The sequence below is a fragment of the Coffea arabica genome, chromosome 4e (assembly GCF_036785885.1).
Source record: "Coffea arabica cultivar ET-39 chromosome 4e, Coffea Arabica ET-39 HiFi, whole genome shotgun sequence".
In the NCBI taxonomy this organism is placed as follows: domain Eukaryota; kingdom Viridiplantae; phylum Streptophyta; class Magnoliopsida; order Gentianales; family Rubiaceae; genus Coffea; species Coffea arabica.
This window is the reverse complement of record NC_092317.1, coordinates 41646705-41718793: the sequence shown is the minus strand read 5'-3', so window position 1 is coordinate 41718793 and position 72089 is coordinate 41646705. Positions and strand designations below refer to the sequence as shown.

The 72089-nt window shown below is 35.4% G+C and overlaps 2 protein-coding genes and 1 pseudogene across 2 annotated transcripts in view; 1 reads left to right on the top strand and 2 right to left on the bottom strand.

Moving 5' to 3' along the window:
• Positions 1–516, bottom strand: part of LOC113741190 (plant intracellular Ras-group-related LRR protein 7-like) — a 14225-nt gene extending 13709 nt beyond the window's left edge. Inside the window, exon 1 of the mRNA XM_027268677.2 lies at positions 109–516. Within this exon, the coding sequence (XP_027124478.1) occupies positions 109–207 (99 nt within the window). The 5' untranslated portion in view covers positions 208–516. The remainder of the gene's footprint in view (positions 1–108) is intronic.
• Positions 517–12602: 12086 nt separating this feature from the next.
• LOC113740993 (ribose-phosphate pyrophosphokinase 4-like) lies at positions 12603–65375 on the bottom strand (annotated as a pseudogene).
• On the top strand, positions 18954–19281 carry LOC113741400 (large ribosomal subunit protein eL39x-like). The gene has a single exon (XM_027268924.2). The coding sequence runs from the start codon at positions 19007–19009 to the stop codon at positions 19160–19162; it is 156 nt and encodes a 51-aa protein (XP_027124725.1). The 5' UTR covers positions 18954–19006; the 3' UTR covers positions 19163–19281.
• Positions 65376–72089: the final 6714 nt, after the last annotated feature.

Below are 72089 nucleotides of genomic sequence, written 5' to 3'. Positions count from 1 at the left end.
ACCCCATTTTCCCCTATACCCAGGTAAAACCTTTCCTATCATCACCCACCACTATACAATGTTTAAAAAAAATATATCAATCAAGCAACCCAATCAAGCAAAAAAGACCTTCAATTTGGAGTCACGTAAGGCAACAATGCCAGTAGAACGCCAGCGGCTAACACGGCTTGCTTTCGAATTGGCCCTTTTGCTGCTGCAACATCCCATCTCAAAATTCTTCTCTGTTGTTAAACCCAGAACATATATTGTTGGTGAGGAAATTGTGATTATTAAACTGAAGTGAGAAATCAAAAGGGTTGTTGAATTTGATTGCGTATTGGGATCATGGGATGATGATGGAAGATGGGTTTTAGAGGATTTATATTCTTAGCAAACAGAAATACATATGCGTTGAAATGTAGAAATGTAGGACAGAAGACTTTGAAGTTTAAGCCCAAAGCGCGTCTTCCGGGGGAGTGGGGGCCGCTTCCGTTTGGAATAACTTTGGATTAAGTCGTGTTTTTTCAAAAAGAAATGGAAATGGAGGAATTTTGAGAGAAATATTTGCATTTTAGAATTTTTACGAGATAAGAAAGTGATATGTGAACTTTTTTAAACCTTGCGAAAGGTATACTTTAAATATGATTGCTTTCTAGATATGTTCGTTTTTTTAATTTGAATAATTGAGTTGATTTTTTACTTTTTTTTTATATTTACGGATGAATCAATAAATTCCTCTTTATAGTTGATCTTGTGCATTTTTCTAATTATTGATACTTTAAAGTTTGTTTACCTCCCTAATAGTTGGATTTTGAGATTCATTTTATCATTGGCTAACTAATTGCAAGAAAAAAGAATGAGTTTGGAAAAGCATAAAATTAGTTGTTTTTGGATATTTTTTGAAAACTTTACCGCATGTTTGTAAATGTATTTTATAAAACTTTGGGTCTGTATGAGCTAGATAGTTTTTGAGACATGACTCCATTTAGAATGAAGAATCTTTTGAAAAATTATTTTTATCTTTCAAATCTATAGTAATAAACTTTGAAAACTACTCAAAAACAACTAAAAAAACACAATACATATCAAATGTTATGAAATAATTATAAGATGTGGAGATCCATTTATATTCTCAAGAAGGAAGATACATGTATTCTCGCTAGGTTCATTGGTACATTGGATATAAACCCATTTATTGATGTACTTGAGGTACTAAATTCATGTATTAGTATTTAATAGGGTTCATGTACCTTTGATCTTTGATCAACTATAAATAGGGGTGGATCCTACTTCATTTGTAACCTTGAAGAACTTTGATCAGTGAATATAATAATACTATAGTTTTTTATTCTCTCTCCCCGCTTCTCACTCTACTATTCCAATCTCTATTTTAGTAGTTTATTTTATTAATTTTACAACACGTTATCAGCACGAGTCTCTACTTTGAGCGAAGGAAAAGCGCGAATCTCTAATTTTTGAGCAAAAGTGAAGCACGAGACACTGTCAAGGTTCTGTCCGAACAACTTTTGAATACTTATCGAGGTAAAATTCTTTCCTACGAATCTACTGCATATTCTTATGGCTAATCTCACAAAACAAGAGTTCGTACCTTTTGATATTTCTGGAAAAAATTATTTATCGTGGGTATTAAATGTTGAAATTCATCTTGAGGCAATGGGTCTTGGGAATATTATTGTTGAAAAGAATAAAACCTCAAACCAAGACCGTGCTAAGGCCATGATTTTCCTTCGTCATCATTTAGATGAAGGATTAAAAACAGAATATCTTACTGTCAAAGATCCGCTCGTTCTTTGGAAAGATTTGAAAGAAAGATTCGACCACCAGAAGTTGGTTGTTATTCCAAAGATTCGATATGATTGGCTTCACTTACGGTTACAAGATTTTAAATCTGTCAATGAATATAATTCAACCATATTCAGAATTACTTTTCAATTAACATTATGTGGTGAAAAAATTACTGATGAAGACATGTTAGAGAAAACATTCTCTACTTTTCATGCCTCTAATATGCTCCTGCAATAGTAATATAGAGAGAAAGAATTTAAAAAGTATTCTGAACGTATTGCATGTCTCCTGTGAGAACCCGTAATTTTTTTTTCCGTTTTCTAGGTTTTATTCGGGTTACTGGCATGTTTTCTGCATTTTCTTTCTTCGAAAAGTTTCTAGATAATTTTTTTTGAGTCAATATAGTTTTTAGATGATTTTTCTAGTATCGGTTAGGTTTTGAGAAATTAAGAGCGTATAACGGACGTGGGACCCGCTAGTGCGGAAAGTTCGGAAAAATTCGGCCAACTAGGTTAAATTTTGGATACTGGGTTTAAATTATCGGGTGTTATGAGATAATTAGAGGTTGCTATTTGGATTGGTGTGAGAGAAAATAAAGAGATAGAGATGCATTAATTATAGTGACAAGTATCGCCATATGGTTAGTGGTTACTTTTGACTACTATTCATACTTTTACCCTTTTACTAAAATAACTCAAAAATTGACCAAAATTCACTCCAAATTTGCAAGCTCATAGCCGGCCCTCTCCAAGAAAGAAAGAAAGAAAACTCTTCAGTTTTTGCTTCAATCTTGCTCAAATCTACCAACTCAACCACTTAATCTTGCTTTTGTTCCATAGAAAACCTTAAGTGAGTGATTGTGAGGTGTTTAGTGGAGTTGTTTGGAAGGCTAAGGTGATTAGTTGCTCCCTCTCTTGTGTTGCTAAGGTGAGTAGTGAAGGAACCCCTCTCCTCCATCTAATGATATTTAATTCATGATTTGTGGTAATTTAAGATGTAATTTTATGGATTATATCTTGATTTTGGTTGAATTGGTGAAGTTTTATAATTATTGGTGATTTTTCTGTTTTCCTATGATTATTATTATGTGGTCATGTATGATGATTGGAAATGATATTTAAGGAAGCTAGAAGGTGGGAAAAGTGGTTAATTGCAGGAAATTTCTGCTTTTGAAAGAAATTTGGAAAGTTAGGGTTTCATTATTTTACATTCTGCCCGGCACATTACCTCATAGTTAGAAGCCGAATTGGCCTTGGGTTAAAACATGAAAGGTGTAGGGAATGATATTTTAGAGATTCCTGCAAAATTTCAGGTCAATCGAAGCAACGTAGCTTGTGAAAAGACTGATTTACCCCTGCTGCCCTGTTTCTACCCGAATTTGATAATTGCGTCTGTGATTGGTTATTTTGGTTGGGAATACTTCGGAATTGGTTGTTGAGATCTTCTGATGAATTGTAGCCGTGTATCTTAGCTTTCGGATGGCTTTGGAATTACTTGATTTGGACTTAGGTAACCTGACTTATGATATTTGAACCAGAATGCGGTTTGTGAACCTGTTTTTGCAGTTCTGGTGTAGTATATTACATTTTTGACCTGGTTACACTCGAAATTGGATAGAGTATCCTTCTTCAACATTGTAGCCCTATCTCTTAGCTTCGAAACGGTGTATCTTGTACCTCCATCCGATAATCGTAGTGCCAATGGTGCCAAAATCGCAAAATGATGTCAAAAACTGTTTTTTTTGGGTTAGAGCTTAATTCCATTTCCGGATTTTCCTGGTTTACTCTAGTGCTTATACATTCTAGTGGAACCTTATTTTGGTGATATTTGGCATTGGTTATGACTTGTAATTGAGTCTTATTATGCTTATTTGAATGTTCTAGGCCGTGACGGTGGTGCAAGACGCTCTTAGGCGGAAGTGCATGAAATATCATTTGCTTGATTGGTGAGTGTACCACTCACTTGTTGTTTACAATGTGGCTTTGGTATATGTGAACTTGATGCCTTGAAGGCTTATTTGCTCCGTTGAACTTAATTAAGTGAGGGTGTACTTGATCGCCCTCACCCATTTGGTATCTCATATGACTGTCTACTGTTTTACTGTAATGATTGAATGATACATGAAATACTGAATTGGTTCATGAATTTGGTGTCACTTGGACGAGTATCCAACGACCATTACTGATACGACTGAGCTCAACTCCATTGGTAGTCGATTGGATCGAGCCGGCGAGGGCCTGGTCGTGAAAATTGACGAGCCATGGGGACTGTTATATGGAATCTTGTAGTAGTGAGACTCTTGATTCCGGTATACTCGAGTATTACCAAATTTCTACTGTTTAGAGTTCGGGCCCAGCAGGGGTATGTTGGGTGGAAGGAATGGAAGTAAAGTGGAGTCTACGGTTGGTTACTCTTAAACATTGACGGAGGGTCAATGAGGTTCGATCAAGAATGCAAACGAGGAAAAGGGCTCTTGAGAGCCGCCCGTATCCTTTTATCACCACTATTGATGTGTGCCTTTGCTTACTTTTGATGAATTGGAATGAAAAACTTTATGCTTATGTGAACTTTGCTGCTTGAGTGGTATTATCTCACTGGGCGTAAGCTCACTCTATTCCCTTTTGTTTTCCTTACAGGAAAATAAATACTTTTGGACTGGATTTGATAGTTGATTGCCGAATTAAGCTAGATGGACATATCTTTTGTATAGCTCCTTGATTCAAACCCTAAATGTACTTTTGGGTCCGTTTCTCTTTTGATTTGGCAAACCGTACATGTATCCACTTTTGAATAACTTTTGTATGCCACTTTGGATTGTATATGCTTAATTTCAACATGTAAATATCTGCTTGATGTTTGGTTGGGTTTTGACGTGTCGGTTATTATTCATGGCCGACTTCGGTTTCATTTTTTTTTATTTTGACATTTTGACTTGTTTACGCGCGGTTGTATGTTCCGGAACGTATTAGATCGCTCTAAACTGAACCGTTAGTCCTGGCGAGAGTTGGGCAGGCAGCCCGCTAACCCCTTTGGTTCGCCTTAGGGGAAGGTGGGGCTGTCACATCTCCTCTTGGCTAAACAAAACAATTAATTATTGTTAAAAATCATGAATCCCGACCAACTGGTGCTAGTCCATTCCCTGAAACCAATGCGACTCAACCTCAAAATTTTGGTTGTGGTTGCGGACGTAGCTGTAGAGGTGATCGAGAAGGCCGAGAACGTAGTCGTGGCCGTAGATGCGGACGTGGCAGATTTGTGCCTTATGACAATAATCGTGGCAAGCAACAAAATATCCCCTAAAAGTGAGATAATAACAATGATCAGAAAAATGGAGAAAAGAAAGTTTATGAAGATAAATGCTATCGGTGTGGCATGGAAAGTCATTGGTCTCGTACCTGTCGTACAGCTGACCACCTTGTTGACTTTTATCAAGCATCTTCGAAAAAGAAAGACAAAAATGTCGAGACAAATTTTATCGACAAAAAGGATGCTTATGATGATGATGATACTGACATGACACACCTAGATATTGCTGATTTCTTTGACCATCCTGAAAATGCAAAATGATCATATATTAAATATTTAATATTTGTCTAGATGTTTAATATGTTATTAGTCTTGCATATTTTTTCAATTTACTTTTTAAATATCCATTCTCGCATCTTTTATTAATGTCTATTTTTGTTTATTTTCTGTAGAAGAAATGGATGCCAAACATTTGGGACTATATAATGGTGATGCTAACATTTGTCTCATTGATAGTGCTACTACGCACACTATATTGAAAAATAAAAGATATTTTTCTTCTTTGGAGATACAAGAGACAAATGTTAATACCATCAGTGGTAGTACAAAATTAATTGAGGGTTCCGGAAGAGCCACTCTATTTCTCCCTGAAGGAACTAAAATTGTCATAAATAATGCACTACTCTCTCCCAAATCTCGAAGAAATTTATTGAGTTTTAGAGATATCCGCCAAAATAGATATCACATTGAGACAATGAATGAGACAAATAGTGAATTTTTATTAATTACAAATATCATTCTGGGAAAAAATGTGTATTAGAAAAATTACCTTCACTTTCTTCTAACTTATATTATGCACAAATAAATGCTGTTGAAATTCATCACCTAGCAGACCAGAAGTCTACTCATCCTAATGATTTTATGATTTGGCATGATCGTTTAGGATATTCTGGATCTATAATGATGAGGCGAATAATTAAGAATCCACATGGCCACTCATTGAAAAATCAAAAGGTATTAAAATCAAATGAATTCTCCTGTGTTGTTTGTTCTCAAGGAAAATTAATTGTTAGACCATCACCGGCTAAAATTGGGACTGAATCTCCCACATTTCTAGAACGAATTCATGGTGATATATGTGGACCTGTAGATCCACCATGTGGACCATTTCGATATTTTATAGTGCTAATTAATACATCAACTAGATGGTCACATGTATGTTTGTTATCTACTCGCAACCTAGCGTACAAGAGATTACTTGCTCAGATAATTAAATTACGAGTATAGTTTTCTGATTATCCAATTAAAAGAATTCATCTAGATAATGCTGGTGAATATTCATCACATGCTTTTGACGAGTATTGCATGTCTATTGGAATAATTGTTGAACATTCTACAACCTATGTTCAAACACAAAATGGTCTAGTCGAGTCATTTATTAAAAGGGTATAATTAATTGCTAGACCATTGTTGATGAAGTCTAAACTTCCTTTATCTGTTTGGGGACATGCTATATTACATGAAGCAACACTTGTGAGAATTAGGCCGATTAGTTATCATAATTATTCTCCCCTACAATTAGTATTTGGTACTGAGCCCAATATTTCTCATTTACGAATATTTAGTTGTGCTGTTTATGTTTCTATTGCACCGCCCCAACGTCATAAATTGGGCCCCCAAAAAAGATTGGGAATATATGTCAGGTATGAATCACCTTCTATAGTTAAGTATATTGAGCCATTGATAGATGATTTATTTACTGCAAGATTTACAAATTGTCATTTTGATGAATCACATTTTCTGACATTAGGGGGAGGAAAAGATCAGCCGAAAAAGGAAATCATTTGAAAAATTTCATTGGATTTCTTGGATGCTCGTACAAAAGAATATAAACTAGAAATTCAAAGGATCATACATTTGTAAAATATTGCAGATCATTTGCCGGATGCATTTAGTGACTCCAAAAGAGTCACCAAATCACATATTCCTGCTGAAAATGCTCTAATTAAAATAAATATCCCTGAAGAACAAATCACAAGTGCTAATGAATCTAAAGCACGTTTGAAGCGTGGGAGACCTCTTGGTTCCAAAGATAAAAATCTTAGAAAGAAAAGAGGGTCAAATGAATCAATAATTAGTGACAAAATTCAACCTTCTGAAGAGGTAACTCTCGAATAGCCAACTCCTGAAGAGAATGAAATTATAGAAAATTCAATAAACTTTATCACTATAAGAAAATGTTGAAACCGAAAAGAAATAATTGTTGATAGTACTTTTACATATAATGCAGCACTTGATATTATAATAGATGACGAGATCATGAGCCTAGATCGATTGATGAATGTCGGCATAAAAATTATTGGTTAAAATGAAAAGATGTAATACAATCTGAATTAGATTCACTGGCTAAAAGAAAAATTTTTGGACCTGTAGTCCAAACACCTGAAGGTGTAAATCCAGTTGAATATAAATGGGTATTTGTGAGGAAAAGGAATGAAAAGAATGAAATTGTGAGATGTAAAACAAGACTTGTAGCTCAAGATTTTTCACAAAGGCCTAAATTTGATTATGATGAAACGTATTCACCTGTAGTGGATACGATCACATTTAGGTATCTTGTACATTTTGCAGTGCATAAAAAACTAGATATGCGTCTGATGGACGTTGTCACTGCTTATTTGTATGAAAATTTTGAAAATGATATTTACATGAGAATTCCTGAAAGATTCAACATGCCTGAAGCATGTAAATCAAATTCTAGATATGTGTATTCTATTAAATTACAAAGGTCTTAGTATGGGTTCAAGTAATTTGGACGTATGTAGTATAACCGCCTCAATGAATGCTTAACTAAAGAAAGTTATACCAATGACCCAATATGTCCATGTGTTTTTATCAAGAAAAATGGATCAAATTTTGTGATAATTGCTATATATGTTGATGATTTTAATTTGATTGGAACTCCTGAAGAGATCCAAAAGGCTGTCGAATATTTGAAGAAAGAATTTGAGATTAAAGATTTTGGAAAGATAAAATTCTGCCTTGATTTACAAATTGATCATTTAGAAGGTGAAATTTTTATCCACCAAACTGCTTATACCCAAAAGGTATTAAAGCGGTTATGTATGGATAAAGTACATACATTAAATACCCTAATGGTCGTCAAATCACTAGATCCTAATAAGGATCCTTTTAGGCCATGAGAGGAACATGAAGAGATACTTGGTCCTGAAGCACCATATCTCAGTGCAATTGGTGCGCTAATGTATCTTGCTAATTGTACAACACCAGATATATCATTTGTTGTGAATTTATTAGCAAGATTTAATTCCTCGCTTACAAGACGACATTGGAATGGTATTAAACACATTTTTTGCTATCTCCAAGGAACAATTGATGTTGGTTTATTTTATTCGAATAAATCTAAACCTGAGTTGCTTGGATATGCTAATGCTGGGTATTTATTTGACCCACATAAAGCACGATCTCAGACTGGCTATCTTTTAATTTGTGGCGGTACAGCCATTTTTTGGCGTTCCACAAAACAATCCTTAACTGTCACTTCATCAAATCATGCTGAAATAATAGCAATTCATGAGGCCAGTTGAGAATGCGCTTGGCTAAGATCAATGACCCACTACATCCGGAAGAGTTGTGGATTATCCTCCGAGAAGAAAAATCCTCCAACAATTTTATATGAAGATAATGCAGCTTGTATAACTCAATTAAAAGAAGGATATATTAAAGGAGATAGGACGAAACACATTTCACCGAAATTTTTTTTTTATTCATGATTTGCAGAAGAATGGTGAGATTGATGTGCTACAAATTCGATCAGATAATAATTTGGCAGATTTGTTTACCTAGGCATTGCCGACTGCTACATTTGAAAAACTGGTGAAGAATATTGGAATGCATCGGCTAAAAGATCTCAAATAATGTTTGCATCATGGGGAGATATTATTACACAAGAATAGTATACTTTTTTTTTTTACTAGGATTTTTGTCCCACTGGATTTTTCCCTAATAAGTTTTAACGAGACATATTCTTAGTGTAATGGACATCCAAGGGGGAGCGTTATGAAATAATTATAAGATGTGGATGTCTGTTTATATTTTCAAGAAGGAAGATATATGTATTCTCCCTAGATTCATTGGATAAACCCATTTATGGATGTACTTGAGGTACTAAATTCATGTATTAGTATTTAATAGGGTTCATGTACCTTTGATCTTAGATCAACTATAAATAGGGGTGGATCCTACTTCATTTGTAACATTGAAGAACTTTGATCAGTGAATATAATAATACTATAGTTCTTTATTCTCTCTCCCCGCTTCTCACTCTACTATTCCAATTTCTATTTTAGTAGTTTATTTTATTAGTTTTACAACATCAAATACACTAAAAAAAAAAACTTCTCTTTCTTCTTCACCCATCACCTACCCCCACCACCAACCACCATCACACACCACTACCCGCTGCCAGCTTCTCCTTTTCTCTCCTCCCTCTTCCTCCCTTCCCCTCCTCCCTCCTCCCTCCTCCCTACCTCTCTCCCGCCACCCCTCCCCCTTTCCCCCACAGCATTTGCCTAGGCTATGAATACTGGTGGATAGGAGACATAATGTATAGATTGGTACATTGATGGTCTCATTTGAGGTAATCATTCGACGACCTGAATATTTTTTGTAAACTTATCAGTTATCTCTACATTGGCATGTACATTCTAGTATCCTATCCAATCCCCATGAAATTGAGCCCAATTCCTTCTCTAATGACTTTGACAATAAGCAGTCGTGATGCAGTAAATATGCCATCTATGGTAAAACACCTAAAGTGTATGTGCTCTGCCCTTTTACTTATTTTTCAGATATTTATCCTAACTACACCATATGAGTAGGCAAACTTGATCTCAGGTCACCTTGTGATTTTTGACAAATAAATCAACTATTTGGTTGAATGTGAATCAAATACATGCAAATGAGCATCCCTCATCAAATTGTTGAAACATTCAACCATATTTGTAAATGTGTGGCACCAATGATATCAAACTAATCTTGTGGCTATTCCAGTCTAAATCCATAATATTGTATACTGTGTCTACCAACTCATCATAACATATTTTTTTTGTAATGAACGTAACTTTTTTCGGTATAGGTAGGTCATATAAATTGACCCTCCGGATTATATAATTTTCCCTCCCCAATAGTTAAATCACCAGGCAATTATCACTCGACATGTTACACCTAATATAGGTGGGCATTGATGATATTTTAAAACTATGTTAATATGATTATTGATTAATTAAGTTTATCAAATATATTTAATTTATAAAATATGACAAGTATACATAATTAAATAACCACCAATTGGGTTAGTTAATTACACATGTTTTAATTATTTAGTACATTGCATACGTGCATAAGTTAAATGTTGACCACATTAAGTACGTTAATTACATTATTCATATATTTGAAATATTAACCAATTAACGCCTACTTAACCGTTTAGCAACACTAATTACACTTATTATACGTATTTCAATTATTAACTATATTAATTCACTCATTTAAATTACCCCGCCTAGTTGCCTTTCTTAATGACTACATTAATTACACCTAAATTAATTTAACCATAAATCGTAAATTTAATCCATTAAATTAGTGAGTAACTAATCTAACTTATGTAATCTAATTGATCACATAGCAAATAACATAAATCATTATTATATAAATTACACCTTTTTAATTTATTATATTATTAAATATTTTAATAAATTACACTTTTTAATATCAAATTGCTACATGCATAAGTTAAGCCTAATAAACTATGCCAATTACAGGTTAAATTTACATTTATTTTTTCTTATACTAACTCTTTTTTCATCCTACATTTTACATCCTATCAATGAAATAACTACTCTAATACCATATCTTTCAAATGTTAACCACCATTAATGACACCTATTTCAATGTTTAGCTACACTAATTACACAAATTGTATTTATTGGATTTATTAATTTCACTAATTAATTCATTTATTTAAATTACCCCGGCTAATTAGCTATCTTAATCACAAGTCAAGACTACATTAATTACACCTAAATCCATTTAATCAGTATCCTAAAATTAATCCATTAACTTAGTGACTAACTAAACCACTAAACTAATCTAACTAATCATATAGCAAATAACATAAATCAATATTAAATCAATTACATAATAATATAAATTAAATTATTTAATCTACAACTACTTTTACAATAAATATATTAGACAATAATCTAATAATATAATGTAACAATATAAAAAAATTTATCACTAAGTAACATAATATAACAAATGTTATTAATTATATAACAAATAACATAAATCACTAACCTCTTCAGAGCTGTCCACACTAGAAAAATTGATGGCCCACCTAGAGTGATCAACATAGCAGGGTTATGAAAAGTCGAAATGCCGTGGGGTCGTTCATCAATGTCTGACTTGGAGCTTTGCTTGAGGTTTTCGTTTGAGTGAAAGAGTAAGATGTGGAGAGAGTGAGAGAGTGACAAGAGAGAAAAGCAAGAGAATGAAATAAGGAGAGGGACAGAAGAAACTTTGCATTTAGCCTTCTTATATAAGCAAGAATCGACCGTTGGCAAAGATCTAGCTATTGATCTCAACGGCTAGATTCCAACACCACTTTTTTTAAGAAAATAAGTACTCCTATCGGGCTAACTTAGCTCGACAGTAAACAAGTATTTGGAATACAAAAAATGTTGTAGGCATACTGTTTTCAAAAAAAGAATCACCTAACTTCCTGAAAAAAATATATGTTTTAGGTACTTTTTTTAAGACATCATCCTTATCAGGCTAACTCAGCACGGCAGGCATAATTCAAGAAAACTATGCTATCATATCAATATTTATGCGATTTTTTTCATCAATAATCTAAGGAATTAACCCAACTATTGTCGCATGATACGCTATAGTACAAGATTTGTGCCCACCCATCTATGTAAAAATTGTATGTCATTTTGCTATAGTTGATACATCGACGTTAATAATATAATTTTATAAATAGAAAGGACGAGAAAAAAATATTAGTAGTATTTAATCTTGTTAGATAGATGGTATTTTCACATATCAAAAGTTAATGTGTAAAATTTGTTTAATAGTGCAGCTAGTTAACATGTTATTTATGCAGTATGTTGTAAATATGCATAAGCATATATGATAAAGACAAAGGTTCATTAGTATATATTAGTAAAACGTAAAATTCAAAATTTAGATACTGATGAGGGTGCAATCTATAATAAAATAAAACTACTATTTATAATCTATAGTGAAATAAAGGTACATAATTAATGATTGCAATGGTAAGGTGGTACGTAGTCCATTACAGTTTTTAGATATTAAGAAAATGGAAATTTTCTTAAGTCATGAAAATAAACTTATCCAATAGGGTATTGAGATGAAATGGGATTTAAGAACACATGATATGAATTCAGACTTTGCGTTTTATGCAATACCACTCTTAAAGTCCTTAAATTTCTATCCATTGGGTTTTTAACCTCTATAAATATTCACATTAGTCTTGTACTACCATGCTTGAACCTCTTATCCAATGTTCGAATTTTGAGAGCATCAGTAATGGATCCTACTAGACTAAAAATTTCGAATAGAGTTTTGTCAGCAATAGCTTTCATAGTGAGGGGACATGAATCTGTAATCCAAAAGTAGGCAAATGCAGTCTCCAAACCTTCAAAATACAAAATAGAGGGTTAGAATGAAATCATTGAAAAAAAATGTGTATGCGATTAATTACCTTCACTCTTGTGAACAAACTGCTCCCATGAACGGTTTGGGAAAACACCATGCATGACATAGGTACGCGATTGAGGTCTCGACGAGCCTTCCTTCAGGTGGCCTTGTTTGGATTGCTTGTTTCCATCGAAAAATATTGTCGTTTTCCGTGATCACATTTTCCTATCACCTTTTTCCCTCACATATATCAAATCGCTACAGTAATTTTTTCATGAAAAATGACGGAAAATGCAATCCAAACACAAGCTTAATTTTGTTGCACCATTAGTGGTCAAAACTTGCTGTAGAACCAAAAAGGACTAGAGGAAAACAAACATGGAAGCACCAAGTTAGATGGATGTACTTGTTAGAGGTATAACAGAGCATATATCCAATTATATTCTCTTAAAGCATCCTAGTGAAATAGACCAAAGATATACCATTGCACAACAATAAAATTTGTTATAATCAAGTATCAAGATTAGTGGATGTTATGTCTCTACTAAGGATGACATCTCTAATTCATTTCAAGCACTTCAAGCCACTAAAAGTTTACTCCAGCTATATCTGTATAATACTGACTTGAATATCAATCATTATAGTCCATGAGATCGTTGCTTGGAATTATTTAGGTTCTCTCTACTTTTCTTTTTCTATTAGCTTCTTGGAATCAAATCCATAAACAATTATCCAGAAGGTAAAGTATGAATCCAACATCATTGCAAAGGCAAGAAAAAATAATAAACATGACTCGATTGATTCTACATATATATATATATATATATGTGTGTGCATTATGAATCAGCATAGAAGGCCAAACAATGAGGCCAATTCTTTCTTAAACCTTTTCCATCAAATAAAAAAGTATTACAATATCTAGAGAGGATGATATGATGTATCACATCCAATGACCACCCTCCTCTCCCTCTTCTCTAGAAAGGGGAAAGTATAAGAAAAAGAAAAGAAAAGACAGAGGAAAGTAAAAGAATTATTAACTGGCACTCAATTAGAGTACCTCCAAATTGAACCAAATCATCAACAATCACAATATAACAACATTCTGAATTACCTTTTTTCAGCCTCACAATTCTTTTATCACCTTCATATATCTTATTACAAACAACTTTCCATTTGATAATCACAAGCATCCAATATGTGATTAGGTAATGAAATAGAATGATAATTAGAATACAGGTAAATATGTCAACCATTGGGAAGTGGTCCAATTGCTTGTAGAATCTTTTTATGCTCTATCAATTAGAAAAGCAATTACAATCTCCAAAATAAATATATTGCATTAGAGATGAATTAATTAGACATTTACTAATTAGAGAGGAAAAGAATACCAAATCCATAAAAATAAGAATTGATAACTCTAAGATATAATAACAGAACCAACACCAACCCCAACCCCCTAAAAACCTTCTCAGACTTAGGAAGTTGGTGAAACCATTGTTTCAACAAAAGGAATCTCTGTTTCAAATAAAGGGAAAATTTGATCAGTGGCGAAAAATCTTTCCTACAAAAGAAATAGTCAAAGTATTGATATAGAAGATGAAAAGATAAAATGATTTTTTGTTCTACATCTATTGGCTGAGCTTTCATTCAAAAGGTTATGGCGCAATACAATTTTTGTTTGTTTTATGTTTCTTGACATAATAGCCTCACATTCATTTTAAAGTTATCTCTTACAAACCATTAAAGTTGATCTAATGTAGCAAACAAGTTTTAATTGTATTATTATTTGGGTTAACTATAATTGCACCCCTCGTAATTTAACTAAACTACCATTACATTGCCAAACTTCAAAAGACTATGTTTGGACCCCCTGTCAAAAACGATTGTTTGCCAAAACTAATGTTGGCAAGCATAAGACCAAATAACAAATTTGAAAAATACCAATTGATATTAGTCCCTTTTAGTTTTAGGAGTTTGATACCTCTTTTTGGCACCACTTGATCCTCATTTGTATACGATTCTACTCTTATCTCTATCTTCAATTTTCTTGACATATCAACCAAATCTTACAACATGATGAGAGTTTTCTCTCAATTTTTTCCTCAATAGAATTTCAAGAGAAAAAGCAATAGAGGTTAAGCTTGTTAAAAACCCAATACTCATTGGATGCTTTTGGAGGTCTAGAGGATCCTTTCTCGAAAGTGAGCATGCACATGATCTCTATATGTTTTTGAATTTTCTATTTTCAAACACTGAATTTATTTATTTTTACTGTGATCCTATTTTTTCTGGTTATCAATTAGAATCTAAGTATTGTTACAATATTGTCCAACTTAAGTTAGGCTTTTTGTCTATGCTATCTATTCTTTTTGATCTAATCATGTGGGCAATATTGTTTCTAGAAATTAGTATATTATAGGGGTTTAAAATAATTTCTTACACACTATGTTTGTGTAAATTTTGTTTTTAATATTCAAATACATAAGTTAAGCATAATTCGATTCTTTTGCTTACTAAAATTGAGTTAGTATTGATTTTTTTAATTAATAATTAGTTATATTCTCCTAATGGTTGTTGTAATTTTGGCATTTGTCTTAAATGGCTATCTGCAATATTTATGACATATGATACAATCCAAGGTTCAAGTCCAAGGTCAAAGGTTATTTCTCTTGTTCGCGTCAAGCTCAAGTTCGATTGCTCATGTGACAACACTTTCATACTCAAACTATTCAAATGGAAGGAAGTAAAGGAAAAACCATCGGATGAAGTTTGGAGACAAAGTTGGTCGTTGGAGTCATTTATTTCCTTTTTATTGGCCAGCATTATTAAAGTGTTTAAATAATTATTTTCATTGTTTCTTAGTAGCTAAAATTAACGGCCAACTTTGTTGCTCAATAAGGCCGATTGGTTTCCTAGTCAAGGTAGGATTGTTTTTACTTAAGTCATTCTATGTTAATTTAGGATTTAGGGTTTTAAGGTTATAAATAGCCTTATCTTGTAAACATTTAGGGGGAGTTGATTTTCTTTTTAATAAAAAAATTGAGAGTTTTTCTCTTAAGGCTTGTTGCAAGCTTCTTTTGAATACTTAGAATTAGGCTCTAGTGTTCGTTGGTTTTATCAATCAAGAAACGCACTTGATTGTGGTGCCTTCTACCAAAACCGAGTTCGCTAATTTGTTAGTTGTAAAATCACAACTTGGGGATTAGTGGGGTCTAAGGGTTCTCTCCGCTACTCAAGCTTTGGGAAATCATCTAAGTTTAGGGTTTGTGAAATACGGGTTTCATTTTTGATAGGGTTCGTATCATCTGGTATCAGAGTTGGTTGACGTACTAGGTTATATATGTTTTTTTTCTTCTATTTTTGGCTGTTAGTGTCAACTTCTTGTTGTTTTCTTCAAGTTTTGTTTGTCATTTGAATTAATTGTCTTTCTGTTTGTTGGCCTCCCTTATAATTCACTTGTCATTTGATAATTCTTGTTGTCCAGCCATGTTTGTTTTTGTCTTGTGTCTTGTATCATTGTTTGTTGGTTGTCTCCTTGTCGTCTTGTCTTGTTAGAATTTGCTTCATCATTTATAACAAAAAAAAATCCAGTCGTGTGTTACTTTTCTGCCCAAGCTATCTATTTCGTTTCTTGGTTGTTTGAAGTTGCCTTCTTTGTTTGCGGACTAATCTTGGGTAATTCTTGAAGTTTCTTGAAACCATTGATCAAATCTTGAAGATATTGGAAGTTCTTAAAAACCCTGATTCGTTTCTTGAAGTTCTTGAAAATCTAAAAAAACAAAAAAATCCTTTGTTTCTACATATTGCAGGGGCTGTTTATACGAAATCACTGAACAAAAATTATGAAACCAGCACAATTTGATCTTCAAAACCTTCAAACCAAGTTGTTTTGTTGAGTTTTGGAAACAAAGAGTAAGAAAAATATTGCTGGAAAATAACCAAAATAGCCGTTGCATACCATTTCCAGATTAGAATCGGATTCCTTGGAAATAGCCTCCTACTTTGCATTTTTGTTCAAATATACATTGAATTGGGGCAAAGTGGTCTCATAATCATTGTTTCTTGTGAGAAAAAGAGTTGGTGACATATTTTACTTCACAAATTGGCACAGATCAATCTTGGAATTTAAAACAGTCTGCAATTTCCGATTACCTTTCCTAGTCAGATTAGGAATTGCTCTTTCTCAACCCTGACTGTCTTCTGCCCTTAATTTTTTTATTTTTTGTGGTTTTCTAGTAAGTTTTGGGTTTTAAGTGAGTCAGGTCTCCAATAACATACAAAAATATACTAGTTTCCACCAAAAGTCGTTAGTCTAGAACTTCCAACTTCCACCTTCAAAGCCTGTTAAGAAAAACAAACTTAAAGGGATGAGCTAACGCTCAGTGAGGCCAAGAAAACTTAAGCAAGCAAGCATATAGCACCAACCAATCAAATAACATGGTTGAAAGCAACTTTAAACATGAACTTTCATTTAAGTGTACAAATAGGAAATAACACACATGGAAGGATACGAGAGCTCTCAGGAGCTATTTTCACGTTTCGACCGATTTAAATCCTTTGGGGTTGACCCTCCGTCAAATCAAGTCGTAACATGACCGTAGCGCTCCACTTACTACCTCCATCCAATATAACACCCACTCAGATCCGAAACCAAACATTCATGTAGTGGCGATACTATTCGAGTATGTCAAGCGAGATCTCAAAAGATCAAACTATATCATTTCCTAAGATTCACTAAGTTTCTCGACCAAATCCTTGCCGGCTCGAGTTACAAGGTTAGCCAATGGGTTGGGGTGTCCCCATAAGTATAATTGGTCGATGAGACAATGCTCCAATCGACTTAGAATTGTTCATGGCTCTGAGTCGATATGAGAGGCACCTCCCACCCGAATAAGGTGTGATACAATGCTGCCGCTCAGAGAATCGATCATAGCACTGAGTCGGTATGAGAGGCACCTCCTACCCGAATAGAGTGTGGTACATGCTACCGCTCAGTGCTTACGAGTAAAAACATGTTCGAGTACAAGTGCAAGTCATATACATTCATTTAACAAGTATCATTCAATCAAAAGAGAGAGAGAGAGAGGACGAGAGCGGTAAAATACACCCTCGCCTTGACAAGTTCACGTATCATATAGCACTTGTACAAATATCATTTCAATCATATGAACATTGAACATGCACTTGACACTCATCAAGAGCCAGGAGCAAAACAAGATCAAAGCGAGAGATCAGACAAGCTCCTCGGCGTCCTCGTAACAACGTGAGACATGCATAATCACAATTACCTAGGTACTTGACCAAGGTTAATAAGAAAAATATTTTTTTTGCTACCCACTTTCAAGGTTACAAGTCCGAGTCAAGTTAAAAGAGCTTTTCTCACTAAATCATTGAAATAATACTCAAAAAAAACTCAAAAGTCATTTTTGAGTCAAGTCTTGGCAAGAACTCTTAGTTCCAAAAGAAAGTACCATATTTACTTTGGGCACGAAAATCGAGAAAAGGGTAGATAGTTTTCATCTCTCAAAACTTCTAGTCTTATGCCCAAGTTTTAGAATATAAGAAGCCTTCACATTTTCTAAACTAATGGAGTTAAAATGCATCAAAACTCCACTCATTTCCATAGTATATGTCAAAGTTAAAGGTTCCAAGTTTTGAGTTTAAAACTAGTGAAATTCTCCAAGAATTACTCTAGTTAAAACGCTCCATTTTTAGAGTTCAATCTCATGAAAATCAAGAGCATAAGACTAGGGGTTGAAATCCATTTCTCAAGTATGAAATGAGGTGCAATTAATAAGGAAAGTTAGGCAACCAAGAAACGCATCAAGAGAGGTTTAATCCTTTGGAAACCAAGATTCAAAATGAAGGTCTAATGTTCAAAGAGACCTTGTATCCAACCATGAAATAAAATTTAAAACAAACTAAGGGGGTGCTTGGTTCATGCTCCGGAATTGGAATTGGATACGAAATGAATTATAAAAAATCAGTATGGGTATAAGCTCCTGGTATCATTGAAATCACCACTGCTTGGTACAATTTTTAGTGGAATAGGTATCAAAATTATTATTGCATTTTTGCCCTATCTTTTTCTTTTGTTGGGTTCATTCACACGGGTCTTTAGCAGCAACCGCCAGTCATCGGCCGCCTTGCTTTCAGCCTATCTGCAGCTATTCTGAAGCCAACCCATCCTCCCACCGGAGCTCTCCTTCAACTTCCAGCAACCGAGATGCCATCCCACAAGACCTTCATGATAAAGAAAAAGCTGGTGAAGAAGCAGAGACAGAACAGGCCCATCCCTTATTGGATCCGCATGCGCATTGACAACACCATCCGCTACAACGCCAAGCGCCGCCACTGGCGCCGCACCAAGCTCGGCTTCTAAATCTTCTGCGTCCGCCGTCACCATCATGTTACTTGTATTTGTCTCGAGCTTTTTTACTTCTGCCGCCACTTTTTTGTTGTAGGTCTCGATCGAATTTCATTTGATTTGAAGTCACAAAATTGAAACTTTAATTTGATTGAAGAAAAAAAAAGAGGGCGAGAAAGGAGTGATACTAGTGAGAGGGAAGGTGAAAGTTTTTGAGATGTTAAGTGATGGCAACAAGAAAAATTTTTAGATGCCATGGAGGAGGAGACAAGTGGTGGGAGGTGATGGGGAAGACAAGAGGGAGGATGACGGGATGAGGGTGAAGGGGTGAGTGGATAAAAAAAATGTTTTATAAAAATTATCTTGGAATCAAATATAGGAATTAACAAAACCCACCAAATCACTCAGGAATGGAGAGTTGCCAACTTTTTAGAATTCATTCCAAAATCTTCAATCCCATACCTATTATCCAAGCACTTAAAATGGACATCATTCCAAATCTTGAATCCCATACCCTCAAACCAAGCACCCCCTAACAATCTCAAAGGAAAGTTAAAAGTTCTTAAATGAGCATTTTGTTTGAAACCAGAAAATTCCAGCTTTGTGCGACACCACTTGGAAAAATCATAACTCGAGTTTTGTAAGTCAAAAAATTGGAAACTTTATACCGTTGGAAACTAGATTCAATATAATAAAACTTTCTAGAAGACACTTTTCTCAGATTCAAATCCAAAATCATTCAAATTTTAGCTCCAACTCACTGTTCCAGCAAGAATAGAGCAAAACAGTCTTGCATTTTGAGTAAATTTTGAAAATTTGGCAAAATTCATAGAAATAGAATCAGCCCTTGAAATTTATATCATTGAAAGAACTCCAAGTCTAGTTCCAAACCAACAAATGGAACTCAATTTGGACCTTCCTACTCCAAGATACAACAGATTTAGGAAAGCTGATTTTTAGAACCTGTTTCACGGAAATTCCAGTTTTGGAGCACTTGCCACAGTGTATAAATCAGGTCATAACTAAAGCTTCACAAATCAAAATTTAATGTGGTCTATGGCATTGGAAACTAGATTCAAAATGCTAAAATTCATTGGAAGGAACCATCTTAAAATTCGTTTTGCAAGATAAGTGAAAACGAGCTTCAAACTGTAGCTACACTTGTTTCTCGGATGAACACAGTGAGGAAAATCAGTCAACTTTGCCGGTTCACTACGGCTCATAGAAAACGAACTAGAAGGTTCATTTTATACCATTGGAAAGCCCTCGGAGTCTAGTTTCATATGCCATAAACGGCACTTGATTTTGGCTCCTGGACAACAAGTTATGGGCTGAAATGTACACACTAGTTTGGTAACCTGGTAAGCAATTTTCCAGATTTCTTCCTTACTTTAACCCAACTTTCACTCAACTAAATGAAATGCTTTTAAGGAGATAATTTACATACATAAACACCAACATATAACAAGCATTTTGGCATCCAAATAACCACAAAATTCGAAATTAACATGAGGGAAATAACCAACAGAAATTTCGGACAGAACGCTCCTTTCTCTCTTCAACTTTTCTTTTCAACTCTCACTACCAAAACCAAGATTTCATTCACAAAAACAGCAGCCAAACAAGCAATTCCTCAAGACCACTACCTAAGAAGCCACCTCAAGACATCTACCTAGTGTCAAGGTTCAATGAACCCATCAATAACCCAATGTTTAACTAGTTAGAACTAACTAAACTAACCATAAGTTGGAGGAAAAAAATGAGAGCTTTGGAGTGTTACCTTACTTCCAAGAGATGAAAACCAAGCCACTAGAGTTTAAGTTCTAAACCACCAAGGTTCTTTCCTCCTTCAAATCTCCCTTCAAACTTGAGTGATGAACCAAGAAAAGGTGCAAGATTGGAGTGTGTTTTTGGGAGCCAAATGGAAGAAAAGGAAGCTGAAATTTTTGGTAAGAAATGGGTGAAGGGTGGCGGGCCAAGAGGGAAGGGGAAGAAAGGGTTTGTGTGGGTTGTTGGTGAAGTGATGGAATGACAAGAAAGAAATGACATAAAGTTGCTTTGGTGCAAAAAGTCAACTAATGAATAGTGGGCCATTAGTGCTCCTAATTGAGTTTAATTCAACTCACTCACCTCTAATCCCTCAATTAACTTTTCTTAGTCTACTATTGATCATCCTTAATTCTCCAAGACCACTGCACTCTCAGACCGAATTTTGCCTCGAAAAACGTGTATTCACTAATTCTCACTAGTTGAGTCGCAGAAAATTTAACTTTTAAAACAAATGTGCTAAAATATAATTCGGAATAATGCACAATGTAATTGTAATTAAAATGGATAAAATAACTTAATTTGAGCAAACGAATAAATAAATAATTAAATAAGCCAGTAAGATAAATAAAAGTAAGTAAAATAAAAAATTCGGATGCTCACAAGCATTCTGTCCAGTCTAATTTTACTTATATTTTTGCTTTATTTAAGTGTCAAGTTGAGCCCATTTGAATCAATTTTGTGCCCATTCAACCACCTAATCATTTACCACACTTGTGTGACTTCTTTTTGGTAAGGGGAAAATCCACTTTCCATCCCTAAACTTTGAGTTAGGGACACATTTTGCCCCTAAACTTTTAGACGCTCCATATTTAGTACATGAATTAATTAATTTTTGCCACATTTAGTTCCAAAACAGTAAATTGCTTAATTTGAACAGAGAAAGTCACGTGTTTGACACGTGGCCATTAAGTAAAAATAATTTCTCAATCAAAATCAACAGTCATGTCAGCCTTCCCTATCCAAATTGAATATTTTACCATTTTTGGACTAAATGTGGCCCAAAATAATTAATTTATGTACTAAATGTGGTGCGTCTAAAAGTTTGAAGACGAAATGTGTCCCTATCTCAAAGTTTAAGGACGAAAAGTGGAATTTTCCCTTTTTGGTAAGTTGATTGCAACACTTGGAGTAAACTCTTCCTCTTCAAGGGGAGCGGTCACTAATGTTTTTAAACTCGGACCAGTCAGCGAACCGGAGAAGGGGCCGGTTCATGGTCTGACCAATCGATTTATCGGTTCATTGATTTTTTTTTTTTTACACCCATGGTGCGACTTCAATACTAACCACTCACAGGTCATCACTCGACACTTGAACTTGACGACTAATGGACAATCCAACATAGTTATTGATAACTTAAGTCCCTAAAATGCATTCACCAACATAATTTGAAACTAAATTTAAGTTGAGATAATAATAAAATTCCTAAAATTTATACATGAAATGGAATGATAAACATAACCAAAATATCATAATTCACCGCAAGTTTTCATAAATTCATTACAAACATGAATAGATATAGTCCTAATGTTCACCAATTATCACAAACAAAAATACAAAAATAAATAAAAACAAATGTTAACATTCTTTCACAATCCTAAAAAAAGTCCATAAAAGCGTCCAACTCATATTCAAGGCAAACAATTTGAATAACAAACTTCCATCATTGGTGTCACAAGGCAATAGTACCACCTTCACAACTTCATCAATTCAACATGAAAAAGTTAAAAGTTTGTTACAAAAATATAAATCTAAATGCTCAAACTCAAAAAAGAAAGGTAAGAATATTTAAAAAACAAAGATACAACCAAATACAAAAAAATTAATTGTAACTAAACATCACTAATTAACATGTTATATTACCAATTATTATCTTCATCACCATCCAAAAGGCGCCTACGCTAAAATACTTCCAAGTCAATATCATTATCTTCTCCAACTTCACTTTCATCATCTAAATAAATAAATAAAACAACAATTAAGGATTTATCCATATTTATAAGAAAATTCAAACTAAAAAGTGCACTTTTAGCATCTCGTATTACAAGTTAATTTAAAAACCAACCTTCAACTAGTTGAGAATCATCCTTAGGAAGTTCTTCAAGTTCTTCCTCCAATTCATCATAATTAATATCACCATCTTGTTCTTCTTCTATGACCCAAAATTCTATTTTATCAATAGATTCATAGTCAATGAGATCATAAGATCTCTTTCGGCGATCAAACTTACAACAAAATACATTAGTTATAAATCTAATATTACCTTGAAAAATAAAGTAAAAAAATCAATTATACCTATGTTGCAAACGCAAATTGTAGTGCACATAAATAGGATCATTAAGTTTTTGGTGCTCCAACCTATTCCTTTTTTTAGTGTGAATGCGTTAAAAAATGCTTCAATTACGTTCACACCCAGAAGAAGAAGCTGTTTGACTTAAAATTTTAATTGCAAGATTCTGCAAATTCGGAGCATCACAACCATATAACTTCCACCAATTTTCTGTCATAATCATATTAAAATATTAGACCAAAATAAAGAATAAATTCACAATTTTTAGATATCAAAAAAATATAAATAACCTGGCCAATCAGATTTGATAGTAAGAATAGCAAGTTTGCGCTCAAAACTCCCTTGCCTTTCTCGATACATTCCAACCTTTTGTGATAATTTTTCAGGGTTACACCAATCCATTTTTGTTTCAATGTAATCAAGCAAATCATTTATAACCTCTGGATGTGTACAAAATGTGGCACTCTCATATTGAAAAGTAGAATTCAAATAATAAGCAGTAGCATGTAGATTTTTTCTCAACATTCTATCCCACCTATCATTGATGATGTCAATATAAGGCTTGTACAATCTCTCTTTATTTCTAAACAACTTTTTGATGCCATTTATTGCTCTGAACATGCCTTCATAAACATAACCCAATGAAGACGTTTCATCAGTGTCACAAATACTCAATAAACAAATGATAGGACCCATTATTCTTACCATAATCAAATAGTTATTCTAAAATCTTTCACCCAAAACAATTTGCTTCACCTCTTTCCCTTTCTCTATTCTTAGAATTTTTTTGTAATCCCCACTAGTAATCAAAGATTGCAAACTATCCTTATGATCATGCAAACTTTTTATACAATAAAGGTAGTTGTAAATCAAGTTTCACCTGGATAAATAATTTCTTTCCACCCTACAGTCTTTCTTAACCAATTCAAAGTGAACTTATGATTGTAGTTAAAAATGATCATTGTTGAAGTAAGAGACACTATAGCTTTTACATCATTCATTTCATCAATGTCTTTCAAAATCAAATTGATGCAGTGTTCAACACATGATGACCAACAAATGTTAAGATATCTTTCACTTAACAAAGACCCAGCAGCTTTATAATTGCTAGCATTATCAGTAATTAAATGCACCACATTGTTTAAACCAACCATATTAACAATTTCAACAAATAAATTGCACAAATTTTCTGCACTTGTTACAATATCAAATGCATCCACAGATTTAATGAAAGAAATACCCTTAGAACAACAAACCAAAAAATTAATCAATGGTCTTTGCCTAGTGTCTTTCCATCCATCACCCATTATAGTGTAACCAGTTTCCGCCCAAGTACTTCTAAAAGAATCAACAACTAATTTTACATCTCTCTTGACATTTTGCAACAAGTTAACTCTCAAAAAATGATAGGATGGACATTTGTAACCATGACCCATTGATGTTATTTGATCAATAGCTTTTTGAAAAAATGGAGAGTTAATAGCATTTATAGGAATGCAAGTATCATAAAACCAAAGAGCAATAGTCATGCCAATATTTTCTCATTTTTCCTCACTTTGCAAACAAGCTTGGATGGTTGGTTGAGAAGTATCACGCCCACCTTTTAAAACAACACGTATACCTATTGAAGCAGTGACCTTTCTCTTTCCTTTACTAGACGCACCTATCTCATTTGCTGAAGGAGAAGGAATCTCCTGAACTTCATCACCATCAAATGCATCAGTAGTGCGGCTGAATGGATTTTCCACCCCAAAATCACCCTTCTTTTCTTTAGATTACTGCTCTTTCTTCTTCATAGATGCTAAAATAGCATGTCTAATTGTCGGGTCAATCCTTAAACATGGAACAATGCTGCCCTGTTCTCCTGCCAAATGCTGTTTCATTTGATGAATGCCACCGCCAGCAATTACTTTAAAACAATACTCACATGTCAAAGTTCTTCTTTATTACTTATTGACACCTTCCGAACAATAATTTGATGCTATATCGGACTTTTGTCTATGATTTTGACTTGCTGATTCTCCACTATTAACAGTTCCAGTAGTCGAAGATTGTGAATTACTACCAGTAGCGGTATCCATTATCCTTCACATAGTTAATTTAGACATAATTAGTTCATTTGTAAAATATAGTGTTCCAATAAGAAAATAAAATTAACAAATTTTCAGTAATATAAGAAGATCAATTAGTCACATCAATAGCTCAACTGTTAGCATTTGCCTTTTTCATTTGTAAAAAAATTAAGATATCTAATTGAACTAAGTATCTATCGAACTCATGCATCCTTTGGTAAGGTCAATTAAGCAATTAACAAAATAAAGTGACAGTCATGTATTATAGGCAACACAAGATAAGGAAGTAAAATAGAATATATTTTATTATGGCAATCTCTACCTAAAGAAGGAATTGTATGAATTGTCAAGGCTATTTTGAAAATAAACATAGTCAAGATAGTCCTCAAAATTTTCCTTGTTTTCTTTCTACTTTTCCTATAAATAATGTACTAAAGAAACTCAATGAAAATTGGACATGAAATAGAGCACAATCGGTCTATGAAATATTTGCTCCTTTATTTTTTTCTCTAAAAGAATGAAATTTGCTCCTACAAACTAGTACTCTGACGTGCTAGTACATTTACTTACATTTAATTCATGATGTCTACCATTAGTCATTAGATAGTCTACCTCTGCCAGCTATCCATCTGTACAATATATAATAAACTCCTCCTATGTCCAATACCATATTCAATTTATATTTTTTCTATTTTTATTTTGTCTTTCTTTCTATTTGCGACAACATTTCTGGGAGCATTTCTTACTATTTCTCTGTATCTTATTCATTTATTTATTTAAATTTCTCTTGAACATCAGCAAAAAAAAAATCAAGTTGGACTGTCTGCATTAGTTAAAAAAAAATCCCACCTACCTTTTACTTGTATTCCCCCAACAAAGCAAAAAAGATACAAACTAAAATTTTTTAAAAAAACTAATGGAAGAAAACAATAACAGTTATAACATGAAATTGCCCATAATAGATGTGTCTTTATTACATTTTATTTTGCTAAATTCAGATCAAGTTGCTAAATTCAAAATGAAACTGCCCTGTTAAGTATTTTAGTCTTTCACCTAACCAATAAACCTCCCAAAGCTATCTGTCCTAGACTAGAAACTCATACCTTGAAGACGTTCATTGGATTGGTCAGTGGCAATGGCAATAAAAAAACCTCAGTCAATGATGATTGTCTGGCTTCCTGTTATCTTTATCTATAAACAAAAATAGACAAAAAAAAGGATGAATCATGTTAAAAAATAAAATTAAAAAAAAAAGAGAAACCAGATTACTAGATTAGTGCTTCTTTAGATTTCCTTCAAATTTTACCTGCGCATTACACGAACTGCAACTCTGCAACTGAGCCGAAGAAATCATGCAAAAATAGTTCAAACTAGATCAATTTATAGCCGAAATGCTAAAAGAATAAGAGGGAAAAGAAAATAGAACAGAGGAGGATGAGTCGATGACGAAGTGAAGCAAAACAAAGAAATAAGAGTCTGATGTGTCTTAGTGTTAGGGTTTCTCTTTTTGAATCTGATTTTTAGTTTTTCACTTAATAAGTTAAGTAGATTTCTACACAAAAGAAGCTTGTCCTCTGGCTCTAGTTTAATGGTAAGAAATCCTTGTTGTAGTCCTGAGGATTGGGGTTCGAATCTTAGCAACTACATTCTTGTTGACAATATTTGAAAATTTTCAAAATCGCAGGTTTATGGTCTGAACGGTTTTTCATGGTTTGTCCGATTCATCTAGTTTCTAATGGTTTTTCATTAATCTCCGGTTTTAGCACTAGACTGAACCGATGACATGTCCGGTTTGCAGTCCGATTGGTTGAACCGATCGGTCCGGTCCGATTCTGAAAACATTGGTGATCACAGGCCTTGAGAGCGACTTGGTGAGTTTATTAGAGAGTTCAACTTGAGTGAAACACAAGAGTTGAGAGTATATACGTAAGGAAGTGAGTGAGGAACTTTTTCTTCAATTATTACTAACCATTTTGCATGTCTAGTAACAATGACTAATGGAGGTGGAAGGAAATCCAACAGTAGTGTTGAGAGGGCTTCCAATTCTTTTGACATCAAACTTCTCACTAAGATGTTGGAGGACAAGTTTAGCAAGATGTTGAGTCAAGCATTGGAACCAATTCATGAAGAGCTCTACAAATCATGATCCACTCCGAAATAGCCCAAATCTAGCTAGAGGAAGATACTTGTGGAGGAATCCACGGGTTAGAATGATGAGGAGTACGTGAGGCATCCACGGATGGAGCGGCACAATAAGTGGCAAGGCGATGATCTTATCAAGGGAATTAAATTCAAAATTCCACCTTTTTAAGGCAAAATTGATCCTGAAACTTACTTATAGTGGGAAGTCAAGATTGAGATGATCTTTGATTGTCACAAATACACCGAGGACCAAAAGTAAAGTTTGCCACTATGAAATTATGGATTATGCTATGATATGGTGGGGCCAATTGCGCGCCAGTCAGAGAAGGAATCGTGAGCATCCCATTGAAACTTGGGATGAATTAAGAAGTTTAATGAAAAAGAAGTTTGTATCCAATTACTATCATTGGGATCTACATCAAAGGTTGCAAGCTCTCACTCAAGGGAATAAGAGTGTCAAAGACTACAATAGGGAGATGGAGATGCTTATGATAAGGGCTGATATACATGAAGATGTTGAAACTACTATGACTTGTTTTCTCAATGGCTTGAGGCCAGAAATCTCGAAGATTGTTGAGTTACAACATTACCTCGAGATGAGTGAAATAGTGGATAAATCAATCAAGGTAGAGCAGAGGCTCAAGAGGAGAGGTAATACACGTTTTTCTTCTACTACACCCTTCTCAAATTGAAGGACAAAACCACTCTTTGAAGAGGGAGAGAAACCTTTGAATTCCACTCCTCAAGCAAAGTCATGGATTGATCAACCTAAAGCTAGTTCGAAAATTGAAGCAAATAAGGGAGGATGTACACCATCAATTGAAGTCTCTAAAACGCGGAATCGGAACACTAAATGTTTCAAATGCCAAGGGTATGGTCACATCCAATCCTAATGCCCTAACCAATGAGCTATGTTGATCCTAGGCAATGGTAAGGTGGTAACTGATGATGAAGATGAATACAAAAACATGCCACCTTTGATGGAAGAGGAAGAAGAGGTTGAAGAGATGCCTACTAATACGCCTTTAGGATTAGGGTTGGTGGTGAGACGTGCCTTAACTATCCGAATTCATAAGGATGATGCACAACCTGAAAACATCTTTTACACACCTTGTCAAGTGAAGAACAGAGTGTATAGTTTGGTGATTGATTCAGAAAGTTGTGCAAACATAGCTAGTGCACCCATGGTGGAGAAGATAGAATTTCCTATTACTAACCATCCACATCCTTACAAGTTTTAATGACTCAATAATTATGGTGAATTGAGGATCTCTATACATGTTCCATTTAAAATTGAAAAATATGAAGATGAAATTCTCTGTAACATTGTTCCACTGCACGTGAGTCACATCATTCTTGGAACACCATGGCAATATGATAGGCGTATCACCTTTGATAAAGCTACCAACAAATACTTTTTTGTACACAATAATAGGAAATTTACACTTGCACCACTGTCACCGAAACAAGTTCATGAGGATCAAAAGAGTTTATAACATGAATTTCAGTTAGATAGAAAGAAAATGCGAGTAAGGTCGGTAAAAATAAGGGGAAACAGGCATTATTGTGCACGACCTTAGAGATAAAAGTCGAGGAAAATAAGAGTGTATTACAAAAGCCAAAAGTGAAAGGAGAGATTTGTTTTCTACTAACATTCTTAACTTTTTGTCACCTAGTATGTGTGCTGAATTTTTACAAGTTCAAAGGACCACTAAAGCGCGAGAACTTGGGGCTGAATATGCAGCATTTGGAATTGAATTTTACATAACTAGGTTAGCACCTAGAATTATTACAGCTGACCGAGGTGTAATTGATTCTAATTGTGGAATAAAAGGAGCGGATCGCACATTACTTTGCTCACCTACATGTCTAGTCTACCCTAACATTTTTGTCTTATGCTTAAATTGTGTAGATTTGAGAACAAATCTTCATCAAGAGGAGAGGAATAATGCAATCCAAGGTTCAAGTCCAAATTCAAAGGTTATTTCTCTTGTTCGCATCAAGTTCAAGTTGGATTGCTCATGCGACAACATCATCATACTCAAACTATTCAAATGGAAGGAAGTAAAGGAAAAATCGCCGGATAAAATTTGAAGACAAAGTTGGTCATTGGAGTCATTTATTTCCTTGTTATTGATCAGTGCTATTAAAGAATTTAAATATTTATTTTCATTTGTTTCTTAGTAGTTAAAATTAACAGTCAGCTTTGTTGCTCAATAAGGTCGATTGGTTTTCTAGTCAAGTTAGGATTGTTTTTACTTAAATCATTCTATGTTAGTTTAGAATTTAGAGTTTTAATCTATAAATAGCCTTGTCTTGTAAATGTTTAGGAGAAGTTGATTTTCTTTTTGATAAAAAAAATTGGGAGTTTTTCTCTTAAAACTTGTTACAAGTTTCTTTTGAATATGTAGAGTTAGGCTGTAGTGTTCATTGGCTTTACCAATCAAGAAACGTACATGATGGTAGTGCCTTCTATCAAAATCAAATTCGCTAATTCATTAATTGTGAGATCATAACTCGGAAATTAAAGGGGTCTAAGGGTTCTCTCCGCTACTCAAATTTTGAAAAATCATCTAGGTCCAGAACTTGTGAAATATAGGTTTCATCTTTGACGAGGTTCGTATCAACATACAAGTGCACCATTTGGAAAAAATAAATAAGATTATCAACATTGACTGAGATAAGTATTGTTATTTCGATTTGTCATCTGACATTGGTGAAGTGGCATTAAACTCTATGTCTGAAAATTTTAATATCATCATAACACTAAATTATGAGGTTTTAGGTATAAATGTTAGAATGGAAGTTTTTGATGATATGCAAGTGTTGGAAATGTTTAAGTTTCATAATACAATTGGAATAATTAATTTGCATATTGATGTCATGAATAGTGATGGTAATATAAATGCTGATCTTCATAATCTGAATGTGAATGGTGATAGAAACATAAATGCTGGTCATGATCTGAATGAAAATAGAAATGGATTAAATGATAATGGTGTTACGAATAGAAAACAAAATGAGAGAAATAAGGTTGTGACTTCTTACTTGATTATGAATGAAGTTTTTAATGAATATCTGAATAAAAGTGCTAACTTAAACCACAATATTGGTGTTAATGGTACATGGATGAAGTTTAATGGAACTGATGATGTCGAAACAAATGATGAGGTGTATTTTTTACTGATAATGATGAAATTCTTTTATTGGATGATTGTAATTGGATAAAGTAGTTACAAATGAGGAAGACGGTGATAGTTCTAACTATGGGTATCAATCGAATAATGATTCCTACATTTAGATTCATCTGATTCAGATTTTAAGATTGATCCCTTATCTAAATGCTTAAATGGTGATGAGTTTAAGCCTACTGATGATGAAAATTTTAACTTGATGAAAGGTATGTTATTTACGAATGTGGATGACGTTAGCAAAGTATCATATGACTATGTAATCTAAGAGGGCTTCAAACTAGCAAGAATAAAAAATGAGAGGACTAGAGCGGCTGTTCACTGTGAAGCTGAGGGATGTCCTTGGAGAGTTCATATTTTCCCTTTACCTGATGGTGTAACATTTTAAATTAAGACTTGTACTCCAGATCATACATGTGTCATGAATGATAAAATCAAAGTTTCAGATCAATGGATGGCTAAAAAACTCATTCTCATCCTAAGAGTTAATCGAGAGATGAAATCTGCTCACTTTAAAGATGTGCTATTAAAAGTTGGAATAATCCTATTGACATGAAACTCTTTAGGGCAAAACAAAACGCTCATCAGATGATTGACGGGGACAATGGTGATTCATATAAGAAACTCCCTACTTATGCACATAATTTTATGAAGACAAATCTAGAAAACTTTGTTAAGATCCATTATATGAAACTATCTTTTTGTGTTACTTCTTCAATAAAGAGAATATCTGTTGGTGCAATGCATTAAAAAATGGTTTTCTAAACGATTGTGCACCCTTCATCAGGTTTGATGGTTGTCATCTTAAAGGGCCATATGGAGGAGTTTTGTTATCTGGTATTTCATTGGATGGTAATAGTGGTCTTTTCCAATTGTGTATACTATAGTTAAAAGTGAATGTAGAGAGAGTTGAGAATTTTTCTTCTATTGGCTTGATGAATTTTTTTTGAAGAATTTGGTGCTGATAAGCCATGGACTTTCATGATAGACAAACAAAAGGTATGAACGATGCCTTATAAATCTGGATATTTGATTGTTATGATTATTATATCTAACAGCAACTATTTGTTATGTACCTAAGGCCTTATTGAAGTTGTCAATAATTTGGTGCCACATGTTGTGTACAAAAAATGTTGTTAGGCATATCTACGATAACTTTAGACTTAAGTTTTTGGTCTTCAACTGAGAAACCTTTTTCCACAAGTTGCTAAAAGCTATATCAAGTTAAGTTTTATAGTTGCAATGATTAGGACAAATGAGTTCAATCCAACTACATATTAATGGTTAGACAACATTCCTTAGGCCCATTGGGCCAGACATGTATTTCAAGGTCCAGTAACAAGTGACCACATCATCAATAACATTGCTAAATCCTTTAATCAATAGGTAGAGGGACCTAAGAATGAAGCCTATCTTAACAATTCTAAATGGCCTTAGAGTTAGAGTAAAGAGTAGGTTGCATAAGAGATACGAGAAAGGTTGTCTGATGCAAGGAAATATTGTGCCTACTATTGTAGCAAAATTGAAAAAGGCTGAAGAAGCATCTAAAAAGTGTACTATGTTATTGGCACATGATTGTGAATTTCAAGTGACAGATAACTCGGTAGACTATATAGTGCATATTCAAGAGAGAACATATGAGTGTAGTATGTGGGATATTACTAGCATTCTATGCAAGCATGCAGCAATTGTACTTATAAATAAGAGGAGGAAATTAGAATATTACTGTCACCCTACTTACTTAAAGGATGCTTACCTAAAAGCATTAATAAAATTAATCATCATATTCCTGATTCTAACTTATGGCATGAGTTAGAGGTGAAAACTCAAAACATGCTACCACCACCTCTTAGAAGGAAGATTGGTAGGCCCAAAAAGGCTGAAGAAGAGGAAGCAAGATGAAAAACCTCCAAACGCACAATCAAAAAGATCTAATGCTATCAAATGTGATAATTGTAAATATTTTGGACACAATAAAAGAACTTTTGGAAAAGATCTGATACAAGGGGCAAAAGAAAGAGCAGTTCAGCTAACTAGGCAATGTAAGCTTTTGAAAGAGATTCTGTAATTATCTTTAAAAAATTACTAATATGTACTCTTTTGCATGTAGGAATAAGTGCATAACAATATTGCTACTAATTGAGGAATGCAAGGTGCAAATCTAGCAAATTCTTCAACTTTGGCAAATGTTGCACATCTAGGCGTTAATATCTCTAACAGCAATTCATTGGGGACCAGAGTTAAAAAGGTGTTATTGTGATTGCTTTATAGTTTTTACAAGAATTTAATTCTAATTTGCTGCATATTCTTCTAGTTGTTTTAAATAAAGATTTTTTATCTTCAGGGAAGAGAAAAGTTATTGATCAAGGTGTATCAACATCGAAAGAGAAAAGTTATTGGTCAAGGTGTATTAACACTGAAACAAATGTTTGGCTCTTCAAGAGTTGAAAGGTTGTTGGGTTTAACTATAGCTCATAAAATACTTGCATGTACTCCTTTATGCATTGGTGGCATAGAGATGCATCAACAAGTGGTGCATCTCCAAATGTTACAAATGGCAGCTTGATTACATCTATAAGAGCTTTAGCCTCAACTAGAGCTATAACAATTTCGCAACTTTCTCAAAATCAGAGTGATTCAAGTGGTAAAGGACAAGAAAACATAGATGGGGTTCCATGTGGCGAACATGGAATCCTTGAAAATTTACTAAAATTTCTTTATGTATTTTTTTTTGGTCAAGTTGTTGCTCTTAGGAGTGATATCGAGCCAAGTTGAACTTGAGTATCCCTATACTCGAGCTCGAGCTCAATGCCTAGATGCACTGCTTGAGTTTGAGCGAGCTAGTTATACTGTCGCGCCCCACTTTTCGAATGAATGGTGAATGTGTGTGATGTGTAATGTGTGAACGTGTGCAAAATGAAAAGTAAAAGGCCATGGGACTTAGAATGCGACGATTTGGCCAAGTGAAGTTCAAAAGGGTTTTTTGTATCAAAAATGGAGTCGCCACTTGGTATAGAGTTAGGGTGTACCAAGTCACCCAAAAATGATTTTGTTTTTGAATAAAAAGTAAATAAACCCTTTTTGAGAACTTTTGGGTCTACGTAACCAAAAGAGGGATCGGGGGTCACATTTGACGAAGGGGAAGGCAAGGATAAAAATCCAAGGCACCCCTTCGACCTAGCCAAGGCTAGTTGCATGACTTAAACCAATTTTTCCTAATTTTTCTACGCGTATTGGATATGTCTGCAAAAACCTAGACCTAGGGGGATTGGGGGAAATTTCTCTTCAAAGGTTGAGTGGTGCCAATCACATTAATTGTGAAGCCCAATAATGATCCTTTTGGAGAGGTCACACCTAAACCTAAATGACGTGAAAAATGAGTGGAATGCATGCCATGTGAAAGTGTGAGTTTGTGTGAAGTGAGAAAAATGATAAAAGTAATAAGATAAGAGTGAAGGTGTGCAAATGTAGATGAAAGTACTCGTGTGCGAGTGAAGATAAAAATGTTCGTGTGCAAGTGAAGATAAACGGGTTCGTGTGCAAGTGGAGACAAAAAAAGTGTTCGTGTGCAAGTGGAGACAAAAAAAGTGTTCGTGTGCAAGTGAAGGTGATAAAAAGGTGCATGTGTGCAAATGAGACAAAAATGAAAGTGTAATGATAGAGTGGATTGAGAATGCATGAGCCTAGGGAATTCATACATATTGGGTACGGGGAGACCTAAATCGTGACTCAATTTGCCCTTTGATAGAGGGAATACAAGCGTGCTAAGGCTTAGAAAAAGCCACACTCGTCTATATCCCATATTTAAGGGGACTCTTCAGGCAAATGTACCCTAACTAGCATGAGATGCAAAAATCCTAAAATGAGGGAAAAGGGGCTCGAGGAGCATGCCAAATGATAAAGCTAAGAAAAATGCGTGATATGTGGTGAACAAGCAAATGATGTGCTAACGAGGGGAAATACCTAATGAGCCACAACTAGCATTGGACTAGTGTGGTGACGTACATTCATCCATCACATTCATTCATGCTATAGAAAGCGAGTAGACATGCCAAACACGTATAAACACATAGCACATAACATTTAGCATGCTCGACTAGATGCGAGGCCCTATCAAAGCAATTAAACATGTAGCAACAAAAACAAGCAAACAAGGGGAAGGGGAAAATGAACCAGATGCTCTCCGAGCCCTATCTATTACAAGCCAAGAGGTGTACACATACCCCATAAAAGCATAAAGGGGAAGGGGAAATGGACAAGATGCTCTCCGAGCCCTATCTATTACAAGCCAAGAGGTGTACACATACCCCATGAAAATTTAAATAAAAGTAAAAGCAAGTAAATGCATGCAAGGAGGTAAGGAAAGCGGAGTAGACAGGCATATTCACATAACACATAAGATCACATAGGAGAGACAAAAAGGGATAAAAGAAATTGTACCTCCCCCCGTGTGTAATGCTAGTAAGGTGAACAAGACTCAACTTGGGCTATAGTTGCTAAAGAAGGAACTAATTTGGGCTAAAACCATTAAACAGAGGATTAATGCACCAATTTAATAGTAAATCAAACAACACAAATTCTTCGAAAACAAAACTTAAGGAACCACTAGTGGCTATAAAATTTAACCATTAAGTTCTTCAAATAATCAAACAAATCCATACTCATCAAATGGACTTCCAATTTGAACATTAAAGAAAATTTGAAGGACCAAATTGATTAATCTTTCCAATTTCCTAGGCCATAGTACAACAAAAGAACTTGAGGGGGTTAAAAGGCAATTTTTTGAAAAGACTTCCATGCATGCATACGAGACAATTCAGCTTCTGCAACAACAAGAAGATTTCGACAGCTAAGCTAGCTCATCCGCAGCTTCATCCATGAAACTTTGGCTAACCAAACATTAAACTAATTCTAATTAAAGCATGCTTAAACATCACCTAATCAAAGTAGCTCTTAAAAGAATTTCTTGCAAACTTATGTAACAAAGAACTCCTGCCAAAAATAAAAAAACTGCTGCACTTCTGTTTGCAAACCAACTCAAAGATTACTGCATTTTTATCTTCGACCAGATTTAGGCAGAGAACTAACGCAGCTTTTGGACACATTCTATCAAACAATACTCAAACTTGAGTCAAGCAACACAACACACAACTTGGCATTCAAACAAGTAAAAAACAAAACACTTGGAAAAAAAATGCAGGCATACGACGCTTTTCTTATTTCTGCTAGTTTCTTTGTTTATAACAGGTTTGGGCTTTCAAACATGCAGTTTCAATCCCTCCTAACACAACTAACATCTCCGCTAACCAAACGTTCAGATTAAACAGCAAGACAGACAAACTTTCTTTTTATTTCTGAACATAAAAACTAGAGAGCAAGAGCATTCAAATCTAGCCAACCGAACTTCTGAAAAGGGAAAAAACGTAAAAGCAGGATAACACAAAGAATCGCTTCAACATTCTGCAAAACTCAATACTTCCCTCCTTACCCAAAGCTGGACCCAAAATAAGTAGAAGCAAAGAGCCTAGATACACACAGAACTGGTATTGCCTATGAACACCAAGTTCTGCAAACCCATCCTTCGACTGAATAAAATTTCAAACAGATCAAAAGGACGACAGCTACAAACAACGGACATAACATACCGCAAGCATCGTGCAGACTTGCTGCAATTTCAACCGACCACATGCGAGTCTATTAGCTAACCCCCACAAGAATCTCGACCCAACAAAAGCACCACATATCACTACAAAGATCAGAGATTCAACAATCCTTCTCCTTCTCACCAGATACCCAAGGCAAAACAGATAACTTTTGTCAAGTTTTCATTTTTCGGTAGTAACTCTACCAAACATGCAATCCAGAAACCAAATAAGAAACTAATGAAAACCCAACAACATCCGAGTCCCAAAGCACAAACCACACATCGACAAACAACCCAGCAAATGACCCCAATCTCTTTGTTTGCCAAGCTTGCATCCTCGTAGGAATCGTATAAAACTAGCCAGAGGAAACGCTAGAGTTACCTGAAGATGTTAGCGTGATCGAATGAGGGCGATGTGCTTCTAACAAGTCGCAGGTACCGCTGAACGAGGCTCAGAAATTCTGCTGAAACTTCAAATCTGGGTTCCTCCTCCACGAAGCTTTCTTGGTTCTCTCTATTTTGTTCAGCCGAACGCCTCCATTTGTTCTCCTTCGTCTCTCCGTGGCCCTTTTCTTGGTTGCGGCTGCTATGCTCACTCTAGCTCTCCAGAATTTCTTTCGGCCGTTCCTTCACTCCTCTCTCTTGCTCTCGGCTTCAGTCCCTACTAAACCTTTTCCTCGTTTTCCTTTTCTCTTTCAAGCTCACACAGAAACTCCACCCTCTCCCTCGTTCTCTCTTGCTTTTTCCGTTTCTTTCTTTTCCCGTAAGCCTTTATCTCTCTCCCCCAAAACCTTCGCTCCGTTTTTCTGTTTTTCCGTCGATGGTCTCCCCCCCCCAAAAAACCTCCTTGTGCGGCTGTAGCTTTCTTTTCTCTTTTATACCAGGAACACTCTACCCTAAACCCTCAGCCATTCTCTAAAATTTGCAGCTAAGGAGCTACCCAGCCCCCTATTTGCAAGCTGCGTAAAAAACGCAGCTTGCATGCCGTGACCCTTTTTTTTTTTTTTTTTTTTTAATATTTAACAAAACCAAAATGATAATAATAATAACAATAATAATAACAAAACCCACTTAATTAATCATTGGATAAAATAAACAAACTAGAAACAACAAAAATGCAATTTTTCATTTACCATTTTCATCATTTTTCCCTCTTTCTTTAATTTTCTTTTCTCCTTTTTTTTTTGTGATTTTTCATTTTCATTTTTCTTCCAAGAAAGCTTTGAATAAAAACAAAATGACTAAAACATATTTTTGATGTTTTCCTTTTCTTTTTTTCTAAAAAAAACTCTATGCTAATTTTAAACTTAAAAGCTAAAACTAAAAATTAAAACTAAAAGTAAACAACGAATGCGAGCAATCTAAAATGAAAATCATGAAATAGATGCCACATAAAATTATTCAAAATTTGGTGTCTACAGTTTGCCCCTCTTTGTCTGAGTTTTGAAAAAACTTGAGACAAAGAAGTAGACACCAAATTCTTACCAGTGTTATTTGGTTGCAAAAATGATCTGAACGGACAGGAATTCTAAAATGGGACTAACCCAAACATTAAAAAAATGGGGATAGACCCACGGGATAGACCCGGACAGAAATGTAAAATTGAGATAGACCCACGGGATAGACCCGGATAGACCCACGGGATAGACCCGGACAGAAATTTAAAATTGGGATAGACCCACGGGATAGACCCACGGGATAGATCCGGACAGAAATTTAAAATTGGGATAGACCCACGGGATAGACCCGGACAGAAATGTAAAATTGGGATAGACCCACGGGATAGACCCGGACAGAAATGTAAAATTGGGATAGACCCACGGGATAGACCCGGACAGAAATGTAAAATTGGGATAGACCCACGGGATAGACCCGGACAGAAATTTAAAATTGGGATAGACCCGGACAGAAATGTAAAATTGGGATAGACCCACGGGATAGACCCGGACTAAAATTTAAAATTGGGATAGACCCACGGGATAGACCCGGACAGAAATGTAAAATTGGGATAGACCCGGACAGAAATTTAAAATTGGGATAGACCCACGGGATAGACCCGGACAGAAATTTAAAATTGGGATAGACCCACGGGATAGACCCGGACAGAAATGTAAAATTGGGATAGATCCACGGGATAGACCCGGACAGAAATGTAAAATTGAGATAGACCCACGGGATAGACCCGGACAGAAATTTAAAATTGGGATAGACCCGGACAGAAATGTAAAATTGGGATAGACCCACGGGATAGACCCGGACTAAAATTTAAAATTGGGATAGACCCACGGGATAGACCCGGACAGAAATGTAAAATTGTATTTGATCTGTCAAGATATAAGAAATTAAATTTTGATTTTCCAAGAAACAAAAATTTGAACTTGATTTTCGATTTTTGACTTTTGAATTTTTCTGATTTTTCGAGAGAATCTTTTTCCAAAAATAATTTGCCCCAGTGTAGGGCCCTTTTCCCTTCTTTCTTCTCTTTCTTCGGCATCGGCCTTCTACATCGCCAGATGCTTTTCGTCGACTTCAACTGTGAATACCTGCACAGGGCTTACGTGCACTCAAATGAGCGTGACTGATTTGAAAAATGCATTATTTTGATTCTTGGACGAAATCCTCAATTGGACTACAAAAATATTTGCTCCTGTGTGGGCTTATTTTGCAAAATTTTGCAAATAAAAATTTTTCCCCAGTTTGGGCCCATTTGATTGCAAAAATTGGTTTAGATGATTTCCCATTTACTTGAACAAAGAAAAACCGCACTTTCTAAAATTTAGAAAAGAGTGCACATATACAACAATGTGAAGAAACTTTAATCGTCAAGTTTGAACTCATGCAGAAATTTCATGATGAATTCCTCGAAATAACACCAAATTTAAGAAGAAGATTTCTTCCTTACTTTTAGCATTGGTGCTTAGGGTAACGGGTCACCACTTCTGGTTGACTCATCTTTTCAGGACCAATCAAGTGACTTTATTTTTGAAATGGCTAAGGAAATGGGAGATAAGAATCTGTCTCATTTTTGTGCCCCAGTTGTATGTAATCCATCCAATGTCACATCTTAGTGAAAGCAAAGAGTTTGTTACCCTTATTTTCAAGAAAACTTAGTCGACATACAAGCTTTCTAGGCTTGTAACGTATGGACAGAAGTGATAGCTAAACATGTGGAAACGGGTTATGCCCTTATGATCACAAATGATTTGATGAATTTCTTATGAGCATGATCCTCACTTTGGATTGTCATGAAAGAATAAATCAACGATGGACTTTATTAGCTTGTAATTTGGCTTGAAAACGATAGTTTAAGACTTTCAAGGATATTGCACCATAGATCGCATTTTTCCAAAATTGCCCCTATTTTGAAATCAAAAGATCTCAGACTTTGTTTGCATTTTTCTCATCACTCACCAGAGACTTCAGCGTCGAATTTTCTGCATTTTCTTGCATTTACTTTCCTTTCTTTGCTTTTTGCCTCTTTTCCCTTTCCCTCGAGCTGATGGGTTTTCACATGGTGAGTAGCGTCAACCTCATACTCAAGCAATTCAGAAATACAGCTAAAATTTTCCGGCATCAGAAATTTTCTTGACAGGGCCATTGCAAAGAACAGGAGTCAGGACTTTCGGCTTTGTAATGGGGTCAGCTGGGGTGCTTAGAAAAGTTAAGGCCTGAAAACGGATTTCAAAAGTGGTTTGAGGAATCTGAGATCGCATTGTTGCGCCAAACCCTATTTTAGGGTAAAATCAGAATTTGCCTCGGTTTTTGCTCAATTGAGGCTTTTCACTTTCATTTCCTTTTTCCTTTTGACTTTTCGGCCTTTTGCCATTCTTTTGAACTTTCACAAAATTTGCCCCAGTTTATTTTGAACTGAGGTTCTCTTTTCTTCTTTTGTTTTTGATTTTGTTGCTTTTCACTTTTTTGAAATTTTCTTTTCAACTCAAACTCGCCCCCAGTGTGGGGTTTGCGATTCTCAGGAGTTGCCAAACGAAATAATTTATTCTGATGGCTCAAAAGGGATAACTAGGGATAAAGTGTTTGATTGGAAAAGAAGATGGCCTGACTTGTATTCCATTCCTTACAACAACTCTGAAAGGAAACTTTCGTTAATGCGAAATTTTTTGCGTGTATCTGAATTAACTGACTGAGGAAGACCCTTACTCATTCATATCTATGAAGCATAAGTGATCCACCGGATAGAACTTGTCTTTTTTTTCTTTTCTCTTTTCTTTTCAAAAATTGAAACCCTGGTAGAATCAAATTTCCCCAATTCGCGGTTCCCTTTCTTTTTCCTTTTTTCTTTTTCAAAATTCTCCAATCTCCTTCCCCAATGTGGGGTGCGATCATATGTGCACTCGAAAAAACCACCAATTTTTGGCTCAAATGAGGATGCAAGGGATAAATGGTGTTTAGGTTGTAGAAATGACGGCCAAAGTATCATTCTTATACCTCATGACAACCGAAGTAGCGAAATGGTCATTGAAAATCCATTCTTCTTTTGATATTTGAAAATTTTTCAATGAAGGGTAGTGATCATTAAGACCCTTATTTGAAACGAAATTATTCTTTTAGAAGCTCAAATGGGAGAGCAAATGATAAAAATCTGTATAGGTAATGAAACGAATGCTTGAAGTATCATTCCAAATTTCCCAAACAAATAAGAATAATGCACATTTTTGCTTTCACTTAGATGTGAGTTGAATATAATTAGACACAGTGAAAATTTCTCAAGCAAAGATTGCCCCAACTTGCAATTCATCAATCAATGTGACTGATTTTTTTTTTTTTGGGGTTGAAAGATATCTCATTGGGCCTTTTGAGTGATCGCTCATCCTTTTCCTTTCTGACCACTCTTATTGTATAGTTTGCCAATCTAGTGTACGTAAGGATTTTAGAAAGCATACACTTATGAATTTTCAGGCCGGAGGTTGAGGAAATCTTCAATTTGGTCTTATTTCTCAAAATTCATCATAAAAGCTCCAATGAATAAGAATAAAGAATGAAATGTACATAAATTTACACAAAACAATAATTGTCCAAAACTTTATTGCTGAAAAAGTTTGAAACAAAATTTCTCATTCAATTATGGTACAAATGAGAAGAGAGACTTGTAAAGAGCTCCACATATACACTTTTTGTCTCTTTTCTTTTGGGAACAAAATGTATTAACAAATCAAATATACAAAATTTTCCTTTGGAAAACAATTACAACATCTCTCAGAGGCTTGGCGTAGAGCTTCCAGATAAATCATTTATGTTTCCGTTGTAGGATCTGCCCAAGAATCAAATAACACTTGCAGTTTTGACACTTTATTAGATCGAAAGTGCCATCAGATATAGAAAAATATTTTCCCTTTATTGAAGTATTTTTATGAATGCAGGGAAGGGGGGAAAACAAAAGAAAAATACCCAAAGTTAGTAATCAAAACCATAAAATTCGGATGCATGCCCTATGGTGGAACCCTTTTATGCCAAGGGTAAGCCTAGCATGAAAATGCAATCCTCTAGGGTAGGCACCATACAATACCTGATGAATCCGATCAACCGCTAGAGTGAAAAATGATTTGGAAAAATTTGGCCAATTGAAGTGAAAAGAGACATTTGTCCTAAAATGAGGGAAAAGTCCGAATGGATTGCTACTTTGATCGATGCATGGAATAATGTGTAAAAGAGATTGCAATGTCTCAATTAATTTATTCGGTGACCCTTAAACTTAAACCCTAAAAAGGGAAAAAACGGGTCAAATAGATTGGACAAAATTGATGATTTATTTAAAAATGACCAAATTGCCCTAAAAATAGGTAAACTGGTCAAATGAATTAAATGAAATTTGATTTATTCAAAAATTGATCGAATCACCCTAAAAAGGGTAGATTGGTCAAATGAATGAAGCTTGATTTATTCAAAATCGATTCGATTGCCCTAAAAAGGGGTGGACTGGCCAAATGAATGAAAGAGAGATTGATGATTTATGCAAAAATCGACCAAATCACTCTAAAAGGGTAAATTGGTCAAAGGAATTGAATGATTTTTCAAAAATCGACCGGATGACCCTAAAAAGGGTAAATTGGTCAAATGAATTGGATGAAATGAATTTATTCAAAAATGATTAGATTGAATGAATTGGAAAAAAAATGGATTGGATAAGATGGATGATTTGTTCAAAAATCGATTGAATTATTCGCCCACCGGGTGGTTTCAAGAAATCATTACAATGCCTTGGTCTATGAGCCTCTAAAATCAAAATTTGGCCTCTACATTTATCGTCTCAACAATGAGGAATCATTTGTGAATTTTCTTCGAATTAATATCCTTTTACGCAAGGGAATTTTACCAATTTTGAGAAAATGGCCAAAAAGTGATTATTAGATGCTCATATTCCAAAAATTGCTTCATGAAAATGTTCGGATCTTTACCTTACCTTGTGCACTACCCCTTTGGATGGTACCAAATGTAAACGTGCAAGTCTCTTTGAATTAAGTATCCGAGACACAAGGTGGCTTATTCCTAACGCGGGATCCCCTAAATGGCATTCCCTTTCTAGGGTTTATGCATGATGCCATTTATTAAAGCGATGTAAATATGTGACAAAGATGGCCTAAAGGATATAAATAATGCAACGGGGGAAAAGGTCTAAACATGAAATGCATTTATTAAATATAATGACTGAAATTTAAACATGTGAGTTATCTAGTGGGTGAGTCACTAAAAGAGTGCCAAAGAGGCCTCTTATTGCTATGGCTCATGAATGCAAGCCAAGAAAACAAAAGAATGGTTAGTGCAATTGATAGTACACATAACACATTGGGAGCAATTAAGAAAAGAAATACAATAAAAGCAAGTAAAAGGGGTGGAACCCCTTCCCTCGTGCCTAATGTGCTTAAAAGGGTGAGGTTGACTCTAACCTAGGCAAACTCTAACATGGATGCATGAGGCTGGGGCTCACTAATGCAACTAGACTTGATAAGTCTCGGCTCCCAAGCCTTCAGACCTAAAGGCGAAGGGTCATCACTCCCAGGGCCTTTGATCGGTGGCTCGAGTGATCCCTTAGGTAGCGCTATGGGCGCAGAGCACACCAGCCGCCTACCCAAGGCAATCGATCCTAATCCTACAGGGCGGTGTGGGATGGCGCCCACGAAAAATAAAAATAAAATGGGATAAAGCAAGTAAACGTGCACGTATGAAGTGTTCCCCTATTTTGAGGGAAGGGGTGAGAACCACGCGAGGCTCTAAAGGTGACACACCCCCCCAAATGCAATGCAAGCGCGAGATAAACAAGTAAACATACATCCAATCAACCAATCACACGTACGTGAGTGAGGGAATAGTTGGATACGCGCGCGAGGCAAAAGGCCTTAAAATAGAAAATGCAACCCTAATAACCAAATGCAATGCATAAAAAGGGTAGAAAAAGGAAACGAATGGCTAAGTCAAATGCTTGGACCCACTTAGGAAGTCCCCAGTGGAGTCGCCAACTGTCGCGCCCCACTTTTCGAATGAATGGTGAATGTGTGTGATGTGTAATGTGTGAACGTGTGCAAAATGAAAAGTAAAAGGCCATGGGACTTAGAATGCGACGATTTGGCCAAGTGAAGTTCAAAAGGGTTTTTTGTATCAAAAATGGAGTCGCCACTTGGTATAGAGTTAGGGTGTACCAAGTCACCCAAAAATGATTTTTGTTTTTGAATAAAAAGTAAATAAACCCTTTTTGAGAACTTTTGGGTCTACGTAACCAAAAGAGGGATCGGGGGTCACATTTGACGAAGGGGAAGGCAAGGATAAAAATCCAAGGCACCCCTTCGACCTAGCCAAGGCTAGTTGCATGACTTAAACCAATTTTTCCTAATTTTTCTACGCGTATTGGATATGTCTGCAAAAACCTAGACCTAGGGGGATTGGGGGAAATTTCTCTTCAAAGGTTGAGTGGTGCCAATCACATTAATTGTGAAGCCCAATAATGATCCTTTTGGAGAGGTCACACCTAAACCTAAATGACGTGAAAAATGAGTGGAATGCATGCCATGTGAAAGTGTGAGTTTGTGTGAAGTGAGAAAAATGATAAAAGTAATAAGATAAGAGTGAAGGTGTGCAAATGTAGATGAAAGTACTCGTGTGCGAGTGAAGATAAAAATGTTCGTGTGCAAGTGAAGATAAACGGGTTCGTGTGCAAGTGGAGACAAAAAAAGTGTTCGTGTGCAAGTGGAGACAAAAAAAGTGTTCGTGTGCAAGTGAAGGTGATAAAAAGGTGCATGTGTGCAAATGAGACAAAAATGAAAGTGTAATGATAGAGTGGATTGAGAATGCATGAGCCTAGGGAATTCATACATATTGGGTACGGGGAGACCTAAATCGTGACTCAATTTGCCCTTTGATAGAGGGAATACAAGCGTGCTAAGGCTTAGAAAAAGCCACACTCGTCTATATCCCATATTTAAGGGGACTCTTCAGGCAAATGTACCCTAACTAGCATGAGATGCAAAAATCCTAAAATGAGGGAAAAGGGGCTCGAGGAGCATGCCAAATGATAAAGCTAAGAAAAATGCGTGATATGTGGTGAACAAGCAAATGATGTGCTAACGAGGGGAAATACCTAATGAGCCACAACTAGCATTGGACTAGTGTGGTGACGTACATTCATCCATCACATTCATTCATGCTATAGAAAGCGAGTAGACATGCCAAACACGTATAAACACATAGCACATAACATTTAGCATGCTCGACTAGATGCGAGGCCCTATCAAAGCAATTAAACATGTAGCAACAAAAACAAGCAAACAAGGGGAAGGGGAAAATGAACCAGATGCTCTCCGAGCCCTATCTATTACAAGCCAAGAGGTGTACACATACCCCATAAAAGCATAAAGGGGAAGGGGAAATGGACAAGATGCTCTCCGAGCCCTATCTATTACAAGCCAAGAGGTGTACACATACCCCATGAAAATTTAAATAAAAGTAAAAGCAAGTAAATGCATGCAAGGAGGTAAGGAAAGCGGAGTAGACAGGCATATTCACATAACACATAAGATCACATAGGAGAGACAAAAAGGGATAAAAGAAATTGTACCTCCCCCCGTGTGTAATGCTAGTAAGGTGAACAAGACTCAACTTGGGCTATAGTTGCTAAAGAAGGAACTAATTTGGGCTAAAACCATTAAACAGAGGATTAATGCACCAATTTAATAGTAAATCAAACAACACAAATTCTTCGAAAACAAAACTTAAGGAACCACTAGTGGCTATAAAATTTAACCATTAAGTTCTTCAAATAATCAAACAAATCCATACTCATCAAATGGACTTCCAATTTGAACATTAAAGAAAATTTGAAGGACCAAATTGATTAATCTTTCCAATTTCCTAGGCCATAGTACAACAAAAGAACTTGAGGGGGTTAAAAGGCAATTTTTTGAAAAGACTTCCATGCATGCATACGAGACAATTCAGCTTCTGCAACAACAAGAAGATTTCGACAGCTAAGCTAGCTCATCCGCAGCTTCATCCATGAAACTTTGGCTAACCAAACATTAAACTAATTCTAATTAAAGCATGCTTAAACATCACCTAATCAAAGTAGCTCTTAAAAGAATTTCTTGCAAACTTATGTAACAAAGAACTCCTGCCAAAAATAAAAAAACTGCTGCACTTCTGTTTGCAAACCAACTCAAAGATTACTGCATTTTTATCTTCGACCAGATTTAGGCAGAGAACTAACGCAGCTTTTGGACACATTCTATCAAACAATACTCAAACTTGAGTCAAGCAACACAACACACAACTTGGCATTCAAACAAGTAAAAAACAAAACACTTGGAAAAAAAATGCAGGCATACGACGCTTTTCTTATTTCTGCTAGTTTCTTTGTTTATAACAGGTTTGGGCTTTCAAACATGCAGTTTCAATCCCTCCTAACACAACTAACATCTCCGCTAACCAAACGTTCAGATTAAACAGCAAGACAGACAAACTTTCTTTTTATTTCTGAACATAAAAACTAGAGAGCAAGAGCATTCAAATCTAGCCAACCGAACTTCTGAAAAGGGAAAAAACGTAAAAGCAGGATAACACAAAGAATCGCTTCAACATTCTGCAAAACTCAATACTTCCCTCCTTACCCAAAGCTGGACCCAAAATAAGTAGAAGCAAAGAGCCTAGATACACACAGAACTGGTATTGCCTATGAACACCAAGTTCTGCAAACCCATCCTTCGACTGAATAAAATTTCAAACAGATCAAAAGGACGACAGCTACAAACAACGGACATAACATACCGCAAGCATCGTGCAGACTTGCTGCAATTTCAACCGACCACATGCGAGTCTATTAGCTAACCCCCACAAGAATCTCGACCCAACAAAAGCACCACATATCACTACAAAGATCAGAGATTCAACAATCCTTCTCCTTCTCACCAGATACCCAAGGCAAAACAGATAACTTTTGTCAAGTTTTCATTTTTCGGTAGTAACTCTACCAAACATGCAATCCAGAAACCAAATAAGAAACTAATGAAAACCCAACAACATCCGAGTCCCAAAGCACAAACCACACATCGACAAACAACCCAGCAAATGACCCCAATCTCTTTGTTTGCCAAGCTTGCATCCTCGTAGGAATCGTATAAAACTAGCCAGAGGAAACGCTAGAGTTACCTGAAGATGTTAGCGTGATCGAATGAGGGCGATGTGCTTCTAACAAGTCGCAGGTACCGCTGAACGAGGCTCAGAAATTCTGCTGAAACTTCAAATCTGGGTTCCTCCTCCACGAAGCTTTCTTGGTTCTCTCTATTTTGTTCAGCCGAACGCCTCCATTTGTTCTCCTTCGTCTCTCCGTGGCCCTTTTCTTGGTTGCGGCTGCTATGCTCACTCTAGCTCTCCAGAATTTCTTTCGGCCGTTCCTTCACTCCTCTCTCTTGCTCTCGGCTTCAGTCCCTACTAAACCTTTTCCTCGTTTTCCTTTTCTCTTTCAAGCTCACACAGAAACTCCACCCTCTCCCTCGTTCTCTCTTGCTTTTTCCGTTTCTTTCTTTTCCCGTAAGCCTTTATCTCTCTCCCCCAAAACCTTCGCTCCGTTTTTCTGTTTTTCCGTCGATGGTCTCCCCCCCCCAAAAAACCTCCTTGTGCGGCTGTAGCTTTCTTTTCTCTTTTATACCAGGAACACTCTACCCTAAACCCTCAGCCATTCTCTAAAATTTGCAGCTAAGGAGCTACCCAGCCCCCTATTTGCAAGCTGCGTAAAAAACGCAGCTTGCATGCCGTGACCCTTTTTTTTTTTTTTTTTTTTTTAATATTTAACAAAACCAAAATGATAATAATAATAACAATAATAATAACAAAACCCACTTAATTAATCATTGGATAAAATAAACAAACTAGAAACAACAAAAATGCAATTTTTCATTTACCATTTTCATCATTTTTCCCTCTTTCTTTAATTTTCTTTTCTCCTTTTTTTTTTGTGATTTTTCATTTTCATTTTTCTTCCAAGAAAGCTTTGAATAAAAACAAAATGACTAAAACATATTTTTGATGTTTTCCTTTTCTTTTTTTCTAAAAAAAACTCTATGCTAATTTTAAACTTAAAAGCTAAAACTAAAAATTAAAACTAAAAGTAAACAACGAATGCGAGCAATCTAAAATGAAAATCATGAAATAGATGCCACATAAAATTATTCAAAATTTGGTGTCTACAGTTTGCCCCTCTTTGTCTGAGTTTTGAAAAAACTTGAGACAAAGAATTAGACACCAAATTCTTACCAGTGTTATTTGGTTGCAAAAATGATCTGAACGGACAGGAATTCTAAAATGGGACTAACCCAAACATTAAAAAAATGGGGATAGACCCACGGGATAGACCCGGACAGAAATGTAAAATTGGGATAGACCCGGATAGACCCACGGGATAGACCCGGACAGAAATTTAAAATTGGGATAGACCCACGGGATAGACCCGGACAGAAATTTAAAATTGGGATAGACCCACGGGATAGACCCGGACAGAAATGTAAAATTGGGATAGACCCACGGGATAGACCCGGACAAAAATGTAAAATTGGGATAGACCCACGGGATAGACCCGGACAGAAATTTAAAATTGGGATAGACCCGGACAGAAATGTAAAATTGGGATAGACCCACGGGATAGACCCGGACTAAAATTTAAAATTGGGATAGACCCACGGGATAGACCCGGACAGAAATGTAAAATTGGGATAGACCCACGGGATAGACCCGGACAGAAATGTAAAATTGGGATAGACCCACGGGATAGACCCGGACAGAAATTTAAAATTGGGATAGACCCGGACAGAAATGTAAAATTGGGATAGACCCACGGGATAGACCCGGACTAAAATTTAAAATTGGGATAGACCCACGGGATAGACCCGGACAGAAATGTAAAATTGTATTTGATCTGTCAAGATATAAGAAATTAAATTTTGATTTTCCAAGAAACAAAAATTTGAACTTGATTTTCGATTTTTGACTTTTGAATTTTTCTGATTTTTCGAGAGAATCTTTTTCCAAAAATAATTTGCCCCAGTGTAGGGCCCTTTTCCCTTCTTTCTTCTCTTTCTTCGGCATCGGCCTTCTACATCGCCAGATGCTTTTCGTCGACTTCAACTGTGAATACCTGCACAGGGCTTACGTGCACTCAAATGAGCGTGACTGATTTGAAAAATGCATTATTTTGATTCTTGGACGAAATCCTCAATTGGACTACAAAAATATTTGCCCCTGTGTGGGCTTATTTTGCAAAATTTTGCAAATAAAAATTTTTCCCCAGTTTGGGCCCATTTGATTGCAAAAATTGGTTTAGATGATTTCCCATTTACTTGAACAAAGAAAAACCGCACTTTCTAAAATTTAGAAAAGAGTGCACATATACAACAATGTGAAGAAACTTTAATCGTCAAGTTTGAACTCATGCAGAAATTTCATGATGAATTCCTCGAAATAACACCAAATTTAAGAAGAAGATTTCTTCCTTACTTTTAGCATTGGTGCTTAGGGTAACGGGTCACCACTTCTGGTTGACTCATCTTTTCAGGACCAATCAAGTGACTTTATTTTTGAAATGGCTAAGGAAATGGGAGATAAGAATCTGTCTCATTTTTGTGCCCCAGTTGTATGTAATCCATCCAATGTCACATCTTAGTGAAAGCAAAGAGTTTGTTACCCTTATTTTCAAGAAAACTTAGTCGACATACAAGCTTTCTAGGCTTGTAACGTATGGACAGAAGTGATAGCTAAACATGTGGAAACGGGTTATGCCCTTATGATCACAAATGATTTGATGAATTTCTTATGAGCATGATCCTCACTTTGGATTGTCATGAAAGAATAAATCAACGATGGACTTTATTAGCTTGTAATTTGGCTTGAAAACGATAGTTTAAGACTTTCAAGGATATTGCACCATAGATCGCATTTTTCCAAAATTGCCCCTATTTTGAAATCAAAAGATCTCAGACTTTGTTTGCATTTTTCTCATCACTCACCAGAGACTTCAGCGTCGAATTTTCTGCATTTTCTTGCATTTACTTTCCTTTCTTTGCTTTTTGCCTCTTTTCCCTTTCCCTCGAGCTGATGGGTTTTCACATGGTGAGTAGCGTCAACCTCATACTCAAGCAATTCAGAAATACAGCTAAAATTTTCCGGCATCAGAAATTTTCTTGACAGGGCCATTGCAAAGAACAGGAGTCAGGACTTTCGGCTTTGTAATGGGGTCAGGTGGGGTGCTTAGAAAAGTTAAGGCCTGAAAACGGATTTCAAAAGTGGTTTGAGGAATCTGAGATCGCATTGTTGCGCCAAACCCTATTTTAGGGTAAAATCAGAATTTGCCTCGGTTTTTGCTCAATTGAGGCTTTTCACTTTCATTTCCTTTTTCCTTTTGACTTTTCGGCCTTTTGCCATTCTTTTGAACTTTCACAAAATTTGCCCCAGTTTATTTTGAACTAAGGTTCTCTTTTCTTCTTTTGTTTTTGATTTTGTTGCTTTTCACTTTTTTGAAATTTTCTTTTCAACTCAAACTCGCCCCCAGTGTGGGGTTTGCGATTCTCAGGAGTTGCCAAACGAAATAATTTATTCTGATGGCTCAAAAGGGATAACTAGGGATAAAGTGTTTGATTGGAAAAGAAGATGGCCTGACTTGTATTCCATTCCTTACAACAACTCTGAAAGGAAACTTTCGTTAATGCGAAATTTTTTGCGTGTATCTGAATTAACTGACTGAGGAAGACCCTTACTCATTCATATCTATGAAGCATAAGTGATCCACCGGATAGAACTTGTCTTTTTTTTCTTTTCTCTTTTCTTTTCAAAAATTGAAACCCTGGTAGAATCAAATTTCCCCAATTCGCGGTTCCCTTTCTTTTTCCTTTTTTCTTTTTCAAAATTCCCCAATCTCCTTCCCCAATGTGGGGTGCGATCATATGTGCACTCGAAAAAACCACCAATTTTTGGCTCAAATGAGGATGCAAGGGATAAATGGTGTTTAGGTTGTAGAAATGACGGCCAAAGTATCATTCTTATACCTCATGACAACCGAAGTAGCGAAATGGTCATTGAAAATCCATTCTTCTTTTGATATTTGAAAATTTTTCAATGAAGGGTAGTGATCATTAAGACCCTTATTTGAAACGAAATTATTCTTTTAGAAGCTCAAATGGGAGAGCAAATGATAAAAATCTGTATAGGTAATGAAACGAATGCTTGAAGTATCATTCCAAATTTCCCAAACAAATAAGAATAATGCACATTTTTGCTTTCACTTAGATGTGAGTTGAATATAATTAGACACAGTGAAAATTTCTCAAGCAAAGATTGCCCCAACTTGCAATTCATCAATCAATGTGACTGATTTTTTTTTTTTTGGGGTTGAAAGATATCTCATTGGGCCTTTTGAGTGATCGCTCATCCTTTTCCTTTCTGACCACTCTTATTGTATAGTTTGCCAATCTAGTGTACGTAAGGATTTTAGAAAGCATACACTTATGAATTTTCAGGCCGGAGGTTGAGGAAATCTTCAATTTGGTCTTATTTCTCAAAATTCATCATAAAAGCTCCAATGAATAAGAATAAAGAATGAAATGTACATAAATTTACACAAAACAATAATTGTCCAAAACTTTATTGCTGAAAAAGTTTGAAACAAAATTTCTCATTCAATTATGGTACAAATGAGAAGAGAGACTTGTAAAGAGCTCCACATATACACTTTTTGTCTCTTTTCTTTTGGGAACAAAATGTATTAACAAATCAAATATACAAAATTTTCCTTTGGAAAACAATTACAACATCTCTCAGAGGCTTGGCGTAGAGCTTCCAGATAAATCATTTATGTTTCCGTTGTAGGATCTGCCCAAGAATCAAATAACACTTGCAGTTTTGACACTTTATTAGATCGAAAGTGCCATCAGATATAGAAAAATATTTTCCCTTTATTGAAGTATTTTTATGAATGCAGGGAAGGGGGGAAAACAAAAGAAAAATACCCAAAGTTAGTAATCAAAACCATAAAATTCGGATGCATGCCCTATGGTGGAACCCTTTTATGCCAAGGGTAAGCCTAGCATGAAAATGCAATCCTCTAGGGTAGGCACCATACAATACCTGATGAATCCGATCAACCGCTAGAGTGAAAAATGATTTGAAAAAATTTGGCCAATTGAAGTGAAAAGAGACATTTGTCCTAAAATGAGGGAAAAGTCCGAATGGATTGCTACTTTGATCGATGCATGGAATAATGTGTAAAAGAGATTGCAATGTCTCAATTAATTTATTCGGTGACCCTTAGACTTAAACCCTAAAAAGGGAAAAAACGGGTCAAATAGATTGGACAAAATTGATGATTTATTTAAAAATGACCAAATTGCCCTAAAAATAGGTAAACTGGTCAAATGAATTAAATGAAATTTGATTTATTCAAAAATTGATCGAATCACCCTAAAAAGGGTAGATTGGTCAAATGAATGAAGCTTGATTTATTCAAAATCGATTCGATTGCCCTAAAAAGGGGTGGACTGGCCAAATGAATGAAAGAGAGATTGATGATTTATGCAAAAATCGACCAAATCACTCTAAAAGGGTAAATTGGTCAAAGGAATTGAATGATTTTTCAAAAATCGACCGGATGACCCTAAAAAGGGTAAATTGGTCAAATGAATTGGATGAAATGAATTTATTCAAAAATGATTAGATTGAATGAATTGGAAAAAAAATGGATTGGATAAGATGGATGATTTGTTCAAAAATCGATTGAATTATTCGCCCACCGGGTGGTTTCAAGAAATCATTACAATGCCTTGGTCTATGAGCCTCTAAAATCAAAATTTGGCCTCTACATTTATCGTCTCAACAATGAGGAATCATTTGTGAATTTTCTTCGAATTAATATCCTTTTACGCAAGGGAATTTTACCAATTTTGAGAAAATGGCCAAAAAGTGATTATTAGATGCTCATATTCCAAAAATTGCTTCATGAAAATGTTCGGATCTTTACCTTACCTTGTGCACTACCCCTTTGGATGGTACCAAATGTAAACGTGCAAGTCTCTTTGGATTAAGTATCCGAGACACAAGGTGGCTTATTCCTAACGCGGGATCCCCTAAATGGCATTCCCTTTCTAGGGTTTATGCATGATGCCATTTATTAAAGCGATGTAAATATGTGACAAAGATGGCCTAAAGGATATAAATAATGCAACGGGGGAAAAGGTCTAAACATGAAATGCATTTATTAAATATAATGACTGAAATTTAAACATGTGAGTTATCTAGTGGGTGAGTCACTAAAAGAGTGCCAAAGAGGCCTCTTATTGCTATGGCTCATGAATGCAAGCCAAGAAAACAAAAGAATGGTTAGTGCAATTGATAGTACACATAACACATTGGGAGCAATTAAGAAAAGAAATACAATAAAAGCAAGTAAAAGGGGTGGAACCCCTTCCCTCGTGCCTAATGTGCTTAAAAGGGTGAGGTTGACTCTAACCTAGGCAAACTCTAACATGGATGCATGAGGCTGGGGCTCACTAATGCAACTAGACTCGATAAGTCTCGGCTCCCAAGCCTTCAGACCTAAAGGCGAAGGGTCATCACTCCCAGGGCCTTTGATCGGTGGCTCGAGTGATCCCTTAGGTAGCGCTATGGGCGCAGAGCACACCAGCCGCCTACCCAAGGCAATCGATCCTAATCCTACAGGGCGGTGTGGGATGGCGCCCACGAAAAATAAAAATAAAATGGGATAAAGCAAGTAAACGTGCACGTATGAAGTGTTCCCCTATTTTGAGGGAAGGGGTGAGAACCACGCGAGGCTCTAAAGGTGACACACCTCCCCAAATGCAATGCAAGCGCGAGATAAACAAGTAAACATACATCCAATCAACCAATCACACGTACGTGAGTGAGGGAATAGTTGGATACGCGCGCGAGGCAAAAGGCCTTAAAATAGAAAATGCAACCCTAATATCCAAATGCAATGCATAAAAAGGGTAGAAAAAGGAAACGAATGGCTAAGTCAAATGCTTGGACCCACTTAGGAAGTCCCCAGTGGAGTCGCCAACTGTCGCGCCCCACTTTTCGAATGAATGGTGAATGTGTGTGATGTGTAATGTGTGAACGTGTGCAAAATGAAAAGTAAAAGGCCATGGGACTTAGAATGCGATGATTTGGCCAAGTGAAGTTCAAAAGGGTTTTTTGTATCAAAAATGGAGTCGCCACTTGGTATAGAGTTAGGGTGTACCAAGTCACCCAAAAATGATTTTTGTTTTTGAATAAAAAGTAAATAAACCCTTTTTGAGAACTTTTGGGTCTACGTAACCAAAAGAGGGATCGGGGGTCACATTTGACGAAGGGGAAGGCAAGGATAAAAATCCAAGGCACCCCTTCGACCTAGCCAAGGCTAGTTGCATGACTTAAACCAATTTTTCCTAATTTTTCTACGCGTATTGGATATGTCTGCAAAAACCTAGACCTAGGGGGATTGGGGGAAATTTCTCTTCAAAGGTTGAGTGGTGCCAATCACATTAATTGTGAAGCCCAATAATGATCCTTTTGGAGAGGTCACACCTAAACCTAAATGACGTGAAAAATGAGTGGAATGCATGCCATGTGAAAGTGTGAGTTTGTGTGAAGTGAGAAAAATGATAAAAGTAATAAGATAAGAGTGAAGGTGTGCAAATGTAGATGAAAGTACTCGTGTGCGAGTGAAGATAAAAATGTTCGTGTGCAAGTGAAGATAAACGGGTTCGTGTGCAAGTGGAGACAAAAAAAGTGTTCGTGTGCAAGTGGAGACAAAAAAAGTGTTCGTGTGCAAGTGAAGGTGATAAAAAGGTGCATGTGTGCAAATGAGACAAAAATGAAAGTGTAATGATAGAGTGGATTGAGAATGCATGAGCCTAGGGAATTCATACATATTGGGTACGGGGAGACCTAAATCGTGACTCAATTTGCCCTTTGATAGAGGGAATACAAGCGTGCTAAGGCTTAGAAAAAGCCACACTCGTCTATATCCCATATTTAAGGGGACTCTTCAGGCAAATGTACCCTAACTAGCATGAGATGCAAAAATCCTAAAATGAGGGAAAAGGGGCTCGAGGAGCATGCCAAATGATAAAGCTAAGAAAAATGCGTGATATGTGGTGAACAAGCAAATGATGTGCTAACGAGGGGAAATACCTAATGAGCCACAACTAGCATTGGACTAGTGTGGTGACGTACATTCATCCATCACATTCATTCATGCTATAGAAAGCGAGTAGACATGCCAAACACGTATAAACACATAGCACATAACATTTAGCATGCTCGACTAGATGCGAGGCCCTATCAAAGCAATTAAACATGTAGCAACAAAAACAAGCAAACAAGGGGAAGGGGAAAATGAACCAGATGCTCTCCGAGCCCTATCTATTACAAGCCAAGAGGTGTACACATACCCCATAAAAGCATAAAGGGGAAGGGGAAATGGACAAGATGCTCTCCGAGCCCTATCTATTACAAGCCAAGAGGTGTACACATACCCCATGAAAATTTAAATAAAAGTAAAAGCAAGTAAATGCATGCAAGGAGGTAAGGAAAGCGGAGTAGACAGGCATATTCACATAACACATAAGATCACATAGGAGAGACAAAAAGGGATAAAAGAAATTGTACCTCCCCCCGTGTGTAATGCTAGTAAGGTGAACAAGACTCAACTTGGGCTATAGTTGCTAAAGAAGGAACTAATTTGGGCTAAAACCATTAAACAGAGGATTAATGCACCAATTTAATAGTAAATCAAACAACACAAATTCTTCGAAAACAAAACTTAAGGAACCACTAGTGGCTATAAAATTTAACCATTAAGTTCTTCAAATAATCAAACAAATCCATACTCATCAAATGGACTTCCAATTTGAACATTAAAGAAAATTTGAAGGACCAAATTGATTAATCTTTCCAATTTCCTAGGCCATAGTACAACAAAAGAACTTGAGGGGGTTAAAAGGCAATTTTTTGAAAAGACTTCCATGCATGCATACGAGACAATTCAGCTTCTGCAACAACAAGAAGATTTCGACAGCTAAGCTAGCTCATCCGCAGCTTCATCCATGAAACTTTGGCTAACCAAACATTAAACTAATTCTAATTAAAGCATGCTTAAACATCACCTAATCAAAGTAGCTCTTAAAAGAATTTCTTGCAAACTTATGTAACAAAGAACTCCTGCCAAAAATAAAAAAACTGCTGCACTTCTGTTTGCAAACCAACTCAAAGATTACTGCATTTTTATCTTCGACCAGATTTAGGCAGAGAACTAACGCAGCTTTTGGACACATTCTATCAAACAATACTCAAACTTGAGTCAAGCAACACAACACACAACTTGGCATTCAAACAAGTAAAAAACAAAACACTTGGAAAAAAAATGCAGGCATACGACGCTTTTCTTATTTCTGCTAGTTTCTTTGTTTATAACAGGTTTGGGCTTTCAAACATGCAGTTTCAATCCCTCCTAACACAACTAACATCTCCGCTAACCAAACGTTCAGATTAAACAGCAAGACAGACAAACTTTCTTTTTATTTCTGAACATAAAAACTAGAGAGCAAGAGCATTCAAATCTAGCCAACCGAACTTCTGAAAAGGGAAAAAACGTAAAAGCAGGATAACACAAAGAATCGCTTCAACATTCTGCAAAACTCAATACTTCCCTCCTTACCCAAAGCTGGACCCAAAATAAGTAGAAGCAAAGAGCCTAGATACACACAGAACTGGTATTGCCTATGAACACCAAGTTCTGCAAACCCATCCTTCGACTGAATAAAATTTCAAACAGATCAAAAGGACGACAGCTACAAACAACGGACATAACATACCGCAAGCATCGTGCAGACTTGCTGCAATTTCAACCGACCACATGCGAGTCTATTAGCTAACCCCCACAAGAATCTCGACCCAACAAAAGCACCACATATCACTACAAAGATCAGAGATTCAACAATCCTTCTCCTTCTCACCAGATACCCAAGGCAAAACAGATAACTTTTGTCAAGTTTTCATTTTTCGGTAGTAACTCTACCAAACATGCAATCCAGAAACCAAATAAGAAACTAATGAAAACCCAACAACATCCGAGTCCCAAAGCACAAACCACACATCGACAAACAACCCAGCAAATGACCCCAATCTCTTTGTTTGCCAAGCTTGCATCCTTGTAGGAATCGTATAAAACTAGCCAGAGGAAACGCTAGAGTTACCTGAAGATGTTAGCGTGATCGAATGAGGGCGATGTGCTTCTAACAAGTCGCAGGTACCGCTGAACGAGGCTCAGAAATTCTGCTGAAACTTCAAATCTGGGTTCCTCCTCCACGAAGCTTTCTTGGTTCTCTCTATTTTGTTCAGCCGAACGCCTCCATTTGTTCTCCTTCGTCTCTCCGTGGCCCTTTTCTTGGTTGCGGCTGCTATGCTCACTCTAGCTCTCCAGAATTTCTTTCGGCCGTTCCTTCACTCCTCTCTCTTGCTCTCGGCTTCAGTCCCTACTAAACCTTTTCCTCGTTTTCCTTTTCTCTTTCAAGCTCACACAGAAACTCCACCCTCTCCCTCGTTCTCTCTTGCTTTTTCCGTTTCTTTCTTTTCCCGTAAGCCTTTATCTCTCTCCCCCAAAACCTTCGCTCCGTTTTTCTGTTTTTCCGTCGATGGTCTCCCCCCCCAAAAAACCTCCTTGTGCGGCTGTAGCTTTCTTTTCTCTTTTATACCAGGAACACTCTACCCTAAACCCTCAGCCATTCTCTAAAATTTGCAGCTAAGGAGCTACCCAGCCCCCTATTTGCAAGCTGCGTAAAAAACGCAGCTTGCATGCCGTGACCCTTTTTTTTTTTTTTTTTTTTTTTTAATATTTAACAAAACCAAAATGATAATAATAATAACAATAATAATAACAAAACCCACTTAATTAATCATTGGATAAAATAAACAAACTAGAAACAACAAAAATGCAATTTTTCATTTACCATTTTCATCATTTTTCCCTCTTTCTTTAATTTTCTTTTCTCCTTTTTTTTTTGTGATTTTTCATTTTCATTTTTCTTCCAAGAAAGCTTTGAATAAAAACAAAATGACTAAAACATATTTTTGATGTTTTCCTTTTCTTTTTTTCTAAAAAAAACTCTATGCTAATTTTAAACTTAAAAGCTAAAACTAAAAATTAAAACTAAAAGTAAACAACGAATGCGAGCAATCTAAAATGAAAATCATGAAATAGATGCCACATAAAATTATTCAAAATTTGGTGTCTACATATACTATGCTCGAGCTCGATTCGAAACAATATATTCTGGGCTCGAACTCGACTTGTTGGAGATCAAGTCAATACTCAAGTTCAATATCGAGTTCGAGTACTCGAGCTCGTTAAAGAATTTCCAACTGAAGGAATAATTTAGTTATTTTTAAAATATTAATTAAATATTATAGCGAGTACTCAATAGAGCTCAACGAGCTCTTAAGTACGTAATATCCCTACTCGAGCTTGATTCGCACACTCAATCGAGTAGCTCGAGTCGAGCAGCTGACCGAGCTACTCGCGAGGTTGAGTCAAGTTACTCGATTGAGTTGCAGCCCTACTTGCTCTTGATTTTGAATAATGTGATGAACAATCTTTTTAAGTCTTTCAGTCCGTGAACTTCTCATCTGTCATAATAAGTTCATCTATGTAAGGTGTTTAATTTTGGATTTGATACTTGAAATTTAGTTCCTACATTGATTTACATACTAAGCAGATTTTATCAATGTGGTTGTGGCTTTACTTTTGAATGCTATTGGGTTGTTATTCTGCATCTCAACAAGTTAACATTATGAATCCTTTTTGCATTCAATAACATGGATAGAACATTACAAAACTCAATTTTTAAATATACTAATAGAACTTGAAAAGTTGGAAATAAATTTATATACTTGGACTCTGGCTCTTTGAGTATATAATTTAGTTTCGTGTGTATGTTGTGAAACTCATATATAATTGACAGCATGATTCTAGTAGACTTTATGGTGTCCTATATTTATAAGACATCTATTAACATAATGTCTTTTTTTTTGAACATTATGTTTCTTAAAGTTGATGACTAAGGATGAGATTAAGCTAACCAATGACAAAACTAAGTGTACTAGACTTTTGTAATCTTGTGTGAACTTTGGTTTAATGAATGGAAGTATCTATTTGACATCAAAGAAAGAAAAAAGAAGGCTAAATTCATAAACATTCAAATTTTTATTTTTAGTACATATTAAAAGACAAAGTCAAATTCTTGTATTGATAAAATTACATATAAAGCTGCTTCAATAATTGGCTAGATTTATCTCGTTAATTTATTTTTGAAGTTGCATTTATCGTGGATAATCATTCAGGCTGTTTTATCTTATCTTTTTAATAATTCAAATTTGAATGTTATGTTATTTCCACTAAACCAAAAGGGTAAATGTGGAAGATGAAATATGAGTTGGCACCACATAAGGCAATTTTTATCCTATCAATTGCAAAATGTGCTAACAAACATTATTTTTTTAACATCAAGGTGTTTTTGGTTATTGACTGCTTAGTCAAAGGGGTTCATAAGTAGTTTTTCAAAATTCAAGGGATGTAATGGTAGTATAGCCAAACCACAAGGGGTGCAAATGTAGTTAACCCTTCTTATTTCTAACTAAGAAAGTAGCTTAGATATTATTGAAAATGGTTTCCAGAAAACTGGTAGAACATATTATTCTCATTATGACATATAGGCGTTTACATGAAAAAAAGCAATTTTCAAAACCTCCAACCCAATTCATAAAGTTGAAGTCTATATAGATAGCAAACAAGTGCATAAAAATAAGTACGTGTAATTGCTAAAGGGCTACAAATAGTGGGCACAAAATGTTTTCGGCAAACTTGTTCATATTAGATAAAACAATTGTACTTGTCATGCTAAAACCCAACCATAAGAACAATTTTAAAAATCAATCATGGAGAATGCATCTAGTGCATCCAATGTAGAAGATAAAATGTAACTAAAGTTTACCTGTAGAGTATGTATGCCATAGATGACTAAACTTGTTGGATCCCCTTGGAATAAGAATGTTGGACACAATTCTTGCCATAGTGAATGCAATAGCCACATCCCCATCTTCTTCCATTCTTTCAAAGGAACCAGTTGGAAAGAAAGGCAAAACCAGCGAAAAAAGGCTTTCAATTTCTAAAGTTATAAGTAAATAATTTTTTTTTTTAAAAAAAAGAGAAAACATAAAAGTTAGTTATTTTAAAGTGAACCTAATAAACTAAAATTGCAGGAGTTCTAAGAGGATAAAATAAAAAAGGAGGGGAGCAAAAAGTTGAAGAAATCGAAAACCTTACCTCATGGGCAACTTTCAAGGTTTGAAAACCCTCAAGTGCTTGAAAAAACATAGGGGAAATTAGGGATAAGACAGGAAATCCTAGAAGACATGAGGAATAAAAAAGCATAATGACAAATTAGATACTAAATTACTAGAAATGATCAACAATAGAAAATCAGAGGAATTTTTTGTGATGATTGCAAATTATAACTAAAGCATTGAGGAAGTATAGCAAATTAAATCTAAAGTAGGCATACAATACACATGAATTAAGGGAGAAGGAATTTATAAACAAATTAGGGGAATCAAAGAAAAAGTAGTAAAACAAAAGAAGGAACAACAAAAGAAAAATGAAGGACACAAAATAGGCATAACAAGCGTAGCAAGCAAAATTTTGTAGGCTCTATGCTACATATAAAATGTAAAAAAGATAGCACAAACATACTTGATCCAAAATTTGCAGCCTTGCTAGAGAAAAGGCTAAAGGGAAAAAAAGAACATAAGTGAGACACCAATAGATTAGAGGATTCCTAACCTCAAAAGTATTATTGCCTAATACCTTATTGTTGAATACAGCTTGGTCAAGCATCGTCTTTAGATAGGAAACTAAAAAAATTACCAATCACAAGTATAATAAAACTTAAAAGACAAAACATAAAAACACTTTGTATAGATATAAGAAGATGATGGATAATAGCTACATGTTTGTTAAAGTGAAGACCAAAGAGTATGGACTAACTTTCTAACTAGTGCTTATGAGGGCAAAAATGTAGATGTGCTCAATAACACCTACAAAAAAAATTTGAACATGATAGTGGAAAAATACCAAACAAACGAATGAATGTAAAATGTAAATCAGGACAAAAGAAAATGATCGGATCACGTATACAATAGTAAACAATTAAACAAGAGCAACAAGAAAATAACTGATAAAGGGAAAAACGGAGAAAATTCGAGGAGGCAAAATTACCAGGGGGTTTATAAGACAAGCAATCAAGGGTAATTGCTCCTATATTATAAGCAAAAAGTTTTTTTTTGAGTATGAAAACTAATAAAAGCCAAGAATAATGTAGGAAGCAGAGGGGGTTTTCGTTCAAAGAGAAAAAACGATGGGCAAATGGAAGGGAAAAGGAAGAATGAAAGAGAGAAGTCTCAAAAATAGAAATAATTAAAAAAAGTAAATAGGAGGAATTACCCTTGCCACATAAACCACTTCTTCAGAAACAATTGCTTTCATCAGTCAAATAATACAATATTGCTGCAGAAAGGAGAGGAACTAGTCCTAAAAATCCGATGTCAACTTTAACATCACATCGACACTAAATAACCCTTACAACCTGCACACGAGTAAGTGCAAATGAGGCAAAATAAACAAAGTAAAAAGAATACTTATATCGGGACAATTGGATGAATTCCAATTAATAGATAGCATCCAAGGCTTATGAGTATCCGAGAGAAGGTACTGACAATGACAATTTGATAGTGAGAAGGTATGGGGAGTGAAGGTGTTATTAGTAACACTTGGATGTTGTGAAAAATGGTTAATAATTAATCGATTGCTAATGAACAAACATTGTAAACCAAGCACATTAAAGAGAGGAGTAATAACCATTAGATTTTTGTCATTCATTGATGGCGAATGTGAAAGTAGAATTTATAGTTGTCCAGAGAATACCTCTATGAACATGAAAGATCAGTTTACAAAGAGCAAACATGCATCTAAGTGGACCACCATAGTAGCGCCTTTACGAAAAAAAACATGTCTGAATAGCCATAGCAAAGTAAGAAGCATGTGCAAGGCACCATCCAAGGGATGGCGAAAGTTTTAGAGGTTGAATCCTCTTTTGACTATATGTTAAAGAGTATAGCAATTCCCTACTCAATTATTGATAAACATATTTATAAATTTTGAATTTGAAGTGAATATGATGACGAAATTATATTAGCTAATAGGTTCTTAGTTTAAAAATCGATGGAAATAAATTCGTGTGGAAATATTTTGTATATAGGTAGCATGAAAGATGAAATATGGGAGTGTAATTTGGGATACATCAAATCTGTAAAAGCAATAGCAGTTAAAACAAGTCCAAAAAAATGAACATTTCCTTTAATTTCCACTTATCCACCAAAGAAATAAATTAAGAGCCGCAACTAATTAACTAGAAATCAAATTGGAAAACCAAATAAGTTATAGAGATAGAGTATTCCAATCAAAGTGCATATTTAAAACTTGTGTACAACTTTCCCAAATAATAAGATAGTTTCCAAAAAAGGTCGCTTAGAGGTAAAATAGTTCATTTTGTCCTTTTGGGGGAAGTTTTGATGCTAAAGCTCTCAAGTAATCATAGTTAAATATGGTCTTTTTGATGGCTCTACTGATTAACACCTCTCTATGAGTAACTTTGACACAGGGTATAATGGATAATGCATGTTACTCATAAATGCACCAGACATCAAGTAAAAGATGAGATAATAAACTCCCCAACATTTCCTACATAGGAGATAATACTATAGAAGATATTAAACATAATATGGAGATCACCAACGACAACCTCATATATGATTTCTCTCTGGTAAGTAGTTCCCATATCACGATTCCACTACATGAACATAGTCAAAAAAATGTGAACGTACGGATTCAAGTCAAGGAAGGGTTGAAAGTAAATATTTCCATTCCACAATTTACAAATTTGATAAATTCCTTTATCCCAAATACCCACTCACTGAAACACATACACATACTCAAAGGATGACAAACTCCTTTAGCCTAACTCTTCACTCATTGAAACACACAAACTTACTCACAAAGTGATAAATACCTTTTATCTTAACTTTCAACACACTGAAACATACAAACTTAATCAAATGATGAAAAAGGATATTCTTTCTCTTTTTCTATTGCAAAGTTGCGGGAATGAATCAATACGGCAATGGAGATTACAAGAATCAAAACCCTTTTCAATCATATGGTTAATACTACCATTAAGAAGTTCACAACCACAAAAGGATGGGTGCCATACACACCACTTGAGATTAGTGTATGACATTTCAATTTCGACAAATACCAAATTAGTGAAATTACCAACCCAAACAAAAAGGAAAATGTTTCAATTGCAGCCTACTCACATCCCTATATCGAATAATTTAAAGAGAGTCAATATGTTCCTGTGAGGGAGAAGAGAAGTCAACTATAGTATGAACGGGAGTTCGATAACTAGAAATATTAACACTTTCTATTCAAGGCTAATAACAAATCTAACCAATGAATATACCAATCCATTATTGAATCAGATCATCATATTGGACAAGCTAACCTTCAGTTTCACATAACTAAACAGGCACATTGTACACCTATTGTATAAACAATAGCTATCAGAATCAATGACCAGACTATATAATATGAAAAAACACAACAATGCAACGAAATATTTAGCCATCAAAAATGACAAGATCAAGAAACTAAATGACCTTGTACCCTTATTAATAGGAGATTCCCAAAACTTAATATACTTGTGTCTCTTTAACCAAGATTAAGTTAAACATAAGCTCTACGTACTAAGTATCCAAAGATAATAAATGCAACAATCAATTAGTGATTTAGACAACTTATAATAGCTAGTAAATTGCCCAAACTAAAATATCAATTCCAAACACCTATGCAATTGCATGTAGGGTAGAGAACTCAGCTATTAATCACTCAATTAAAAACTCCAGAAATAATAAAATGGAAAACAAAAAACAAGGAAAATAAGACGAAAAGTAGATTAATTTGGAAAGTGAAAGGCATTGGCTTGAGATAACTTTGATTCCACCTCTATTAAGGGTGCTCAACATAAAACTTAATCTAAAACAATAGTAGAAAATTTATCGAGGGAACCAGAAGAGAAGTCCACAAATCCTATATTTTGCTACTCGTCTAACAATTCCTCCAAGTTGTCTAGCTCATTTTTCATGGAATTTAAGTTTTTTCTAAGGTGGTGATGACTTGAAACGTACCATAGGTGAAATATAACGAAAAGTTTGTCCCATCATTATCATGCTCCTACCTTGATACAAGTATCAAAATATCACAAAATAGGATGATCATATTCTTAGAAATTGAGAAGCGCAAAATGCATAAATATATATTAATTAAATCCTCACCCAAAAAAATTAAATGAATTCTCGCACAAATAATTCCAAATTTTGAACTTCATGGCCAATTTGCAATTCAGGCAAAGGAAGGATAGAGCAAAAAATTGCATCCCTGGGTGGTGTTGTATTTAGCAATGATGATAAGGAAGAGAAAGAAGTGTTTGTCATGGGTATTGGAAAGGAATTTTACCAGCATTTGAAAAAACTGAGTCGTAGTTGTTGTGAATCCCGCAGAGAAATAGGACTGTAGACACCAAAATTTCACCATTTTTATTTTATTCATATTTTTATTTATTTGGTTTCATTTTTATATTTCTTGAGGAAAATCATTTTAGAAAATCAAAAAAAGGAAAGGAAATTAGAAAGAAAAGAAAAAAAAATAGAAAAGAAAAGAAAAGAAGTGAAAATCAGCTTTTGATGAAAAAAAAAGGGAACTCGCGCGCGCGTGCACGTACGCACACTGGATTCCTCCTCTTCTTCGTACGAAGAAGAGGAGCAAAGGTACAGAAATACAGCTGCAAATTCCGCCCCATTTTTCACTCATTTTCTTCCATTTTTTCTCCTCCATTTGATCACTCCAATACCAAACCAGTTGGCTTTAATCCAAACACCAAGAAAATCTCAGGACAAGGGCCATCTAATGGCTCAAAAATCATCAAGAAAAATGCAGCTCCAATCTTCTCCCTTAGTGCTAGGTTTTGTGGGGATTTTGTAGATATAAAAGGCTAAGAAACGCAGCCTTAAAGGGGGGGGAGAGTAGAAAGGCGGCGGAGAGATCAAAAAGTGCAAAAAACAGAGAGAAAAAAGGAAAGAAAAAGTGAAAGAAAAAGAAAATATTTTTGCATAAAATTTGTGGGAAAAGGCTGATTCTGCAGCCCTATTTCGGGGCATTTTCTCTTTTATTATAGCCTATCTTAAGGAACTTTGAATTTCTGCACCATCTACGTAGCTAGGGGAAGAACTTTCGTTCAAAACATTTGTCGCAAAAACGATTGGAAAGCCTTCGAATCTGGTCTCAAACTTGCCGTCTCATCATCTCTGGTTTCGCCACCCTCTTGCTGGAACTTTCATAATTGGCTTCCATTCGCGTTCTCTCAGTTCTAGTTTGGTTTAAAGTTTTATCAGGTATTCCTCCAACCTTTCTTAGTTCGATTTGACAGCCATGCAAGCTATTTGGGTGAATTTATGGGTTTTCATGTTTAAGGAACTTAGATCCCATACATCTTCATAATTATGCATTTTTTGAGTCGTTTTGATGCTTGTTTAAGTTCAATGTGATGTAATATTCATGTTTATGTAAAAATCCGGGGTTAAAAGGTTGAGAAACGCGATTCTGGCGAAACTCCAGCCAAGTTGGCAGGAAATTTTCTAGTTTTCGACAGGTCGACCCGCGCGGAAGTTCTTGATATCTTCTCTTTTATGTTTGTTCCAATTATTTTCGTTTTGTCCTATTATGTTTGATCCATCTGGGCTGGTTAATATTAAAAGAAACTTGTTTTGGGTTAAATAATTGGGCTAAGAAGCTTATTGTATGCTGGGTTTGTATGTGGGCTTAGGATGATAGAGCCCATCAACTGGTTGGATTTATTTTGGGGTCAGAAATGAGGGCTGGCCTGCATATTTGCTTGGATTTTCGACTCGGCCAGAAGGGGATTTTAGCCCAAGAAATTAATAAAATGGCCCAACGGCCTGTTTGGCTAAGAATCTGGTCACATAATTTGCAAATCAGTCCTTGGACTTTTTATTAATTATATTACTGTCCTAAAAACTTTAGTTTTATTTCAATTAGGTCCCTAATTTAATTACAAATAGGTCTCTAAACTTTATTTTTCTTCAATTCTGACCCCTAATCTTTATGATAATTACAAATTAACCCCTAAAACTTTCTTATTTTTTCAAATTAGGTCCCTACTTGTTTTAATTTTCTTGAATATATGTTATTTACTTTCATTTAAATGTTTTAATTAATCAATTTCATTTCTTTGCATGTTATTGCTTTTATTTGTTAATTAAATTGGTGTCTTGATGATTTTTGTTAATTTTGGAGTTAAATAGGGCAATCCAATTCCCCATTAGCTATTACTTCAAAGGGAGGTATCCTCTTGTGTTATCTTTAAATCCTCTTATGTGTTCCTATGTGATTTTATGTGTGTAATTGCATGTTTTTTTTATGTTTTTAATTATTTTATTTACTTATTCATTTTATTTGTTTTTAGTTTTGTATATTTAATTTAATTTAATTATTGATTATTTTAGAGGCATTTAAATGCCAAATTGTAATAGTTAGGTTATTATTTTTCATTCTTTACCCCTTTAGATTGTAGTTAGGGCCCCCGAATGTAATAGTTTGGTCTTTATTCACTTTTATTTGTTTATGTGTTTGCATACTTGTGTGCTTATGTGTTTACTTGCTTTCTTAGGGTCTTTGCATATAGATATTATGCTTATGAGCTATGTGCTATATGTGATTTATGTGTTTATTTGCTTTATTATATTTGTTATGATTTACTTGATTATAATAAATGTATGACGTTACCATACTAGTCCAATACTAGTTGTGGCCCTTTTCCCGACTCCACACTAGTCCAACGCTAGTTGTGGCCCCTTTTTTCGATTTCTCACTGTAGACACCAAATTTTTAAATTATTTTTTAGTGATAATTATTATCTATTAATCTCATGATCTTTGTTTTTAGCATTTTAGATTATTGTTATTATTTATTATTTATTATTTTTATTTATTATTTTTATTTTCATGTTTTGCTCATTTCGCCGTTTAATTTTATTTTTAGACTTTTTGGTATTAAGATTTGTCAAAAAAAGAAAATTGTTTACAAAAAATGTGCTTTATTTCTTTTAAATTTGTTTTTACGAAAGTTTATTATTTATTTAACTAAATTAAAAAAAAGGGGGAAAAGGGTGAAACCAAGCTCACGGACCCTGAGAAGCATACGATCAAAACCCCTCCTCATTTTTCATTTGCAAATACAAAACAATTTTTTGTTTTCAGCTCCTTTGCCACGGGGTTTCCTTTCATTTGGAGCTCCGTTCGATCATTCCACTTGGCTCTCATCCGAGAAGAGCTAAAGAATGATCCAGGCAAATGTTAATCGAAGGGTTTGAAGTGGAGCGGGGAGCTGAGATTTAAAAAAGACCATTGATATCAGGGTTTTGGGGTTTTGGCCATTTGGTATAAAAAGAATATGGGTCGGCTGGATAGAGGGGGGTTACGGTGAGAGGGGGGAGAGGATGGCTGAAGAGATAAAGAGGGTGAAGGCTAAAAAGGGTTTTAGGCTCTGGCGGTTAGAAAGAAAGAGAGGAAAAAACAGCAGAGAAAAGACCTGAAGAGGGCAGAAGTGACGGCTGATGAAAAATGTTTGATGGTTGGAGCTGGGAGAAAGCTGACCAGAAGGAGAGGAGAATCAGGGAAGGGTGGCTAGGGTTTTGAGAGGTAGGGTAACAACGAAAAGAAGGAAAAGCAAGGCGGAAATGGTCGGGTAGCGAGAAGGAACGTAAAAAGGGGGTCTGAAGCAAGAAAAACCGAGGGGGTGCCTGCGTCGGAGAGCGAGGAGAGCCACTGGAATTGCTAACCCTCACGCCACTAGTAGTTGCAGATCTTCATCAAGAAAGCACGAGTACTGTAAGTTGTTCCTCTCCTTTGAATCCCAGTATCTCTTCAAAACACGGACTCTTGAATTTTTTAAAAGCATGTGTTTCGTGATTTTGCTTATGGGAAGTTCACTGTTTTTGTTGTCTACTCTTCCGTCCCTTTTGTTTCATGTTCACCAAGAATTTGTTTCTTTGTTTGTGAGTAAAAAGGTCAAGTCTTGTGGCTGTGCGTGGGTCGTGTTTTGAATTGGTATGGTTAAAAATTTGTGAACCTAAAAAGCCATCAGTTTCGCATTTTCCTCCCCCAAAATCAAATAGATGTGGTCCGTGGGTTCTTTTTGGTGATCTCTGATGTTCCAAAGTTTTAATTTTTGACAGTTTAAGAATGATTGAATCCTTGTTGCTGTTAAAATTTGTTGCTGTCACGTGAGACTGCTAAACGTCAAAGTATCAGATAAGCTTCAGAAATTTGCTAAGGTCGCATGGTTTTCCTTCTGATCTTTGTGTGTCAACATCTAAAGTTTTTTATGGGGAAAAGTAGAAAGCATGTTTGGTTCATACTGAAGTGCTTGGTTGTTTGAAGTTTGTACTCTCTTTGGTGTTCGGTTGTCATGATAGTGGTCTGTGGGCATGCTTGCCGTGAGTGTCATTTCGCCTCTGCTGCAATTTTACGTTCAGTTGTGTTATGAAGCTACTGATGCTTATAGTTTTTTTTTTATGCATGAAGTCTCGGGTGCCTCCTACTGCTCTGTGCTGTGGGTCATTTTTATTGCCTTAATCTAGCCATGAAGTATTTTATCATTGGATGCTGTTAAGATGAGAGTTTGGAATTCTTGGTTGAATTAAAGAAAGCTGCGTTTCTTTCTCATGTTTTGCTGCTTTGCTTTCGTCCTGTAACAGCCCACGAAGTTGGATTTCCTCACTTGTTTGCATGCTCAATCTTATGTCAGCGGTGGTTGTAGAGAAATTGATGAGGCTTGGGTTTTGTTTATAGCGTTGGACATCTTTCTGGGTTGTTAACAAGCTGCGAGTTCGCAGCAGAAATGATAGAAGCAAAGTTGCTTCAGTTGGCTGAAAGCTTTGCATTGCATGCATGAATCAAATTTCAAAAATTACGCTTTAATCCTTTGTTTCTTGCTTAATCCTACAAAGGTTCAATCATGTCCTAATTTTAGGTCTTAAAGTAATTGCAATTTGAACCATTACTTGACCTTTTCACTACTTATGGACCTTTGAAGTTCCCAAAATATTTCAATTGGACTTGAATGTTTGGTTAATGGTTGCTATTGGGTCCTTAGTAGTTTTTTTTCTATTTTTTGAAATTTGATCAATAATTTACTTTCTTTGAAATTATGCACTATTTGATTTCATTTAAGTTGCAATTGGGAGGGATTTGATGATTTTGTTTATATTGTACTATTTAATTGGTGACTTGACTTTGTTATTGTTTTGAAGCTAATTCTTCCTTCATTTGATTACCATTGCAAGGGAGGTACACTCTATCCCTTGTTCTTGCCTTTATTTGACCCTATGTGCCTTATGTGACTTTATGTGCTCAATTGCATGCCTTCATTTTATTTATTTACTTATTCGCTCTATTTGTTTTAATTCAGTATATTTATTTTATTTTAGTTCAATTTCGATCATTTGAAAGGCACTTGAATGCCGCAATTGTAATAATTAGGCAATTATATCATTTCATTTAATTCCTTCCCCCCTTTAGATTGTAGTAGGGCCACTCCTCCCAATGTAATAGATAGGGCTTCCTTTACTTTATTTGCCTTGCGTGATTTGCATGCTTGCTTGCTATGTGTTACCGCTTTCCTAAGATTTAGCATCTAGATATGCATGCTTATGTGTTATGTGAATTACGTGCTCACATGCCTACTTGTTTTAACTATGCCCATTTACTTGTGTATATATGGTGAATGCAAATGTACGATATAACCGTGGCTAGTTCAATGCTAGTCATGGTTACTTATTCCCGATCACTCACAAGTCCAATGCTTGTGAGAGAGCGTTAGTAAATGGCTAGTCCAATGCTAGACCCAATAGGGCCGCCCCTCGCTAGTGCATACTCGCATGCCCTCACTACATTTTCATGCATTTGTTAGTATTTTTACATTTTTGCATGATCCTTTCCCCTTTTCCCACATTCTAAGTACGATCTTTAGGATTTTTTGCATTTCATTCTAGTTATTAGGGTCATTTGCCTTATTAGTTTAGGAAATTACTCTTTTGGTAAGGGGGATGGACGAGTTTGGCTACACATAAATTTAGCACGCTCATTCTTTTCCTAACCAAAAGGAAAAGCAAAAGTCACGATTTAGGGTCTCCCCGTACCCGTCTTGCTTGCATTCCTCTAGGGTTCATGCATTTCATTTACTCACTATCACTTTGCACTCTCACTTCATATACTATTACTTTTTTCACATGTTCACTTCACATGATTCTTATCTTACACATTCTCACTCTACCACTAGCATTTTACATACTACCACTGAGCACACATGCACTTCACACTATCACTTTACATACCTCACCTTGCACCCCCACTTGCACACTCCCACTTACACACTATTATTTTTATTATTACTTTTTTCACTTCACACAAGCTCATATTTTCACATTGCATACATTCATTCCATTCATTTTTTCGTCATTAGCATTCCTCGTGACCTCTTGGAGGGCTTATCCTTGGCTATCACAACTCATGTGATTTAGTCCGATCGAGCCTCTAAGAGATATCTGTCCCTTTCGATTCCTCATTAGGTTTAGGATTGCATTCATCTTAGTTACATCCAAATGCGATACATCTTTTGGTTAGAAATTAGGAAAATCATGACTAAATCACGCAACTAGTTTAGGTTAGGTTGAGATGGTGCCTTAGACATTGTCTTTGCCTTCCCTCTCTTCAACTGTGACCCCCGAACCATTTTTCTCTGATTTATCGTAGATTTTGGAGTCAATCTAAAAAGGTTTTACATTTAAATCCACATTTTTTTGGGTGATTTGGTACACCCTAATTCAATACCAAGTGGCGACTCCTACATTTTACCAAAACCTTTTTAGATTACTATTTTTTGCCAAAACGTCGCATTTCAAAAATCTCATGGCCTTTCCTTTTCATTTTCACACACATCACTATTTTTCAAACCATACCTCACTCACTTATTATACTATTTTATTATAAAAAATGGGGCGCGACACTCACTAGTCCAACGCTAGTGAGAACTTATAAACATGGGCTAGTCCAACGCTAGACCTTTAGGGACCATCCACGCGTTAGATCATATTTATGTGACAAAACACTACATTTCATGCATATTTTTCTACTTTTTAGGATCCTTATCATTTTTGTATGATATTTCCCCTATATATATCCCTTATCTCTATGTGTGAGACATGACATTAGACTTGCATTTCATTTAAGAAAATTATAACTAGATTAGATCATTTGCTTGCCTAGATAGGAAATACCCCTTAAATATGGGATATGGACGAGTATGGATCTCTAACCTTAGTATGCTCGTATTCCCTCTATTAAAGGGAAAATTGAAGTCACGAACCTAGTCCCCCACATCTATTATGTCGCATTGATCTTTTTAGGGCATATATGCATTATTTTCTCTTTTCTTCTAAAATACATCTTTTGAATCCTAATTTCCCTTTCCCTTTAAAAATTCATTTTCCAAAACACTAATCTATTTTGCCTTTAAATTTCAATCAATTGCATCTTTTAAAATCCTAATTTTACTCTTTTACCTCCGAGTTTCATCACTTGCATTTGTTGTGATCTCTTTGAGAAATCAATTTTGGCCGTCACAATCAATGTGCTCGATGCCGATCAAATTTCAAAGAGATATTTTTCTCCACTCGATCCACCACTAGGTTTAGATTTTGTATCCATATAGTGACATCGAAATGTGATAAATTCTTAGGTTAAAATAAGAAAAATTTTTGACTAAATCACGCAACTAGCTCTAGACTAGGTTGAAAGGGTGCTTTGCATTTTATTTTTACCTTCCCTTTCTTCAAACGTGACTTCCAAACACTTTTATCTGATTTTCGAAAATTTGGAGTCGTTTAAAAAGAGTTTTTTTCTACTTTTTCTTTAAAAATTCATTTTAGATGACTTGGTACACTTTAATTCAATACCAAATGGTGACTCCTATTTTTATTAAAAACCC

Excerpts from the sequence above, each read along its gene's own strand:
- LOC113741400 (XM_027268924.2), top strand. The coding sequence starts at position 19,007 with ATGCCATCCCACAAGACCTTCATGATAAAGAAAAAGCTGGTGAAGAAG.